The sequence below is a fragment of the Leopardus geoffroyi genome, chromosome D4 (assembly GCF_018350155.1).
Source record: "Leopardus geoffroyi isolate Oge1 chromosome D4, O.geoffroyi_Oge1_pat1.0, whole genome shotgun sequence".
NCBI classification, from domain to species: domain Eukaryota; kingdom Metazoa; phylum Chordata; class Mammalia; order Carnivora; family Felidae; genus Leopardus; species Leopardus geoffroyi.
Window position 1 is genome coordinate 87,904,444 of NC_059342.1, and position 70,314 is coordinate 87,974,757.

General features: G+C 55.2%; 2 long non-coding RNA genes across 2 annotated transcripts; one reads left to right on the plus strand and one right to left on the minus strand.

Moving 5' to 3' along the window:
* Positions 1 to 4,322: 4,322 nt before the first annotated feature.
* LOC123592895 lies at positions 4,323 to 23,834 on the plus strand. Its single transcript, XR_006709997.1, has 4 exons — positions 4,323 to 4,432; positions 7,579 to 7,824; positions 8,617 to 8,705; positions 23,792 to 23,834. It is a non-coding gene; the product is annotated as an uncharacterized LOC123592895 (long non-coding RNA).
* On the minus strand, positions 19,047 to 20,941 carry LOC123592896. Its single transcript, XR_006709998.1, has 3 exons — positions 20,820 to 20,941; positions 19,675 to 19,726; positions 19,047 to 19,302 (listed from the first exon to the last, which is right to left on the minus strand). It is a non-coding gene; the product is annotated as an uncharacterized LOC123592896 (long non-coding RNA).
* Positions 23,835 to 70,314: the final 46,480 nt, after the last annotated feature.

The window sequence follows — 70,314 nt, forward strand, 5'->3', positions numbered from 1 at the left end:
TCCCTTATGTTCATCTGTTTTGTCTCTTAAAGTCCTCATATGAGTAAAGTCATATGACTTTTGTCTTTCTCGGACTCATTTCTCTTCGCACAATACCCTCCAGTTCCAGCCACGTAGTTGCAAATGGCAAGATTTCATTCTTTTTCTTGGCCGAGTAATACTCCATTGTATATATAGACCACCTCTTCTTTATCCATTCATCCATCAATGGACATTCGGGCTCTTTCCATACTTTGGCTATTGTCGAGAGTGCTGCTATAAACATGGGGGTGCATGTGTCCCTTCGAAACAGCACACCTGTCTCCCTTGGATAAATGCCTAGTAGTGCCATTGCTGGGTCGTAGGGTAGTTCTCTTTTTAGTGTTTTGAGGAACCTCCATACTGTTTTCCAGAGTGGCTGCACCAGTTTGCATTCCCACCAGCAGTGCAGAAGAGATCCTCTTTCTCTGCGTCCTCGCCAACATCTGTTGTTGCCTGAGTTGTTAATGTTTGCCATTCTGACAGGGGTCGGGTGGCATCTCATTGTGGTTTTGAGTTGCATTTCCCTGAGGATGAGTGATGTGGAGCATGTTTTCATGTGTCGGTTGGCCACCTGGATGTCTTCTTCGGAGAAGTGTCTGTTCATGTCTTTTGCCCATTTCTTCACTGGGGTATTTGTTTCATTTTATTCCTTTTTAAATCACTATTCTTAATAACGGCATTTTCAAAAATCTAAGGTCGTTAAAGACCTTCTCCAAGCTGGGTCTCAAAACCAGGGAAAAGCCCATGGTGTGTGTGGCCGTGTGGGGTGTGTGTGTGGGTTATGTGTGTGAATGCAGTATGTGGCGTGTGTTGTATTTATGTGTGTGATGGGCACGGAACGTGTGAATGTGCTGTGTGGTGTGTGTGTGTCCTGTGTATGTTGGGGGTGCCCTTGTCACACTATCCTCTGTGCCCCCCGCCCCTGCGAGGTGCTCTCTCCCACTATCTCGGCCCCTGGCCCATGTCCTTGCCCCCAAGAATCGCTGTGACACCTCTGTCTTCCCCGTCCCGGAAGGACAGGCCTGTCAATCTGGGTGACCTGGGAAAGCCCAAGGACAGCCCAAGGACAGCCCCAGAAGAGACTCCGTTCTCTAAGCAGCTCCCCAGGCGACCCCACCCGACAGCCCCCTTGAACGCAGGGCCCCTGTGGGCCTCGCGTTCGGGCCTCATCTACTTCCTCCAGCGGGGTTTGGGTCCTGGGTCCCTCACCACTGGCTGTGGGAAGTTGCTGTAACCACTCTGGGCCCCCGTCCCCCCGTCTGCAAAACAAGGACAATAATTATAAGGTCATAAGATCGTTTTAGCTCCTCCTTCCCTCCCCTATACAAGCAAAGGAACAAGCAAGCAGACCAGAAAATTCTCAAGCCGCCGGGCACCCGGAGCGGGAAGGAACTTCTGCCAGAGGGTGATCCGCAGAGGACACAGCACACGGGCTTCCAGAATGGAGCTTGTCCAGCTCTCCTTCCTTCCCAGAGGAGCAGTTCATTCGTGGCGACCCCCTCCCTGCCTCAGCCCTCTGGGGCTCTGGCAGGATTCCTAGATGTGCAGGGTAGGGTGGGAGGGGCAGAGTAGGACGGGAAGGGAGGGTGGGGGCTCCCCAGGGAACAGGCTCTCCCAACACCTTGGCAGGGGCTAAGACCTCATAGGTGTGTCGACCCTCAGGGTTTTGCAAAGTATGTCCACGGATTGTTTATGTAGTGAGAAAATGAGAAAGTCTCTTCCCGCTCGAGTTTTCTTATCTGGAAAATGGGGCTATGATAATGCACCCATGAGCTAAGGATGTGAAGCCGTTGGCACAAAGCCCCACACGTAGTCAATCTTTTTTATATTTTTTTTTTTTTTTGAGAGGGGGGTGGAGAGAACGCAAGCAGGGGAGGCACCGAGGGACAGGGAGAGAGAGAATCTCAAGCGGGCTCAGCGCAGAGCCCGACGCAGAGCCGGGTGCGGGGCTCGATCCCGTGACCCTGGGATCCTGACATGAGCTGAAATCAAGAGTCGGACCCTCAACCGACTGAGCACCCCAGGCGCCCACCACACACGGGTCAATCTTAACCAGGGTTAACTATGGTGCCGTTGTTCCCAGTAAGTCCCTGCCCTAAGAATGCTGTAGCTCCCCACCGCATGGTCAGCGACCCACAGTGCCCCCCACTTTGGGCAGAGCATACCTCCATGCCCATCCACATCAGGCTCGGCCATGGGACTTGCTCTGATCAATAAAACGTGAGCAGAAGCAACCACGTGCCAGTGCCCCACAGAAGCTTGACCGGCTCGCCTGGGGTTCCGCCAGCTCTCTGGCTCTTTTCTCTCCGGTAGACGTATTCCATAGAAGGGCCGCGCCTTCCGCCTGGATCCCGGGATGGCGACGACGTGTGGACAACATGAAACCTGAATGAAAATAAACCTTGGCTATGGAGATCGACTGATATTTCAGGGATGGTTGTTACACAGCATAACCTAGCAATATCTGACCGATACAGAAACTGGCACCTAGAAAAAAGGGCCCCAACAAACGCGTAGCCCTGACTCTAGGAGCAGGGAACACGTGACAAGAAGACAGTTATTGAAGGTATTGATGGTGGGGCAGGGGAAGGGGGGAGAAAGGTTACAGAGAGGGAGGGAGGCAAACCACAAGAGACTCTTGGATACTGAGAATGGATGGAGGGTTGATGGGGGGGGGGAGAGGGGAAAGCGGGTGATGGGCATCGAGGAGGGCACTTGTTGGGACGAGCACTGGGTGTTGTATGGAAACCTATCTGACAATAAATTATATTTAAAAAAAAAAAAGAAGAAGAAGGTACCGATGGTGACCGCGTCGTACAGCAGGAAACATTTGGGAAGATTCTCGCCTATAACTCACAAAGCTGATACTCAACTGTACCTACAGCTTTAGCTGAAGAGCTTGGGAGACAGCAACGCCCGGCATGCCTTGGTTGCTCCTCGTGGCATATCACAGACTGACTCACGTCCCCTCAATTCCTGTGTTAAAGCCCTAACCGCAGTGTGACCGTCAGAAGGTGACGGTATTTGGAGAGAGGCTCTTAAAATTTTTCTTTAAATTTATCTATTTTGAAAGAGAGAGAGAGAGCCCAAGCGGGGAAGGGGCAGACAGAGAGGGAGAGAGAGAGAATCCCAAGCAGCCTCTGCACTGTCAGCGCGGAGCCCGATGCGGGGCTCGAACCCACAAACCACGAGGTCGTGACCTGAGCCAAGATGGAGAGTCAGGTGCTCAACCGACGGAGCCACCCAGGGGCCCCAGGAGGGAGGGTCTTTCAAGAGGCAATAAGGGAGAATGGAGTCATCAGGATGAGCCCTGCTCCAACATGACCGGTGTCCTCACAAGAAGGGGGAGTTGGCATCCGAACGCGTACAGACGAAAGTCGGTGTGAGGACACGGGGAGCATGTGGCCGTCTAGCAGCCGGAGAGAGGCCTGGAACAGACCCTTCCTTCGCGGCCTTCAGAGGGAGCCAAGCTGCTGCCGCCTTCAGCTCAGACTCCTGGCCCACAGGACTGTGAACGACACGTTTCTGTCGGACTTTGTTTGTTGTGGCCGTCCCCACCAAACTCGTGCCCTGCCGGTTTCCAAGACGCGGCGGCGAAGAGCCGCGCTCCGAAGGGAATTCGCCTGTTTGCAAAGCAGTGAAGCGACCGACTTCGGCTCAGGTCGTGATCTCTTGGTCCGTGAGTTCGAGCCCCGCGCCGGGCTCTGTGCTGACGGCTCGGAGCCTGGAACCTGCTTCAGAGTCTGTGCCTCCCTCTCTCTCTCTGCCCCTCCCCGACTCACACCCTGTGTATCTTTCTCTCTCCCTAAAAAATAAGTAAGCGTTAAAAAAATGATGAAAATAAAATAAAATAAAATAAGGAACCGAGTGGAAAAAAAGCGAGCCAAGTTCCAAGGAGGGGGGCATCGTCAGAAGCGCTACCAGCCTGGACGAAAAGAGGCCGTGAGCTTTCACGACTTAAAACCAGATCCGGGCCCCAGCGGGAAAGAAAGCAGGTGGAGAAGTCGGCTTAGCCCCCAGTGAGGGCCCTTGGGTCTGCATTCAACGTGGCCAAGGACGTGATGGAAGTCTACCCAGAGGGCCACCCGAGGGCCACCGAGAACAGGGGACAGACGGAGGGCCCAGGGAGCGCAGTGGGGCCCACGAGAAAGCATTTCCTTCACCCGGGGGAGGTGGCCCTCGCAGCGTCCACCCTGCAGGCCCCAGGATTGCTGTGCGTGGTGCCTCCCATTCCTAGCCCTTCCAGAAGGGAGTGTCCGTGGGTGTGCCGTTCCTGTCCCCCCACTGAGTGTCGGGCGTGTGGGTGCGTGTGCGAGGGCCGCCGTAACAAAATACCAGACTGAGTGGCTCATCAGAAATTCACTTTCTCGCAGTCCTGGAGTCTGCAAGTCCAAGATCAAGGCGTCGGCAGGTTGGTGTCTTCTCAGACCTCTCTCTCTCTCTCTCTCTCTGTCTCTCTCTCTCTCTCCTTGGGGGGTAGGCAGCTACCTTCTTGCTGTGTCTTCACATGGTCTCTTCCCCGTGTGCACACACGGGCGTCTAGTGTCTTTCCGTGTACTTTCCTTCTCACAAGGACGCCGGTCCTCTTGGATCGGGACTCACCGCCATGGCCTCGTTTTAAGTTCATTACCTCACGTACGATCTTAGCCCCGGTTACATCCTAGCTGGGGGCTAGGACTTCCGTGCGAATTTCGGGGAGACACGATTCGGTTGATAACTGCGTGTGAGACCAGCAAGCTTTCCCCCAACTTACAGATCTCTTGGTCGAGAGAGGCATGGGCCCGGCTCACTCACTAGGGTTGCGTTCAGCTCTGGGCAAGAGGGAGGAGTATTTGCGGCCAAGACGGTGGATGGGTCAAGGCTGTCTTCCCCAGGAGAGGGTCACCCACCCCTGCCCCGTTGCCATGCGCCGTGCAGACCTCACGAGGGGTGCACTCCCCCCCCCCCCCACCCCCACGCCGGGCTCAGCCCCACGACTTGCTTCCGCTCCTGAATCCGGAGGAGTGACACCGGGCTGTTTCGAGAAGCTTTCCAGAGGCGTCACGTGACTTAGCCTGGCCTAGGCCCCCCTCCGCAGAGAGCAGCATGCTCTGGAGAGGGCGTGAGGGGAGCTTCCCTGCTGCAGACAACACAGGTCTAACTGGCAACGCTTCTACTCATCCTGAGACCTTTTGTATTTCCACATCCCTCCATGTTCAAATGTTCCCCGTCCTCAAATGCATCCATTTTCTAGAAGAGATACCGGGCAAGTTTGGCATCTCAACACATCAACGATTCTTTCAGTCTGCAAAGACTCGCGGAGGGCAAGGCGCCCAGGAGGTCACCACAACGGTCACATTTTGAGCACAGACATGGGGAGCAGCCTTCGTCCCCATGCTGTCTACAGGCGTGTGGGGATCGTCTGCCCGGGCCCAGCCTGGGCTGACCCCTCCGGGCCCTCACACTGGAACGCTGTGGCTCAGAGTGGTTAAGTGACTTGCCCGAGGCCGCTCGGCTAGTAAGGAGCAGAGCAGGGGTTGGAACCCAGCGCCGTCTCGCCAGGGTGCTGTGTGCGTACTGGGCTCTCCCGTGTCACCCTGTAAGTGGTCTCTAGATATTTGGGAAATAGATGAATACAGTGCCCAGTGGTTCCTTCGGGAAATTAGGGGATAGGGTAGGATGCATTAATCGAGGTCCACTCCTCTTTCCAAGCCTCCTTCCGCCGCCCTCAGAAACTTGGATGTTTTTAAGGCAGAATACCGAAAATATACAAAAATACTAGTGACGTTGACATTAAGGAGAGGCGCCAGTGCCCAGCTACGGTCCTGAGAGCCTTCCATCAGTGGCTCGCTTACCCTTCCCAGGGACTGGCTGAGGTCACGGGCCACCATCGTTCCCATCCTACTGCTGAGGAAACTGAGGCACAGAGTGGGTTACCTCTGTGCTTCTCAAACTCTCTGTGGTGGAGGAAGGTTTAGAGAAAATTTTCCAATCTGCCGGGAACAGTACTATTGTAACGTATCCAATCACAACGGGATGCGCACGTCGACAGCAGCCAAAGTGGACCCGGCCAAGTGTGGACCACACTTTGGGTAGCACGGGGTCGGTGGCTTGCCAAAGGCCACACAGCTGGTGAGGGACCCGGCCAGGAGCTGGGTTCGAGTCCTTGACCGCTTACCGGGAGAAGGGGCTGAGGAAGGTTTGGCCACTGAGTACAATTCATGGTCAGTACCTGAGTATCTTAGGTTTTTGTACCTCTCCTTCCGCCTTCTAAGAATGTAAAACACCACGAAATTGACAACCACTGAGAGTTGGATGGATACTTTTGGAATTAATGAAGAGTGAATAAACAGGTAAGTGATCGGACACAAATGTTCTTACATGTCAATTGCATGTGAGAGTCTAAGCAAATACCTTGGGTGTGGAGACCCAGGAGGGGATCCGACTCCTCCAAATGTCAAAGGTGGTCGTCTTCAGGGGTGGCTGGCCGGCTCAGGTGGAAGAGCTTGCAACTCTTGACCTTGGGGTCATGAGTTCAAGCCCCATGTTGGGTGTAGAGATGACTTAAAAAAGTAAAATCCTTAGGGGCGCCTGGGTGGCTCAGTGGGTTGGGCATCTGACTTCGGCTCAGGCCATGATCTCATGGTTCGTGAGTTCGAGCCCCGCATCGGGCTCTGTGCTGATGGCTCACAGCCTGGAGCCAGCTTTGGGTTCTGTGTCTCCCTCTTCCCCGTTCGCACTCTTATCCCTCTCTCTCTCTCTCTCACAAAAATAAATGTTTGAAAAAAAATTTTTTAATAAAAAAATAAATAAAAAATAAAATCTTAAAAAAAAGTTTTTTTAAGTGGTCATCTTCAGGTGATGGGACTAAAAGCGGTTTTATTTTCTTCACTGAGCCCATCTGCATTTTCTCTAATGTCTGTAATAAGCGTGTCTTACTTTTGTAGCAAGAGGAAGGGTATTTGGGAGGAAATAGACAGTCCTGGCTCGAAGTTTGCTTCCAGTTCAGTTGGAGAAAAAATGGTCGACTCGCGGAGAGTAAGGATCCTGGCAAACAGAAGGAGCTTAATACATGTTTGAGCTCAATCTCAGTCACGGACTAGGAGAAAGACCCTTTCTAGGAAGGGCTCTTTTCTTTGCCTATTTCTTCACCTCTTGCCTCTGCAGGTGCCTCGCCGTGGCCCGGGCCAGGCCGCCTTGACCGAATCCCTCCATCCGGTGTTGGGTCCATAGCGGCCACAGTTGGCCCTCACGTGGGTGGCAAAGTCGGTCACTACCTGAGTGGGTTATGTCTCTCTGCAGCAGTCTGAATACCTAGTCTGTTCAGTTCCCAGGGGGCGGGGGGCAGAGAAGAGGCCAAGCAGTTGGCTTTGGTTTCAGGCACGAAGTGCAAATGGAAATGGTCAGATCTGGGGAGAAAGAATCTGGAGGTAAACTCTAATACTCTTGGAGATTTAGCAATATTTTCTTGTGCCCGAGGGCCAACCAGGTATTGGATGTGGTGGGGAGAATACAGAATTGTGGGGCACCTGGGCGGCTCAGTCGGTTAAGCGTCTGACTCTTTATTTTTTTGCTCAGGTCAAGGTCTCACGGTGCGTGGGTTCGAGCCCCGAAACGGGCTCTGTGCTGATACCGAGGATCCTGCAGGAATTTAGGGACTTTTATCCCGAAGGCAATGGGAAACCATGAAAGGTTTAAGTAGGAGACTAGAGAGGTCAAGTTGAAATTTTAGAGTAGCTCTCTGATTGCCCCATGTACATGTCCTGGATGGAGAGAAAGCCTGGAGGCCGTCAGGACAGCAAGGAGGCTGCTACTCTAACCCAGGTTGGTGGGCTAGCAGGTGGAGAGAAGTGACAGATGCAAGGTTGTCGGATGGAATGGACAGATCTGGGCGACCGACTGGACGCGGCGGGGGCACCTGGGAAAGGGGGAGGGGATGGGGATGATACCGAGGCTTCAGGACAGGGTCTCTGGGTATGGAGAAGGGGTCTCCGGGTATAGGGAAGGGGTCTCCGGGTATATAGAGAAGGGGTCTCCAGGTATAGGGAAGGGGTCTCTGGGTATGGGGAAGGGGTCTCTGGGTATGGAGAAGGGGTCTCCGGGTATAGGGAAGGGGTCTCCGGGTATATAGAGAAGGGGTCTCCGGGTATATAGGGAAGGGGTCTCCGGGTATATAGGGAAGGGGTCTCCAGGTATAGGGAAGGGGTCTCCGGGTATGGGGAAGGGGTCTCTGGGTATGGAGAAGGGGTTTCCAGGTATATAGGGAAGGGGTCTCCAGGTATGGGGAAGGGGTCTCTGGGTATGGGGAAGGGGTCTCCGGGTATAGGGAAGGGGTCTCCGGGTATAGGGAAGGGGTCTCCGGGTATATAGAGAAGGGGTCTCCGGGTATATAGGGAAGGGGTCTCTGGGTATAGGGAAGGGGTCTCCGGGTATATAGGGAAGGGGTCTCCAGGTATGGGGAAGGGGTCTCCGGGTATGGGGAAGGGGTCTCCGGGTATGGGGAAGGGGTCTCCGGGTATATAGGGAAGGGGTCTCCAAGAGCAAGACGGGGAGAATCTGGGAAGAACAGTCATAGTTTTCATCTCTTGAATTTTGTTTTGTTTGTTTGAACTTTAGCTCGGTGCCATGGAACAGGACCACAAGAAAGATAGGACCCTGACCCGGAGAAGCTGGAATTCCCACATATGGAGGAAGAGCCTGTGAGGGTAGGTCTGTAGGGGTCTCCCTGGGAGCACACTGGGAATGGGGAGGACGGCCAGGTGGGTGGGAGGGCTGCACGACCTGGAGGGGGCCCCTGTGGACGGGTCAGTGCTAAACGGCCATAGGACCAAGGCTTGGCCTTCTGTACCTTTCACCTCTCTTCCCACAATCCTGTGTGGCAAGTCGTCCGGGCTTCACGCCCTGCTGGCCCTCGGCCTCTCCTGGCTCTCTGATCAGCTGCTCCCTCTTAAGCTACAACCAGAATACGACCTGATGCTCCCATAAGAACACCTCTCGGCGGGGGGGGGGGAAGAAGACTCTCCCTTTCACATTTTACCTGGATTCCTCCTGCCCTGAGATATGTCTCAGCTTAGAAGGTCTCCCTCCTGGAAGCCTTTCCTGACCCCCTAACACCGGGCTGGATATGTCTCTCCTGTGCTGAAGAGACGGTCTGGATGGCCGCGTGGGGAGGGGATGGACGTTTGGACGGTGGTCAGCTGGGGACATGGATGAACGGACGGGGATGGATGGCTGAGTAGATGAGTCCGTGGATGGATGGATGAAAAGGGTAATTGGTTAATTAGACAGCAGAAGAGCAGCGGGCGAATCGGTTGGGTGGAAAGCAGGTAGATTGGGTCGATGAGTGGGTGCGTAGGGGTGGATGGAGGGCGGTAGGTGGGTGGGCAGAAGGCGCCTGAATATAAAGGACGAGCAAAGAGACGAGGTTGGCTCAGGCTTGTCGAAGTTTGTGGAGGGTCAGTGGTGTCCAGGGAGGAGGTGGCGTGGGGATCTTTCTCCCCTAACTCCTCCCTCGGACCCCTCACGCTCCTCCCTGCACCGAGGCGAGGGGTGGGGACTCAGTTCTGGGCGCTTCAGCCAGAAAAGTAATCGGCACCTGCTTCCTTCCAGCTTCTCTCTTTCCCATAACTCACCACCCTATGAATGTTTTGGGTCGATGGTCCTGATCATTGACAGTGACTTGAAATTTGGGGCTGAGCTAAGAGACTCGGGTCTCTCTTTATGCATTGTCCCGCCACATCCTTGCCTTCTGCGTCCCCGAGTCCTTCTGGCAGAGAGACAGGCGGATGCCCAGCCTGGCCGCACAGGGCTGGACGGAACGCACAGTCTTGGGCCCAAGCCCTGTGGCCCTGGGCCCCCAACCAGCCCGGGTCCCTGCTGCCTGGTGACCACCCCCCCCCCCCCCCCACCACCACCACCAACGCCCGCCCGGCAGCTCGGGTTGGGTTTGATCTGGGTTTGATCGCCTGCCAGGATCTCCCAAATGTCAGCTGCAGTGTTAGCATCTTTAAGAGAGCGCTCGAGGCGATCTTTAAGCAGGGAGGCTGGGGCCCCATGCTGATGAGAGGAGCCCCGTTCCAAGCTGATAGTTCTGCCTGCTGCCTCCCCAGCCTCTGCTTTGGGAGCCTGTGGTCGCTTGCTCTTTGGGCCTGGACAGCACCTAGGTTTATTTTTAAGCCCGGGTGAATCAGGGCTTTGCCAGGAGTTGAGGTCAGTCGTCTGAGCTAAGGGGTCAGCTGGGAGCCCGCAGAGGGCAGGGAGGGGCCCGTCCTGTCACTGCTCAACCCCCCAGCACAGCATGGCCTGACCCCGAGGCGTGGATAAATATTTGCTGGTCCAATGCATGCCTGAGCCGCCAAAGCTCTCTGAAAAGATGCGGATGATAACAGGGTGCTTTCTCCCCTCCCCTCCCCTTGAGGGGGAGATGTTCGAGGTGACGGAAGATGAGAAAAGTCAGACCAACAGGTCTAGGCTGGTGTATCACATCTAGCATGTGGGTGCTGGGTGTTTTGGGGAAAGTTGCGGGTCCTCTCTGAGCCTCAGCTCTCTCATTAGTGAAATGTGCCAAAGGATAGAATGCCAGCCTCGTAGAGTTGTTGGAAGGATCCACTGAGATAATGAGGGAGGAACACGGGATACAGTCCCTGAAACTTGGTAGGTTCTCAAGGAAGTCCCTCCCCACCCCGCGGTCTTTGGCACGCGCCCTCCTTTCTGCCCCCGATGTCCTTCCCTACACCCTCCGCCCTGTCCTTCAAGATCCCGAGTATCTTCCCCCTCTGGGGCCCCCTCCTCACCTGTCCAGCCCAGGCAGGGGCTTAATCCCCCCCACCCCTGGACTAAGTTCAAGCCTCAACCAGAACCCATGCGAAGTGACTGATTTCTGTTCCAAGCCAAGTGTCGGCCAATTTCTTGAGGGCAGAAACTATTTGTATTGATTTCTAGATCCCTGGAGTCTTACACAGGGCCTAGGACACAGTACAGAATGAATGAATGAATGAATGAATGAATGAATGAATGACTAGCTAGCTGATCTGAGCAGAATCAAGACACCTTTCTGGCTGGTTTCACTAATAAGAGAGTGGATGCCCCCAAAGGCTGAGCCCTGCTAACCCCTTCAAAAGAACTGTCCCTCGGGTTGGTAAAGGGCTGTTGCCTTCCTAAGGTTTCCATGGGTTTCCTCCAATCCTCAGAGGACAGGGACAATTATTCTCAGTTCTCAATTGCTCAACGGTCACACAGCATGTTATGTGGGAGGCAGGAGCAGTCCCTGGTCCCCACAGTCCTTTCGGTCCTCGATCCCTGGACTGGTGGGGCGTGGCCCATATCATGGGAACCTCTGGAATCCATGGGCTGAACTGGGGCGGGGGTGGGGGGGGTGGGGAGCTGGTGCACCTCCACAGAGAGGAAGGATCAGCACCCAATGCACACGGACATACGTGTTTCCTAACTAAAGAGTGTAGATACGGGGCGCCTGGGTGGCTCAGTCGGTTGAGCGTCCGACTTCGGCTCAGGTCACGATCTCACGGTCCGTGAGTTCGAGCCCCGCGTCGGGCTCTGGGCTGATGGCCCAGAGCCTGGAGCCTGCTTCCGATTCTGTGTCTCCCTCTCTCTCTGCCCCTCCCCCGTTCATGCTCTGTCTCTCTCTGTCTCAAAAATGAATAAACGTTAAAAAGAAAAAATTTAAAAAAAAAGAGTGTAGATAACAAGACTCAGAATGGTTATAGACCACAAATAAAATGAATAGGTGATTGGATGGTGGATGGATGGATGCATACCTTGGGTGAGTGAATGGTGGTTGGATGGGTGATGGCTAAATAACTGAATGAGTGGATGGATGGATGGACGGACGGATGGACGGATGAATAAGTGGCTGGCTGGCTGGTAGATGAATTAAGATGGGAAGATGAATAGGTGAATGGGTTCATGAATGGATGGGTGGGTAAGTGGACAGTGGGTGGATGGATGGATGGATGGGTGGATGGGCAGGGATATGGATGAGAGGGTAGATGATGGGTGATTGGGTGGGCAGCAATGCCATTCAACAAAAAGCACCCCAGTTGGGGGTCAGAGAATCTTGCCATTGCCCTGATCCCACCCCTAATGCCCAGTGGGACTTGTAGTAAGTCTTCTGGCCTTTCTTGACGGTCAACTTCCTCATCTGTCTGAAAGGGAAATGGTCTCTGCCCCCCCCCTCCCCCCACCATACGCAAAGATCAGAAAGGATTCCTGGGCTGTGAGTACTCCTGGCACCTTGGCCTCCCCAACCCTACCGCCCAATCTCACCCTGCCCACGTCCTATCCTGTCATGAGTTTCCTCCTTCCTGTGCCCACGGGGACCTCCCGTGCAGCCTCTAGCAACCTTTTCTAATAGGGGCTCAGGGGATTCTGTTCACAGCGAAGTCCAACACTGCAAACATCCTCAGTCCCCTGAGTCTGGTCAAGCCTGACTGATATGGGCTGGAAGTTAAGAGGCCATTTCTGAGGTCAAGACGTCGATTCTGATCCCAGCTCTGGCACTCAGTGCTGTGGGGCCCGAGGCAAGTCACTGCACGCCCCCGAGCCTCACTTTTCCCATCTGAAAACAAGGCTGATAGGAGCACCCATCTCCTGGGGCACCTAGGAGAATCCGTGGCAAGATACACGTGGGTGCTCAGCCCAGCGCGGGGGGGGGGGGGGGGCAGGCTGTGATCAGGGAGACCTAGCCACTCTTGTTATTATCTCTACCCTGGAGCCAAAAGACCAACCACAGGGCTCGTAGAATGAGTGTCCTTTATTCAACAAAGGTCTGCGTGCGTGGAGGTTTCTGGAACAGGGAAGTTCGAGGGACCCAAGAGTCCTAGGGGAGCGGCAGGCCCCCAGCCAGAGCAGCAGGCTGTGACCCACCTCTGTTTCACATGTACCTCGTCCTGGACAACCCAGGGCACAGGGCTTCCCGTCAGCAGCTCGGTGACCCCGGGCAAGCACCCTGGCCTCTCTGGGCCTTGCTGTCCTCACCTGTAGAAGACAGGCTTCCCGGTTACCGGTAGGCGTTGCCATTGCTTCCCTGTCACCAGCGCTTTGCCTGCTAGCCAGGTGGGTGAGGCCAGCACCCCTCACTGCTGGAGATGCAAATGCTGAGGTCCAGAGAGGGTCTGAGTGCTGGGCTGGGATAAAAACACAGACCCCTCCCACGCTTCGCTCCCGATCCGCCCTGAGTGCTCCAGCCGAAGCCTGGAGCTAAAGGTTGGCCTCTGGGGCCTTCAGTCGGCCCCAGATCCCTCCTGCCCCCTACCCCTTGCCAGCCCCTGGTGTTTCCTGGTCTGCGGTCCTGTCCTTGTTACGTGCTGGGGGGTCACAGGGCTCTCCTCATGAGCGGCCGAGCCTTAAGAGATTATCACTGTCGCCCCGACCTCCCAGGGGATCCCCCCAACACCTCGCAGACCCAAGGGGCACCCATAGAGTCCATGGGAGTTTGGGCGGCCCACGTGACCGGGCTGTTGGGTCAGGTGGCCTCTCAGACCTGAGCTTGGGGGAGGTGCCCAGGTGGAGAGGAGAAGCAGAGGGGCCCTGAGGGAGCAACAATGCAGGGTCCCAGCCTCCCCCAACCCCGGGTTCCCCCCTCCCCTTCCCCAACTGCTGCAGACTCTGGTTAAAATGGCACCTCCACCATCTGTCACCCCTCCCCCATTCCATGGGCGCGGCTGTGACTCCAGGACTGGCTTGCTTCATAAACAGGCGGCTGGCGGGTCCCCAGGGCCAGGCGGGTGATGGACCCGGTGCTGGCCCAGGGCTGCCGATCTGGGGAGGATCCCGCGAGGCGGGCAGGAGAGCAGGTACCAGGAGGGTTCCACGCCCTCCCACGGTGGCGTCCCGACCCCTGGGGGCTCCCGCCTGCACCCACTCCTTCCCTGGCTCCTTCCGCTCACACCCTCCCTGGATCTCACATCTTCCCTGCCTTGCTTCTGCTGGGTTGAGAGAATTTCAAATCAATAGGCTCCAGAGACCCTCCTCAGCAAGTGCGGTCTCCCTGGGCAGTAAGCACCAACCCTCTCGGGGCCCCTGCCTTACAACCGGGGAAACTGAGGCCAGAGAGCTGGGCAGTGGGGGCCCTGGGAGTGGTGGAGGACTCCCCCTCTCCCACCCACCCCCACCCCGGCTGCAGTTTGCCCCCTGGTCGGAAGCACTTAGGGGGAAAGGGGTGTCACAGGGGTCAAGTGCCCAGTCCTGAAACTGTAAACCAGCTTGCTGCCCTCAGTTTTCCCATCTGGGGAATGGGGGAGTCCAGACTGCTGAGAGAGGGTATCTTTTGCACCAGAGAACAAGCAGGGACTCACCATTCTCTCACAATCCCCCCAGACTTGGGAGAGACCACACCGCGGCTGGAAGGCCAGTGGGGGGGCAGGTGGGGGGGCATCCAGGTCAGCACCCTCCACGTCCCCCCCCCCAGTCCCCGGGCTTCCCCCTCCCCCATCACCCCGGCCCGGCTGCCCCTCCTCTCTCCCGCTCCTGCCTGCCAGCTCCATCCCGAAAGCCCCCAGACCCCAGCTGGAGTGTTTTTACTGCTTTGACCGCCGCTCAGCCTCCCTCCTCCCCCTCCTTCCCCTCCTCCCCCTCCTCCCTCCTCCTCCACCTTTCCCCCTCTCTCTCTCTCTCCTCTCTCTCCTCCATCCTCTCCCCCTCCTCCTCTTCATCTTTCTCCCTCTGTTCTCCTCTCTCCCTCCCCTCCCTCCTCCTCTCCCTCGTCCCTCCCTCCTCCCTCCGCCCTCCCTCCCGAGCGCTCCCTCCCTCCCTCCCTCTCTCCGGGGGAAGAAAGGTCACCGTGCAGCTGATTACTCAGAGCTCAGTTGCTGTAGCAACCGGCGGGGGAAGTGGGACAGGCTGGCTTTGAGGACGCGTGAGGTCGGCCGCGGGCGGCTGGAGCCGGCGCGGGCCTCTGTGCTCCTGCGAGAGGGAGGCTGCCGGCAGCCCGGCTCCTCGGCCGCTGCGGGCCGGGCTCGGGGGTTTCATTTTTAACGAAGGGTTCGCGCGTGCTCCCCTCGCGCACCCCTCCCCGCCTTCTTCCCACCTCCACGGGGTCTGGAGGGGGAGTGCGCCCCTCTTGGGTTTGGCTGCCTCTCTCTCTCTCTCTCTCTCTCTCTCTCTGGTCTGGGGCTCCGTCCCTCTGTGTCTCCCCCTCTGCCAAGGTTCTGATGGCTTCTTTCTTTCTCCTCTCTCAGAGCTCAAAGGGACAGCCCTTTACCAACACACACACACACACACACACACACACACCTCTCACCCACAGGCTGGGTAAGGAGCCCAATAAAATCCTCAGCACCCCCCAACACCCCCCCCCCTCCAGAAGCCTTTGTCACTGGCTTGGGAGACCCGGGCTTCCTCAACAAGCCAGAGACAGGGTCCACAGAGGGTCCAGCCCTGCTCCCCCAGACACACTGGCATTCCCCTGGCACCCACTGGGGGGGTCTGCCCTGCCCTCCAGGAGCTTCTGGGCCCCTCCAGAAGGCATCCGCTCTGCTCAGAGAGGAAGCCAGACCTACAGGGGAGGGGGTGGCTGATGCCAGTGGGCAGGGCAGGGAAGGCGCCTGTGGGTGGAGAGCATCTCAGCCCCTGCTGTCTGTTGGCTCCTTCTCCAGCCAGGCAGCCCAGGGAACAAGGCCAGCTCCGAGCGAGGGCCAGCTCAGCAGTGACGGGACAGGGGCTCTGGAGCTGGGCAGGCCTCTGTTCCAGTCCCCATCCCGCTATGGGACCGGTTCTCGGGAATGTAAAGTGGCTCAACCACTTTGGAGAACATTTGGCGGCTTTTTAGAGATTGAAACGTACACTTACCTTGGGACCTGGCCGCTCCCTCTAGGCATTTATCCCAGCGCAGTGGAAACTTGGGTTCATGCAAAGATTTATGCATGAGTCTTCAGAGGAGCTTTATTTGTGACAGGCAAAATTGGAAACAACCCATCAACAGGCACCCGGCTCGAAAGTTTGTGGTACATCCACACATAGAACACCTCTGAGCAGTAAGAAGAAATGAACTCTCGATACACCCAACAACGTGGAGGAATCTCAAGGTCACGACGCCGGGGGAGAGCAGCCAGGCAACAAAGAATGCATACTGGATGGTTCCATTTATAGAACAGTCTAGAAAACGCAAACTAACCTGTCGACGGAAAGCAGCTCGGTGGTGGCCTTGGGACATCGGGGGCCAGGAGGTCCCACGAAGGGACGCAAGAAAACTTTTGGAGGATGGTGGCTATGCTCACCGTCTTGTGGGTGCGTACAGATGCCAACACCCGTCACATTCTGCGATGCACATGCGTGCACCAACTGTATGTCCGTAAATTGAAAAACCAGATTCCTGCCCTGCCACTCCCCAGCTGAGTGACCTTGGGTGGGTCACCTCACGTCTCCCGGCCTCGTGGAGAACAGTGAAATAATAAGACAGGCAGCCTCGTGGGATGGTTATGGGGATTCAGTAATATCACGTTGATTGCCTCCATCCCAAGCAAACCATGGGTGGCCCATCCAGGGCAGAGAGGGGCACGATGGGCCAGGGGCACAGAGAGGCCATGCCAGAGCCTGACTTGGACTCCCTGCCCAGTGCTCTTCCCACGGGGCCAGGCCAGGCTGCAGACCAGTGCCTGGTGCCCTTGCTGCCACCAAGGCTCACAGCCGAGCTTAATGGAGAAAATCTCACCGGATGCCACTTGCCTTGGGTTCAAAGGCTGATACGAATCCCCACCCCCACCCCCTCGCCATGCTCTGTGACCACGGCCACATCACTGCCCCTCTTTGACCCTCCTCTTCTGGAACCCGCACCTGTCCCTGCCCTAACCTGCAGCATGCTGGTTTCACAACCCCCCTGAGAAGGAGTCCGGGCTCTCGGGAGGTCCATTGCACGGACGAAGAACCCAGGCCTGCTGAGTCTGGGAGAAGCGCCCGCCACCGGCCCGGTGGTAATCGGTGACATGTGCAGCCGCAATCCCGGGTTCCCGTCCCAGCTCTGGCATGGCCGAAGGACCTTGGGCAAGTCACTGTGCCCTGCAGAGTATCAGTTTCCTCATCTGTCAACTGGGGACGATAAAGGTACAGGAGGTCAAGCAGGTGTGGCCCTGAGCCAGGGCACGGATCATCACCAGTGTTCTTATTCTGTGGGCAGAGCCCTCTCGGTGACCTCCAGCTGCCTCTTCTGCGGCAGTGGGGCAGAATCTTCCATGGGACTATGCTGGAGCCCAGCAAGCAGCGGATGACATTTGCCGTGATAATTGCCCCCCCCTCCCCCGCCCTACATAGCCAGGAGGCCTGAGCAGGGCCCGTTTCAGCCCTGCAACCCGGTAGTCCTCCCTCCCCGACCTTGAACCTTCTCCCGGACACCTACTGTATGCTGGGCATGGACAGGCACTGAAGGAGACGCCCTGTCCAGGGTGGTCAGGGCTGTGATCGGGGAAGTCCGAGGTCCGTGGGAGCCTGGAGGAGGCCCCTGACCCAGTCTGCTGTTAGGGGGAGAGGGCAGAAAAGGAAAAGAGGTCCCACCTGAGACCCAACACTTGAATCCGAGTCAGCCAGGCAGAGGCTGTGGCGTTGCTCCCGGCGAAGGGCACGGTGGCAGGGGCAAAGGTCCAGGGGGTGAGAGTAAAACAGGACTAATTAGAACAACTGAAAAATCCTCAGTTTCACAAGCAGAGATCTACAGGAAGTAGCACGGAGGGAGGGAGGGACAGAGGTCGCCGCGGGTCGTGCCATCCCTGGTTTGTGTTAGTTGCAAGGTCGTAGCGAGGGTAATGGGAAGCCACAGCCGGTTTTAGGCCAAGGGGGGACACATTCAGAAGCACTTCCAGAAAGATCATTCTGGCTGCCCTGAGCAGAAGGGACCACAGGGGCAAGGGTAAGAGCAGGGAGGCAGGTGCTGGAGACGTGCAGGCAAGAGATGATGGGGGGCTGGTCTGGGGAGGCAGACAGAAGGGCTGAGTGGACTGACGGAAAAGACTTAAAGGGAGGGCTTGTTGGACAAAAAGGGGTGAGGGAGGAGAGCAAAGTAGGGGTGGTCGGTGGGTGGTGGGGCCATCTCTGAGTCAGGCCATGGAGGAGAAGGGGGCAGGGTGCTGTTTTCCCAGTCCTGGGTCCCCACAGCTCAGCCGGTGGCTCACGGTCAGCCCTGACCCCCAAAACTGCCCTCCTTGGGCCCCAAGGGGAGCTGTCCTGGATGAACACCACGGTCTGGGGGCTACGCCGCCTGTAGCCAGCAGAGGATCAAAGCCTTGGTCTGGACTGTCCACTTCCCGGGATGAGTCATCCCCGGCAAAGCAGAGCGAGGAGGGCGCGGCTCCAAACCCCGGTGGGTTTCCACTCTGCCTCGGGGCCCCCACTCTTGCTCCTTAGGTTTCGTCCTCTCTGAGATGGACAGATGCACAGGGACAGACGCGCAGCCAGCCCCGGGGTGGGGGTGGGGGGGGGTCCGGACAGCTGAACAAACACCGTATGGGGGCCTTCATCAATCACAAGACAATGAGGATGCGGGGGCGGGGGGGGGGGGCGGGGTGCGGGCAGCGGTGAGAGACTGCGGGTCGCTGGGCGGCTTGCGGGGAGCGGAGGGGGGGGTTCTGAGTAGGGCGGTGGCCCCGAGGTTGCGCCACTCACCCCAACCTCAGGCTGTCCCTCTGTCCCGGGGCTCCCCGCGCTGGAAAGTAAAGGTCCCCAAACTCAGGTTCCTCTTTGACCTCCCCACCCCCATGCCCGCACCCAATCCTAAGCAAGTCTACCCCTCTCTCTCCCCACAGCCACCCCCAAGTCCAGCCTCACCACCTCTCCCCACACATCAGCCTCTTCAGGGCCTCCCTGTCTCCCCTCATCCCTGCCCCGCCCCACCGCCCCCTGTACTCAGTGCAGCCGCAGGGAAGCCCACAGACTTTAAAGGATGTGACTGGGCCGGGACTGGCCCCCAACGGCTCCACACTGCACCCACAAGGGCATGGGACCCTGGGCTCCCAGCACCAGCCCACACGTGACTCCTCTGCCACATCTGGTCGCTCTGACCCCCCCCTCCCCCGCTTTCTACCCCTAGCACTGGTTTGCCTACCGCCCTCCAGACCTTTGCATTTGCTGTTCCTGACGCTCGGAAGCCCTTGTCCTCTGGCCTTCCAGGCTTCTGACTGATCCTTCAGGTCTCAACTCAGATGTCACCTCCTCCAGAGCCCCCCCCCGCCGCTGCCAACCCAGGCCATGTTCACCCCTCTGCCTTCGTCCCCTGGACTCCTTCGTGTCACCTCAACTCTTCGGAAAGTTCCCTAAGGACACACGCCGGGCCTCTCTCGTTGTACCTGTGTGTTCTGACGCCTGAGTGAATGAATGAATGAATGAACGAATGAATGAATGCGGGAATAAGCGAAAAGTGGCCGGGGGCCCCTGGTGGGTGGGGACTACAGACAGGAGGCTACATTCAGTCCACACCCGCTGCCCTCTGAAGGACTCCCCAGGAAGGTGGGCCTCTACTCTCCCGAAGGTGAGAACTTTCCGGCCACCCAGCTGAAACTACTGAGGCAGGACATGGAAAGGGCCAGTCCCCCTCCTGACCCAGCAGAGGTGAGCCCAGGATCCTGATGCCTGAAGCCCCGCCCCCTAGTCATCCACCAAAGGACGGAACAGCATGGGGCGGGGGGTTGCTGAAGTCAAGTAAAACCCAGTTCAAAACCCAGCCCTGCCACTTACCAACCGCAGGGCCCTGGGTAGCTTTCAGCTCTCTGTGCCTCAATTTGCTCATCTGTAAAATGGGAGAATAATGTGCACCTGCCTCATAGGACCAGAGCGGGGAGTCCACAGATTTGCGCCTGCTGTCAGTAGCTCAGCCCAGCGTGCCTAGCAGATGGTATGTGCTCAATAAATGGCAGCCCCGCCCCCACGAGCATCAGGGCAGCTCCCGCCCTGAGCCAGGGGAAGGGCAGAGGCCAAGGCCCTGTCCCCTCTCTGACCAAAGATGCACCTCCATCTGTCTTCGTACCTGGGCTCCCTCCACCTCCGGCCTCCACCCTGCCTCCCTGCTGGGGCCAGGGACCCCTTCCTGTGCCCAGGAAGTCCATTCTGGCGAGGCCGGGCACTCCATGACCTCTCGTGGCCTTCGAGCTTGGACAGCGCGCCGTCCTGTGTCTCCAGCCGAGCCACGGCCCGCATGCGGAACCGAGGCTCAGAAGCAAAGATGCTCCCCAGAGCCCCCGACTCCCAGCTCGGTGTTCCTTGCTTGGGTCCTTGGACCACTCCTGCTGTGGGAGCTCTGGGGGGGATTCCCTTGGTGTGGGAAGGGCTGCTGCCCCTTTGGGCTGCGAGCTCCCCGAGGACAGGGACCACGACTGTCTCGTTCACTCTGTGGGCCCCCGCACGGGCCTGGAGCCTGCGAGTGAACGGGTAACACCATGACCCATCTGTCTCCCAGGGCAGCCTCCCATGAGGAGCCCGCTTTGGCCCAGCCCCGGTGGGGGTCAGCAGGCCAGGCCCCGCCCGGGGAAGGAGGTTGCCAAGGGTCCAGAAGCTTCCAGAAGTGTCTCCACAAAAAGGATCGAAGGAAGGAGATGACAGGAGGGCAGGAAATGGCTTGCAGGTGGGCTGGGGGCACAGAGCCCCCTGCCCAGACTGGGACGAAAAAGCCACAGGAAAAGGACACAGATGGATGGGCCATGGGAGCTGGGGGAGGACAGGATTCAGGCAGGGAGCCTCAGCCACTTCCTTTGTGCAGAGGACTGACCTGCTGGTCCCTCCCTACCCACCCCCTCCGGTGCAGGGCCCTCCTTTCTGTCCCGGGCCTCCAGCATCCAGCCCTGAGCCCAGCACCCAGGGGACACTCAGAAAACTTATTGATTCACCATGTTCATGAATGAATGGAAGCTTTTATCAGCCAGTCCTGACTTCTCCAGCGGTCAAGGAGAGGGGGTCAGTCCAGGGGGTCTGGAGATAAAGTGCAGAGAAAACTCCCTGGTGTTTCACGAAGAACATCAACAATAACGACGGCTATTATTATTACAGGCAGCGCTTCTGAGCAATCACTATGTGTCAGGTGCACCATATCTGAGTTATTTTCCCTCCGCTGTCTTCCTCGCCACTCTCTCTGAAGGCGTGTTAGCCTCGTTTTACAGATGAGGAAACTGGGGCTCAAGAAGAAGCAAGGTCTTGCTCCTGGTCACCTGGCAAGTCAAGGACAGAGCTGACGTTCAGATCAGAGGCTTCCCAAGTCTATGAACTCTGCTCTTAAAGATACATTCTCAGGCTGACGGCAAAAGCACCTTCTCGCTCATCCATCCATTCATTCAACTACCCATTCATTCAAGTACCCATTCATTCATTCAATTACCCATTCATCCATTCAAGTACCCATTCATTCATTCCACAAGCCTTTCCTAGAATCTTCGTCATGCCAAGCCCTGTGCCAGGCACTAGGGCTATCGCGGCGAATGAAATAGCCACAGTCCCCAAGGGCTCAAGACTCTGCGTCTGGAGGGCAGCGCTCCACCCACATAATTAATTCACCATGAGTGTGCAAAGTGCTGGGAAGGCCAACGCTGGGGTGCAAAGCTGGCATACGCAGGGGACCTGCCCAGTCGGGGTGGGGGTGGGGGCTCGGAAAAGCCCCCCTGCTTAGCGTGCGGACGACAGGAGGCATGGACAGGTGATAGACAGTCAAGGATAACAGGCACAATTCTGATCTGAGCAGGCAACGTCCCGTGAGCCCCTTCCCTCCACAAGCACCTTGGATGGATTATTCTAGAAGTCTTGACCATAAGATGGAGCTATAGAGGCCGTGATGATCCTCATTAGACTCGGAGAGGTCAGCTACCATAGCTGCTAAGGGGCAGAGTCAGGGTCGTCTAATCTGGGGGTCTCAGCTCCTGACCCTGAACCCAGACCCTCCTGTTCAGTGGCTGGGGGTGAGCGGGAGTCGAGGGGACACAGTGCACACTTTCCTGGGTCACCTGCCAGTCTCCTTGGGCTGGAGAGGGCTCTGGGTTCAGAGGAGAATATTCAGGGAACATTCCTGAGCTCAAATCAGCTGGTGCTGCCAGGATGTCTATCTGGTCTCCTGACCAGCGTTTGAGAGCCTGCAGAGTGAACGTGGCCTTGAGCCGCGGGGCGGCAGAGGCTGCCATGCTCCGCGGAGGTGGCTGTGAGGCAGGGCTGCAAGGGGCCCGATGTTGGTCGCTTCTCCTTGTCTCCAAGCCCTAGAGAAAAGCCTGCTTTCCTGTTTTTCCCTGGAATGGAGAGAAGAGGGCTGAGATCCTCCCCAACCTGGGCTGTGGGGCCCTGAGGGGGTGGGCTGGGGCTTGCTGTCTCTCGGTGCTTCTCCTCATCACCTAGAGGGTGGACAGCATGGGTCGGAGGCCCCCACAAAGCGGCCAGAGCAGTCCCAGGGCCCCTGAATCCCTTGGGAAAGGGAAAAGGACGCACCTATAATACCAGTGATAATGGCACATTTTACCTGAGCACGAGCCGTATATCTGGCCCCGTGCTGAGTGTCCCCAAAGTATCTCCTTGAATCCTACCTGGCAGAGACTTCTGGCTGTTGCCCAGTGTCCATTCTGCCATCTCCCCTTTATTTCTTTTTATTTTTAATATTTCTTTCTTTTTGAGACAGAGAGAGACAGAGAGAGTCAGAGAGAGTCAGAGAACGAGCAGGGGAGGAGCAGAGAAAGAGAGGAAGACACAGAATCCGAACCAGGCTCCGGGCTCTGAGTTGTCAGCCCAGAGCCCGACGCGGGGCTCGAACCCACGAGCAACGAGACCGTGACCTGAGCTGAAGTCGGACGCTTAACCTACTGAGCCACCCAGGCGCCCCCTGCCACCTCCTCTTTAGTTCACAGAGCATCCCCTCCCAGGGTTTTAATGAGGCCCATGGCCGCCAGGCTAAATACTACATTTCCCAGTCTCCCTTGCAACTAGGTGTGGCCATGTGATCGGTTCTGGCCAATGGGACACAAGAGAGGTGTCTAAGTCCCTTCCAGATTGCCCTTAAAAGGAAGGAGTGGCCTCCACTCTTTAGGGTGCCCCCCACACTCACAGGAAGGAATGGGGGCGGGGAAGGGGGGGAAGACTCCTCCACAGGATGGGAAAGACAGAAGGAGCGTGGGCCCTGGACCAGCTTCTAGAGCGGAACCCCCTCGACTGCCACGTAAAGGAAATCGGCCTCTCTCCTCTAGCTTGGGTTCCCTGGGTTTTCGTAGACTAGCTGGGCTGCATCCTAACAGAGACCCTGAAGGTCCGAGAGGGAAATCCACATCAGCGGGGAAGGGGTGAGGCCAACACTTGAAGAACTCAGGCCAAGGAAGACTGACCCAGAGCCTGTGCCCAAAGCCACCGGGTTGAACACGTTCCTGTGCCCACGGGATACTCAATCGACGACATTCAGGGGGATGGATGAGTAAACGAACAGCGGCCGGGGGTGCTTTCTAGCAAGGAGCTAACCCTGGAACCACTGACTATTTCCGAGCCCTAAACGTGATCCCATTTCCCCGGTAGGAGCTGCAGCATTTAACTTCTAATTCCTACGCCCCACATTCAAAGATGAGCGCATGGACAATGTCTTCCAGTTTACAAGTGGCTTCATGTCCACGGTCACCTTTAACCTTGATCCCTTCCTACGAGGTCAGCAGGGGAGCACTGTGCTTATTCCCATTTTGCAGGTGAGGGACCAGTATCAGCACACATTACCTGGCCCATGATAACTGCTCGACACACGGCAGGTCTCCGGGTTCCTTTAATAATGTTTTCTTAGTAAGATGCTACCAGTGATGATTTTTTCTTTTTTTTTTTTTTTCCAACGTTTTTTTATTTATTTTTGGGACAGAGAGAGAGACAGAGCATGAACGGGGGAGGGGCAGAGAGAGAGGGAGACACAGAATCGGAAACAGGCTCCAGGCTCTGAGCGTCAGCCCAGAGCCCGACGCGGGGCTCGAACTCACGGACCGCGAGATCGTGACCTGGCTGAAGTCGGACGCTTAACCGACTGCGCCACCCAGGCGCCCCAGTGATGATTTTTTAAAGCATCTTCAGGGGCGCCTGGGTGGCTCAGTCGGTTAAGCGTCCAGCTTCGGCTCAGGGCACGATCTCACGGTCCGTGGGTTCGAGCCCCGTGTCGGGCTCTGGGCTGACAGCTCGGAGCCTGGAGCCTGCTCCGGATTCTGTGTCTCTCTCTCTCTCTCTCTCAAAAATAAATAAACATTGGGGCGCCTGGGTGGCGCAGTCGGTTAAGCGTCCGACTTCAGCCAGGTCACGATCTCGCGGTCCGGGAGTTCGAGCCCCGTGTCGGGCTCTGGGCTGATGGCTCAGAGCCTGGAGCCTGTTTCCGATTCTGTGTCTCCGTCTCTCTCTGCCCCTCCCCCGTTCATGCTCTGTCTCTCTCTGTCTCAAAAATAAATAAACGTTAAAAAAAAAAAATTAAAATAAATAAATAAATAAATAAATAAATAAACATTAAATAAATATCATTTTTAAAGAACAGAGGGATGTGGGAATGTAGTAGGAAGGGCCCACGTGCAGGACTCAGGAGACCCAGTGCCCACTGGACTGGTTGATGACCTTGAGATAACTCTTGCCCTCTCTGATACTTATTTCCCTGGGGTAATCAGGAAGGAAGTCGGAGGAGATGGCCCCTTCCTCTATTCTCATTCTGGGTTCTGCTCCTCTGAACCGCTACAGTTGGCAGTGGCCAGGGTCCCCGCCCACCGAGGGCAGAAGCAGCCCCCTAGGTGGGGGGCAGCTATCCCGCAGCCCTCTGCCAGCATTTCCCAGCTCCCCTCCCGAGCCTGGCTCTGAGTCCTGGGACTTCGCTTGGCGCTCTCTGGGCCTCAGTTTCCTCATCTGTAAAATGGGAATGATAGTAAAAGTAAGGACATTGCTCACAGAACTATCCTATCCGTGACATGCATTTATACGTGTCGAGTACTTAGGACAGAGCCCGTCTCAGTAGCTGCCCATCTGTGCTAGGCGTATTGTGGTTAGTGATCAGCGATTATCAGTAACACATTATTGGTCATTATGATGAACGGTTAATGGAGGTTTACAGATGATTGCAAGAGAAAAGAGGCCATTTGAGTGTCCAGAATGGCAGTTCTGTTGGAAAACCAAGGGCGGGGTCTTCATTGGGTGCCCCTCGGTGCCTCCCCAGGGTCTGTGGGTTCCCTAGTCTGAGCACCTTACCCTGCCACTTTCTTTCTTTGCTAATTTTTCCCATCAGCCCCACTTGGGTTGGTCAGTTACGTTAGGAATGGAAATTCCCAGTCTCAGCATCAAGAAAGATCTCCAAGTTGCCTCGGCCAATCCTCTCCCTGAGTCATGGCTCTGTACACACACCCACCTATCCTTGGATACCTCCCCAGCTGGGTCACTCACTACCGACAAGGCTGCCCTATCTTGTGAGGCAAAACCGGCCTCCCAGGGCGGCCTCTGCTGGTTCTGCCTTCAGGGTCCTCCCAGAACAAGTCCACACCCTCCGCTCTAGCAACGGGAGCTGAGGCCCGCTAAATTAGCTCCTCCCCATCTGAAACCTCCCTGGTGCCTCGACTCCCCTTGTAGAGCAGGCGTGAGCACAGAGCACTGGCTCAGGGCGAGCCAAGTGACACGGCCCTGCAGACAAAGCCCAGGGAGCCCACCACCAGCCTGGGTCTCTCCTCTTGCTGTCCCTGGACCCTTCCCTTTTGTACCAAAACTGCAGGCAGAGGAAAGGCAAAGATTTGCCTGAAGCAAATACAGCAAATCCTTTCACAAACACACACTCCCCAGAAAGCTGGCTCCAAAGATAACCGGGGAGAGGAGGCCGACTTGATTAGATTTCTTTGGGGTCTGCGGCCTAATTTTGTTACATATCTTAGCTTAAGGTTCCTGTAGTGACTGTAGCTGGCTTGATTCTCCAAGCCGTTCACGGGCTGGTGTATAAACTCTCATCTATGGGGGCGCCTGGGTGGCTCAGTCGGTGAAGCGCCTGACTTTGGCTCAGGTCATGATCTCGCGGTTCGTGGGTTTAAGCCGCCCGTCAGGCTCTGTGCTGACAGCTCGGAGCCCAGAGCCTGCCTCGGATTCTGTTTCTCCCCCTCTCTCTCCCTGCCCCTCCCCCACTCGCGCTGTCTCTCCCTCTCTCTCAAAAATAAATAAACATTGGGGCGCCTGGGTGGCGCAGTCGGTTAAGCGTCCGACTTCAGCCAGGTCACGATCTCGCGGTCCGTGAGTTCGAGCCCCGCGTCAGGCTCTGGGCTGATGGCTCAGAGCCTGGAGCCTGTTTCCAATTCTGTGTCTCCCTCTCTCTCTGCCCCTCCCCCCCGTTCATGCTCTGTCTCTCTCTCTCCCAAAAATAAATAAACGTTGAAAAAAAAAATTAAAATAAATAAATAAATAAATAAACATTAAAAAAGAATTTTTTTTTAAAAACCTCTCATCTCTGGATGTTCTCACAAGCCCCTTGCGAGCTCTACGCCTGAGGTCACTGGTCCTGCGGACTACATTCCTATTCTATTTCCATCGTTCCTATTTCCCTCTGCAAATCACTTGGTCTCCCTAGGCCTCAGTTTCTCCACCTGTAAAATGGGGGATAATAATTGTCGCGAACTCTTAGGGCTTTTTTTTTTTTTTCTTTTTTTGAGTGTCCAATGAGGTCAACTATCTGGAGCCTCGGAGCCAGCCCCAGGCATACAGTGGGTCTTTAATAAGTGTTCGAAACAATTGGTTCTCAGCTGGAAGATGAGCTTGATACGCTGGTAAAAGCTAGAATTAGGGAGGGATGAATCTCTTTCGTGAGAGGGGCTTGGTCCCGATGCAACATTTTGCCCTTTCTGGTCCCTGAGTCAGTGAGTGTCAAACTTGACTCAGCTTTACTTTACCCGAGGGAGCTGTAAAATGCAGAGCCCCAGGCCGTGTGCTCAGAGAGCCTGATTTAGGAGGTCTGGAGAAGCCCAGGAACGTGCAGTTGAACATCCTCTCTCCACTGCCCCTGCTGCCCCTCTTCCCAAGCTGGGAACAGACAGTCCAGCATACGTGCCCGTTGTCTATCCTGTGCGGGTACCAGGAGCCGAGACCCGGAAATGAGAAGCCAAACCAGACAGAACCGGCCCCTGCCCCCCAGGGAGCTCAAGGGGGTCAGCTGGGGAGCCTTAGTTCTGGAATGAGTAGGGACAGCTGTGGGAATTTAAAAGGTCAGATGAGACCTACCTCCTGGCACTGTGTGGTCGTTATCACGAGACAGAAAGTCTCCCAGGCTGGAGCCTTGGGGCATGAAGGTCTTGGGAGGGAGGGGCACAGGCTGGTCTGGAAGCAAAGGCTGCTCTGCCTGATCCTGCCTATGTCGGGGGGGGGGGGGGGGGGGGGGGGGGGGGGGGCGGGGTGCAGGGGGAGGGTTGGGGGGAGCACGGAGATATGTTGTCCAGGAGGCAGTAACATCGATGTGCACTGAGGCAGGTGCCTGTGGGCTGGAAGTTCAGGTTTATCCTTTCAAGCCGCGTTGACCTTGGGCCAGCAACTTTCGGTTCCTAAGCTTTATTTCCACCTCTGCAAAGGGATAACAATGGTGCCAGCCACCTGCAGAGATGATTTATCAAGAAGGGCAGGACCCTTTAGCGCCCGGGACTCTCTCTGCTAAGGACCCCCCCCCACCCCCCCGCTTAAATGTGTATTCGTAACTTCACATTACTTTTCTCAAAGAGGGTCCCCAAGATTGTAAAAGCTTGAGGCCCCACAAACCGGGACCCGCTGAGGCCCACCTAATACAGTTGTTTGGCAGATCTGGTGACCAACGGTGAACCCCTCGGCAAGCCTGTGTCTGGAAACGGAAGCTCTTTAGCTTTCCCAGCCTTGGAAAGACAACATACAGCGCCCTGGACAGGAACGAAGTTTGCGTCTGGAGGGCCAGGACTTTTGTGAGAGCTGAGTTCCGCTTCTATTCTGCCAGCCCCTTGCCCCTTGCCCCCATGGCCTCAGGACTGCAAACCTCTCCCGCCCAGACTGGAGGCAGAGAATAGGCTGGAAGCAGAATGGAGGACAGGGAGGAGGGAGAGAGCTGCAGAAGAGGGAAGGGAAGGGTAGGGAAGGGCAAGGCCATTAGACTGAGCCTCTGGCCCACCCCTCTGGCTGCCATATGCACCAGCCTTTGAAGGGCCAGGCTGGTGAGAAGCCAGCCAGAGGTGAGGGCCCTGGGCAGAGGCCTTGGGGTTGGCATGGTTTTGATAATGACCTTCAAATGTCCTAAACCAGGAGAGGATACAGGTCATCCAGAACCCACAGTTGGGGTAGGATACCGGGGCCTGAGCATGTTGAGGACAGGAGCCACCTCCCACCACCCCCCCACCACCCCCCAGCTCTGTGCCAGGCCCTGCCCAGGTGCCCATCTCCCCGAATCCTCGAATCCTCCCATCACCTCCTTCCAGCCCTCCTTTCCATCCCGCCCAAGAGGAAGTGGAGGTTCAGAGAGGGCACGTCTCTTGCTTGAGAGGACACAGCAGGGGCGAATACAATACACAGAAGGATCTGGACCCAGCTCGAACTCCAAATTCCAGTTGTTAACCCTCTCCTACCATGGCTCTCTCTGTGGGCTCGGTGGCAGCAGAGGGCTCGCAATAAAGATGGGAAGGAAGGAAGGAAGGAAGGAAAGAATTCGCAGGCCAGGCTATTCCCACGCCACCCCCTGCCCCAGCCAGCTCTTTCCCGCCACCCCCCCCCCCACACACACCCCTCCCCGGCCTAACTAGGTTTCTGAGCCCTCTGTCCCGCTTCTGCAGGTTCCCCCGCGCTCCTCCCGGAGCCCACTCCGAGGCAGCCTTCTCGAACAGGACCCCCGGCGTGGGGACGCCTCCTGACCCCCGAGGCCCAGCGGGAGGGCCGCGACCTCCGGCGGGGTGGTCTCGGCAGCCGCCTCCTCCCCCGCCACCCTCCCCTTCCCGGGGCAGCTAAATAATTGATTCGCCCATAAATAATTGATCTGCGCCGCGCGCGCGCGCGCCCTTGGCCCCGGGGTGCGGGGTTCCCCGTTAGGGTTAGGGGAGGGGGAGGGAGCGGGGGAGGGGACGGGGACCGCGGTGCTGTGCGCGCAAGCGGCGCACAGCTCCGCGGGCCTTTCTCTCTCCCTCTCGCTCCCTCGCGCCGGCTTTTTCCCTTTTTCTTTTTCCTTTTTTTCTTTCCTGGAGCGGAGCCCGGCGCCAGGAGTCTGGAACCAGCTTGACAAGCTTTTGAGTTATGGAGGGGGGGAGGGGAGGGAGCGGGCGGGCGGGCGGCGCGGGGAGGGGAGGGGAGGGGGCGGGGAGGGAGGAGCGGGAGCGGGGAGGGCGCGCCGCGGCGGCGTGGGGGCGGGGCGCGCGCCCCCCCGACGCGGGGACCCCGCCGGGCTCGGGGCGAGCGCGGGGTGAGGGTCTGGGGGTGGCGGCCGGGCGGGGCGCGGGAGTCGGCGGCGAGGGGGCGGGGGTGAGTCATCCGTGGACCCGGCGAGCGGCCCGGCTGGCGGAACGAGCCGGGCTTTAGGGCCGCAATAAATGAGGCCCGGGGAGGGCGGCGGGGTTTACACGGCCTCGGGGGCCGCGGCCTCCCCCGCCGAGCAAGACATTCCTTTCCGCTGAACTGGGCGCCTGGGCCCGCGCCGCCGCCGCGCCCAGCACGCGTGGCCCTAGGCGGCCGGGCCCAGGGCGGGGAACCAGCGCCGGCCCGGGGTGGCTGGGGGGGACACGCGGCAACCGGGAGCCAGGCCCGGGGTGGCCGCCTCTGGCCCCCAGCGTTGTTCCCCAGGAGCTCATTGAGCCCTCGGCTGACCCGGAGGAAAGGGATCGAGGGATCGGTGTGTTCGTTTAACGGCAGGGGGGGGGGGAGGACCTGAGCCCAGGGAGGGTCATCACTGCCGCGGGGCGCTCAGCTGCCCCCCTAGAGTATCTGATTCAGTCCTCCACTCTATTGCCTGAGAGCTGAGATTCTCCATTCACCGTCCCCCCCCCCCCCGCCATTTCCCCAGGTTTGACATTGGGCCTGGGGGCTCAGGGCCAGGCACACAGTAGAGGCACCCTAGCCATTGGGCTGAATTTGACCAGGGCGCTTTGCCAGGGGCCCCGCCAGGGCGCTAAACATGCCTGTCCATCTGACCGCTCAGAGCCAGACGGGCGCAGGGGGGGCGGGGAGGGGGGAAAAGAGGAAGAGTGGGGGGGGGGGCGGTGAGAGGTGTCTGGAGTTACTAGCTTACCAGGACCAGGAATAGAGAAACGTTTCGGACCCCTTGAGATCTCCAGGGGGACCCGGTGTATACCTCCAGGAAGACACTCCTACATGCTAACAGAGACCCCAGTTCGAAGCATGCCTTCCCCTAGACCATTTACCCTCTGTGTACTGCAGTTTCCTTTAGGGACCCCCAACATTCCCCCCCCCCCCACCAGCCACCACCTGGCCCCTTCCAGCTTTTCCAGCCCCCAGCCCCCAGCCAGTTAGTGACCTAGATCTCTCTGCTCCTGGGCTCTGGAATGTCACCCGCCTGGCTGCAGCTCCGGGCTCTGTGGCCTGGGGCTGCGCCTCCACCACTCTGAGCCCTTCTTGCTCATCTGTGAGATGGGGTAGTAATTGTGCCAGCCTGGCCAGGGTTCTGGAAGGTTCCATGAGGCCATGAGAGTCTTAACACAGGGCCTGGCACACAGCAAGCGCTCGATACGTGGTCACTGTTGCTGGAGCTGGTTGTTTGTTATGATTCCGGAGGGCCAAGGCCTAGCTAGGCGCCCCCCCCCCGCCCCCCACCCCAGCAGAGCTTGAGAAAACTGAGCCTGTGGAGCGGCCTGGCTCCTCCTCCCCGCCCCCCACAGAGCCAGTGTCGAAATCATCCCAGAGACGCTGTGGAGCAGAAATTTCCAGTCTCCCTGGCAGAGCCTGGAAGAGTTTGGGTGCGGCTCAGAGAAGCAGCTGGGCAGGCACTGCAGGGCCAGGGCTAGGGAGGGACCCCGAGATGTTCTACGAGACCCTGGAAGCACCCCAGCCCTGGGCAGGGGGCGGGGGTGGTGGTGCCTGGCCTCCAGCTCTAGCCCTGCAGAGCCTGCTCTGGCACAGGCAAAATCCCATGGTCCCCTGGGGTCAGTGGGGACTGTTTGCTCTAGCGATCGTCCCAATGGTGGGGGCCACCAGGCCTCCGAAGGGCCCACTCTTGGCCACCAGGAGGAGCAGAGGCCCCCAGCCAGGATCGTGGGTCTCAACGGGGTTGTGGGGGCTGGGGGATCCCTGTCCCGAGTGGCCTGGAGAACCCACGAGAGACCTGGCAGACAGCCGGACCCCTGCTTTGATCACAGGGTTGTGTAAACCCCATTGGAGGGGGGAGGAAATGGGGGTCAAGTGCCCGCACTGCCCCAATCCAGATAGGTGACCTTGGACAAGTCTGATGAGACTAAGACAAGACTGAGTAACGCTCATGAGTACGAATGAGTAGACCCAAGTGCTACTAACGAGTAGAACATGTCAACTGCTCTGTTATTTCACAGTGACTCTTGGAGGGAGCTTGTATTTTTAACCAACATTGTTTTCCAGATGAAATAACTGAGGCTCGGAGAGGTCGGTTCACTTTCTCAAGGACACACAGCTAGGAAATGATTCAAATCCTGATCTGCTGGCTGCGTCCCTAAGGAAAAGCAAGTTAAATGTTTTTTAAAAATAAAACATTTCAATCACCTACTATGTGGAAAACCATTGAGGTGGGTGGTGATAAGAATCAAGGATGCCTGGTCTGGCCTCCCAGAAGCTCATAATTGAGTGTAGACACAAGACTCCAGCAAGACCCTCCTGAAAGTTAAATGTGAAAAACACCAGCGTAGGGGCACCTGGACCGCTCAGTGGGTTCCGTGGTTAAGCGTCTGACTCTTGGTTTCAGCTCAGGTCACGATCTTGCAGTTTGTGAGTTCGAGTCCCATGTCAGGCTCTGCACTGGCAGTTTGGAGTCTGCTTGGTATTCTCTCTCCCCCCTCTCTCTCTGCCCCTCCCCTGCTCTCTCTCTCTCTCAAAAATAAATAAGCATTAAAAAAAAAAAAAGTAAAGTAAAGCACCAGCATATAAACGCCTCCAGTGCTGTGGGGGCACCAGGAGAGTCATGGGGGTTGGCATGGGGGCTGGTGAGGGAGGGAGCTGAGGGAGGAGCCACAGAGGGCAGGGAACAGGGAAAGCTGGTCTTGAGCAACACAGAGAGATTTTCGTGGAGGGCACAGAGCTGGCACAGCGAGGGCAAAGTCACGGCTGTCTGAGAAGATGTAACCCACTCAGGGGCACGGAGGGCAACGGGGAGAGAAGCAGGAGGGGCATTGCTGAGGCTGGGGCTGGGCTGCAAAGGCCTTAGACCTTTGCTCGGGGTGGGGGGGAAGTGGGGAGCCCTCAAAGGTCTTGAGCAGGGGTGGACGTCATTCTCTGGGGGTTTTCGAAAGATAATTCTGTAGGCAGTGAAATGTCCTGGAAACATACACAAAAAAACTGGATGTGCTGGGTCAGGCTGCATTGCACAAACTTTTCCGGTGCTTCCTTTAAAAACATTTTTTTTTTTTTTTGCCTCGTACAGGTATAACTATTCCTCCCCAAAAGGACACTTTCAAAAGGAAGAAGGGGGCTGGGAGGCAGAGAGATGTGGGAAGCTGCAGCAGGAGTGAGCCAGGATTGGGGGGCAGCCGCCTCTCTGCTGGCTCTCCGGCTGTTTGAGTGATGGGCGGTCTGGTAGGTGGGGCCGCGGAGGGGAGGGGTTGGGACCCTCCTCTTACCTAGAGCCTTCTCCTGGCCTGACTGATGGTGGCTTCAGCCTGTCCCTACCCCTCCCGGAAATCTGTCCTTACCCTCCTCCCCACTGGCTGGGCTGTGGGGCACAGGCTGATATTTTCAGTCTTTCTCTGTACTAAATGGGACAGTTATCCCAGGGGCCTCCCTGTGCCCTTGAGGACAGACTTTCTGTCCCCTGTAGCAGCATCAGGCACTGTGCTAGTTGCTTTACAGACAGTGTCTCTTCATCTGAATATACTCCAGCAGAAAAAAAAAAAAAAAAGGGGGCGCCTGGTGACTCAGTCGGTGAAGCGTCCGACTTCGGCTCAGGTCATGATCTCATGGTTTGTAGGTTCGAGCCCTGCTTCGGCTTCTGTGCTGACAGCTCAGAACCTGCTTCGGATTCTGTGTCTCCCTCTCTGTCTGCCCCTCCCCTGCTCGTGCTCTGTCTCTCTCAGTCTCTCAAAAGTAAATAAACGTTAAAAAAATTTTTTTTAATGTGTTGCTCTCTCCATTTAACAGAGGGGGAAAATGGGGGCTCAGTGGCTGACCCCCCTCCCCAGCTCTCACAGTGGGGGGGGAGTGGGATTTTTATGGGGTGGGGTCACCTGAGAGTCCCTACCACGAGGCTGTACTGCCACAGGCTCTTCGGGAGAAAATCCATCTCTCGGGTATCCCTAGATTTTGTGCCTCGGGCCTGCTCTGATTCCTGGACTAGGGGCTCCAGTCACCCCTCTGAGCCATTCCCTCTGCCTGGGATTCCTGCCTCCCCCTCTCAGAACAATCTCCTACTCCACCTGCAAAACCCCACCCGCGAAACCCAGTGAAACCATTCCTTCCTCCCTAGAGAACCCCAGACTCCCCTACCGTCCCCCCACCTGCGTTCTGTTCCTGTAGAGCCCCCCCCCCCCCCGGGAGAAGAGAAAGGGCTCAGGAGACATGGTTGGGAGGAAAGTTCCAGCCCAGCCCCCAGTGACAGAGAGGAGGGAGCAATCAGCTTGTTCTGGGTGTTTAGAAGGGCAGGACTGGGGCAGGGTGGACGTGAGAGGCAGCACGGCCTGGGCTCCGTCCAGGGGAAGGCAGATCGAGCAGCCCCTGAGACTATTTGGCTTACAGGCTGGAGAAGGACAAGTTCAGATGGAGAGAGAGGCTGCCTAGCGTGGCCTCGCCGGCTCCACCGGCCCGAAGAAGACACAACCCTTGCCTGCCCGGCCCTCCTGGCATCTCTGTGGCAAGGCTGGGGGTGGGGAGCTGTCTTTTGTGCACAGGTGTCCCTAGACCCCCACCCCACATGAGCATGCGCACACAGATGAAAAACCCCCTCTTAGAGCCCAGAGACCCCCCCACCCCAGGAAGAGTTGACTAGAATTGGGAACAGAGTGGTGCGGGCCCCTCGTAAACTCTGAGAATCCCCAGTGCCGGGAACAGTGCAGACACACAGTAGGCACGTAAGACTACATAGTAGGCACGGAAGCATATGTCGAGGAACAAATGAAAGCATGAATGAATGCCTGACTCCAGCCCAGGGAAGAGGGGCCAAGAGCCTTAAGTCTGTCCGTCTGTCTGTCTGTCCCCTTATAAAGCAAGACCTCATGCGTCCAGGGAGCGTGTACAAGATGGCTGGGACAGGCTTTGGGGGTGGGAGAGGCCGGGGCCGGGGGGCGGAATGGGAGAGCCATAGAAAAGCGGCCCCCCTTGGGAGGGATGCAGACAGTGAGCCATGCTCCTGATGAAACACCCCTTCTGCTCCCTGGGTCTGGGCAGTGCCTGGGGCCCTGAGGAGCTCTCAGGTACCCCCACATCACCCCACGGGGGACCTCCCCACACAGCTCCCCAGGAGGCAGCCTGCTGAGGTCATGAAAGAAAGAAAGGGGCTCTGGACTCAGACATTTCTGAGCTCCACCTCCACGAGCATTTGCCTCAGTGGCCCCATCTGCAAAGGGGGCTGCTGCACGTGTTTGCTGGGAAGGTCACATGACCCCTCCCCAAGCCCAGGCCGGACCTACACAAGCCGCTGTCTCCCCCAGCGCCCGGCCCCTGGGTTTGCCCGCACAGGAGCGAGTATGCAGCGCGTATCTACACGCGCACGCACTCACGTGCAGAGCGCACACAGGCCCACATTTGCAGGCACGTAAGTGTGCACCCAGACGCACCCACACACAGGCACATGCTCATGCCAGGCACGACCGCGTTCACACAAGCAGACACACACACAGGCAGACGCACACACACATGCACACACGGGCCTCGCAGGCACATCCCACACTCACTCAGCCCCCCACCCTGCACCCTGGCGCTTGCCCAGGCACGCACACCTGCTCACACTCATGCTCACACTCACACTCACTCCCCCCCCCCCCTCCAAATCTGCTGTGCACCAACTGTTGGTGCGGGAGGGGCTGCGAAAGGGAAGGAACAAAACCCACGACTCAGCCGGGGAAAGAGGGGTGCGGGCTGGGAGGGGGGGGGTGCGCGGGCGAGGGAAATGACAGCCCGCGGTCCCCCTCGAGTCCCGGCTCATGAATATTAATGCGGCGGTAATTAAAATGCAGGGACGCAGCAGGACGGATGCGGCTGCCTCCGGAGCGCTGGGGAGCGCGGCGCCCTCGCAGGCGGGTGGAGCCGGTTTCTCGCTGGCGAACGCGGGATCCGGCTGCGGGGCCGGGGTTCGGGGTTCGGGGCTGGGGGCCCGTGGTTCCCGGCGCCCCTTCCCCCCCCCCCTCCCGCCCCCGCCCGCGGCGCCCCTCCGCGCTCTGCCCGAGCCCGGGCTGCCCGCCAGGCCGCCTTTTCCCGGAGCCGGCCCCCTCCCGCCCTCGCGGCCCGGTGATGTCATCTGCACAAAACTTTCCGCTTCCCGGCCGGTCTCGGGGCCCTGAGTCATAGCCGCCCCCGGCCCCGGGCCGCGCCGTCTGTTTGTGCAGAGCTAGGCCCCGCTGGCCCCGGCCTGACGTCAGGCTGGCGGGGCCTGGAACCGCGTGGGCCCCCCTCCTCCACCCCGTCAGCCGGGTGCTGCGGGCCGCTGGGGGCTGGACGTCAGTCCCGGGGCCGCGATGAAGGGCACAGCCTGGGGTGACGGTGTAAACCCCGGTGTCACCTTACGCGGATCCCCGGATCCCGGGCAGGTCCTTTGAGCTCTCCGAAGCTCAGTTTCCTCATCTGCCAATGAGCAGATAGATCTTCTTAGACTTCAAGAGGGACTTGTGCAGCTGGATGAACCCAGGCCCAGAGAGGGAAAGGGACTCTGCCAAGGTCACGCAGCAGGTGGGCAGCGAAGCTGGCTTCCTGGGCCCCTGCTTCCCAGTTCTTGCTGCTTGGCGTCCTGGCTGAGCAAGCCCGGCCTCATCCTATGAGGGCAGTTCCCCTGGCAGGACTTGGAGGGGCTTGAGTCCCAGCCAGGCCAGTGGGACTCTGGCTAGCTTTCTCACGCCCAAGGCAGGCGGCGTGATAATCTAGAATACTAACCCTGTGGAAGCCATAAACGGGAGATGAAATGAGGAAAGCCACGTTGCAGTACGAAGACCATGGGACGGCTGTTCCGGAACGATTAAGATTCTGATTCACCCTCGAAGGCAGGTGTGAGAAGTCATTTTGGAGTCAGGTCACCTAGGTTCAAATCCCCGCTCTCGGTGCCCCCCTTCTGTGTTCCCTCTTCTGTGGTCTCAGGCCGGTGGTGCCCCAAACATTGGCAATTCTTTTGGTTTTAATGTTTATTTATTTATTTGGAGACAGAAGAAAGAGAGTGCGTGCGTGCACGAGTCGGGGAGGGGCAGAGAGAGGGAGAGAGAGAGAATCTCAAGCAGGGTCCGCGATGTCAGCACGGAGCCTGACGCCGGGCTTGAACCCACGAACTGTGAGCTCATGACCTGAGCTGAAATCAAGAGGCAGATGCTTCCCTGACTGAGCCACCCGGGCGCCTTGAAAACATCGGCCATTCTTAGGCTCGCTCTGGGGCCTTTGGCGCGTGAGCTTGGGACCCAATTCATGGATGGGAACTAAAGAACCTTTTGGCTACTGCTCCCAGGGGCTGAGCGGGGCTGAGGCTCAGGTCTGTAACCTCAGGTGCATGACTGTGGGCCGCGTGCTCTCCCCCAAATGCAACTCCCACCTGCACTCCGCGTCTGGCTTGGTGAAACTCCCGTGATGCTCCGGGCTGCTTCTTCCTGCCCGAGGCCTTTGCACCTGCTGTCCCCTCCCCTCTGCCCCGAACCCTCACCCTTCTCCCATCTTCCTGGCGAACGTCTCCTCCAGCCCTCCTTAGCCCACCTCCCAGGGAGTGTCCCAGTTACCACCGACCCACAACATACACACACACCAGCACGCACCCCTCCCCCGCCCACAGACCACACCACACAGCAGCACGCACACACACGCACACACACACGCACACATTCACATAGAGACCATACAACATGCATCAAGGCTGCATCGATGCCCCTCGTCTGGGATCCTACAGCCTCTAATTTTGACCCCCCCACACCCCCTCCCATGGTCACATTGGTGGCTCACAGTCCCACCCCCATCGAGGCCCTCGCAAATGAGCCCACACGCCGTTTCCGCAGGGGGTGCTGTCCTCACCCCTTATAGAGCTGCTCCTGGCCCTGCCCCCTTACCCACAGGTCATACTTCTCTGGGCTCTGGTCAGCTCCCCTCCCACCCAGGCGACAGCTACTGGAGAGGAAGGCCTGTGGCCTTAAGGTGGCTGCTGTCTCGGGCCTCAACGTTCCCATTTGTAAAATGGGGTGACACAGAAAGCACCTTGCAGAAACTCAGAAACTGTCATTCGCACCGCCATCGGGGTCCTGCTGGGCCGAATTTGTGGGTGAACTGAGCTTTGGTGGGTGCAGTTCAACCCCTAGGCGAGCCCCTTCCTCGGGTGAGTGTCCTGTTAACGCCCCTCCCGCAGACCGGGTCCCGGAGGCACCCTGTGCCGAGCCCCGGAAGTGGGGTGTCTGTTTACACATAGCAGGTGTTTTCTGTTCCAAGTGCTGCCCACCCCCCCCCCCCCCCCGCCAAGGTCAGCAATCCCTCTCCAGGCTGAGCCTTTCTGGAGGACAGTTGGGCTCCCCCAGGGGAGCGGGGCTGGAGCCTCAAATCTCCTCCTCCATCCGGCAGAGAACCACCCTGACTGTCTGATCCTGTTGGGTTGGGAGCAACTTGTAGGGAAGGAGGGCGAGCCTCTCCCAGTGGGTGACTGGGTGACGGGAACCAGGAGAATAAGGCAGGTGCGTGAGCGGCAGGGGGGAGGGGCGGATTTGCCTGCTTCCATCAAGGCGGACCTATTCGTGGGAGGGGGCCCGAGATGAGTTGTCCTACCCCCCACACATGCCCACCTCGCCCTCACTGCCCCTTGGGGGGAGGTGTTGGGGGCCCTCCCTCGGAGCCCAGCAGCTCACCTGAGCTCAGACCCGGACCCGGGATGGCACACGCCGTCCCATATGCAGAGATGGAGGAACCGAGGCCAGGGCGGGGAGGGGGCACAGAAGGCCTGCGTGGAACAGCCATCTGCCGCTGGAGTGCTTTCATTCACGGGAACCTTCCCTGTGCCGGCCCGGAATCGCGTGCGGGCTACAAGGTGAGGAGCGAAACAGGGGCTTAGAGTCTAGCAGAGTCAACAGGCGACGAGAAGCCCGTGAATAAAGGCCCCACAGCGACAGCAGCGGGGAGGGGCGTGCTGGGCTGGGAAAGAAGGGGGCACCCATGCTCACTGACAAACATTTCTGTACATGGGCCCACGTGGGTGTCCCAGGGTTTCTTCCGGAACGTTGCTTGCTTGCTTTCTTTCTTTCTTTCTTTCTTTCTGTTTAATGTCTTGTTTATTTATTCTGAGCAGGGGGGAGGAGGAGGGGCAGCGGGAGAGAGGGAGAGACAGAATCCCAAGCAGTCTCCACCCTTGTCAGGGCAGAGCCGGATGCGAAGCAGGGCTTGATCCCACGAACTTGTGAGATCAGGATCCCAGCCGACGTCAGGTCAGACGCCCAATGACCGAGCCACCCAGGCGCCCCTTCCAGAACGCTCCTTAGTTTACTTATCCTTTCTACGAATGTGGGTGGAACACCTTTGTCGGAAGCAGGGGGCAGAGTAATCATGAGCAAGGTCCAGACTCCTCCTTCTGGCTGTGTGATTTGGGGCAAGTCACTGTCCCTCTCTGAGCCTCCACGGCGTGGCCTCCCTTGTATAAAGGGTGCACACCCCACAAGCCTGTTGGGAAGGGTCCTCGAGATGATGTGTGTAAAGTTCTTGATGTGGGGACCCAGGCCTGACTCTGCTCCAAGCGCCCTTGGCCCCTGACTGCCCTGCTCAGGCCCCCTACCCCTCAAGTCTCTGCGTGAGCCCCAGTGCCCGGCAGCCCAGCCTTGGGGGGGGTATGAGCAGTCCCCGTGAGGTGGAGGCCCAGGGCCAGCTGACTGTGATGACAATGCCACCAGGGGACAGTCTGGTCACCCAGCTGGGTACTCAAGGCTCCCGCCTCTCTGGGGTGGAATGTTTCCAGTGGAGATGGTTCTAGAACCACAAGGTCAGTTTGCTTGGGGGAGCCATGGGCCCTGACTCTTGCCTGCTGGGACCCCCTGATCAAAAAAGGAAAATTGACAGGGAGCCTGGGTGGCCCAGTCGGTTAAGCATCCAACTCTTGGTTTCGGCTCAGGTCGCGATGCCCAGTTCGTGAGTTCCAGCCCTGCCCCGGGCTCTGCGCTGTCAGAGCAGAGGCTGCTCAGGATCCTCTCTCTCCCTTCCTCTCTCTCCTCCGCTTGCACGCGCGCGCTCTCTCTCAAAATAAATAAACTCAAGAAAAACAAAAAAAGGAAAGTGGAGCACAGCTTCTAAGTACTGACCACCCTCACTGATGTGGGCCAGGCGCTGTGAGATATTCCAACCGCCCCACGAGGCTTCCACAACTCAGGTGACGCACGAAAGAAAAAGACACTGAGGCCGGGAGGGGGACGCCCCATGCAGCTCCTCTGCGGAAGAGCCGGAATTTACACTCCTCTGAGCCCAAAGCCCGACCTCTTACCCACCAGCTTGCCCCCTGCTTTTGTGTTGTCAGCAGAGAAACAAGTTTGTCCGGCACCCACCTTGCCTAACTCACACCCAACTCCTGTGCGTTACCCACAGGACCTCTGCAGGGAGCCTTGATGTGAGCCCTGGGGCGGGCTGCTGAGAGCAGGTGCTCAGCCGAGGGCAGATCATCAGGGGAACTTCCCAGGAAGGGTCCAGAGACCCCCAAGATGTCACAACGGGAAGGGACCCCAGGGATCACCACTTTGGCAACCCTGTGTTGCACAGACAGAAAAGCTTCAGCTCGGCGAGGTGGAGACACTGACCCAGGGACGCACAGCAAGGTATTAACTCAGCTGGGGCTTGATGAGAATTGGATTTGGGAACTGGCTGGGGGCTAGATTTGGAACTCAACTTCCTGGGTTCTTGCCAGCTGTAAGCCTAAGTCTCTGGACCCCACCTGCCTCGGCGTCCTCCCTCTGTAGAATGGAGAGAATCCTAGTTCTTATTTCACAGGCCGTCGTCACGAGAAATAAGTGAACGAACACACCTACTATGCTTAAAAACGGGGGTTGGTGGGGCGCCTGGGCGGCTCAAGGCGGTTAAGCGTCCGCCTCTTGGTTTCAGCTCCGGTCGTGATCTCGTGGTTCATGGGATCAAGCCCCATGTTGGGCTCTGCACGGACAGCACAGAGCCCGCTTGAGATTCTCTCTCTCTTCTCTCTCTCTCTCTGCCCCTCCTCTGCTCGCTCTCTCTCTCTCTCTCTCTCTCCTTCAAAATAGATCAATAAACATTTAAGAAAAAAGCAGGCCGGTGTACAGAAAGCATGCAATAGATGTGAACTGCCATCTGTCGTTCTCAGTCTCCTGGTTTCTAGAGCGGGCGGTACAGACCCATCGGCCCAATGAGCCTTCAGTGTCACCTGCTCCGGACGAGGCGCTCTGCCAACACTGAGGACCGAGCCTGTCCCTGCTAATGCTGCCAGTCTAGCCAGGAAACACACCTGAAACCCGAGGTTGGCCAGATGAGGGGCAGAAGGCACCGTCCCGGGCAGAGGGAGGAACATGCCTGAAGACCGGGGGCAGGAAGGACAGAAAGCTGTCCCGCCTGGAGAGAGGGTCCACATGGCTGGAGCTCAGGATCAAAGGTGAAGAGAAGGGACAGGCAGAGCGGGCCAGTCATCCCATTGGCTTGACCTAGAGGGCCCGCGGGATGCGGAGGGGGGCAGAGAGAGACTGGGAGCCCCACCCGGACAGGGGCAGGGGCTGTGGGTGCAGGATGAAGGGAGCGGACGCCTGGGTAAGTATTGAGCTAGTGGTTGGGGAGGAGGGATCCAGGATGGACTTGGGGTCCGGCCGGGGTCCTGGCGCATGGGCTGGAAGTGACGGTCAGGAGTTTAAGTTCAAGGGGTGGGAAAGACCTTGCATCCAGCTTGGGCCACTCCAGCTACAGCAGCACCCAGGGACCTTGACAGCCCCCTCAGACTTCAGCTCCAGGCTTTAGGGAACGGCGCCTCTGGCCCTTCTCTCAATAAGCCCTTCCTCGTGGGGCAAGGAATCCTTGTGATCGAGGAGACATGCCCACGTGGATCCATCATCTGGGCACCTGGGATCCTGGAATTTCCTGCTCAGCGGCCCCCAGCCTACTTCCTGGGTCCACCCTCCCGAGGATGGTCTGAGCTGGCCATTTGGACATTCCTGGGCTCTAGAGGTGGCCAAGAGGCGGCTGTTTGCCAGGGGTGTGGACGGAATTGACGCACGCGGGCTGGAACGGCCATGCCTGAGCACACAAAGCCCCCCGCAGGAAAAGACAAAACGTGGGGCTGAACGAAAAGGCGGGCCGGGCGAGCAGCTGTTGGCCAGGGCTGACTCTCCCGACTCTGCTTCTTCTAGCATGGACCCCAGGAGTCTGAGACTTCTAAACACAAACCCACCCTCCCAGGTGTATTTGTCCTCAGGAAGGTGTATTTGTCAAGGAAGGAGGATGGAACATATTTTATTTAGCAGTTTCTTAGCCTGATTTATAACTTGTAAATACTTAGACCTGAGGTATGTGGGCCTCTGTTTGTACTCCTGCCCCCCCCCCCTCTCCCAGGTACTGCCCAGAGAGGACCGGCCTCCCTGGGCCCCGTCTAGGCATCCAGTGGCTGACCTTGACCAGGAGGCTGACTCCTGGGGAACTCCCAGGCTTCCCTCCCAGCATCCTGACCCCACGGTGCTTCCTCCAGTCCTACTGCCTTTGTTCACCTCCAGCCCCTCCTCCTCCAGGAAGCCTTCCCTCCCTGGAGGCCCTGGCGGTCTAGCTTGTGGCTGATGTTTTTGGCCACAGGGGCTGCGGTGGTCTAACTGGCTAGGATGTGAGTCTCCTAGAAGCAGCACCTCCCAGGCGAAGCAGTATCTTGCATTGGGTAGGAGGCTGGCTCAGAACGCACACAGACTTGAGGTCAAATCCCAGCCCTGTGACTTTCTTGCTGTGTGACCTTGGGAGGCGTCTTCGCTGCTCTGAGTTGGTTTTCCACTTCTGAAAACCCGTAATCGTAACTGTACCCCTTGCGGCGAGGAGGCAATGTGGAACGCGGAGCCCACGTGTGCCCAGCACTTGGCAAGTACTGGGAAAGGAATTAGGAAGGGCAGGAGTTACATCACTCGCTTCTTTTCACAGCTGAGAAAACAAGCAGAGGAGGTTCAGCGAGGTGAGGCCGGTTGCCCAAGGTCACACAGCCTGTAGCGGGGCAGGGGCCCAAGCCATGCTGTGCGCCCTGCGCTCTGATCACTGAGCCCTAGGGCCCGGGCCTGCCCCCACGTTACCCTTCCTGAGCTCCGTGGCCCTTGGGCGCCTGAAGGCCGCGTGGGGCCGCGGGGACAGGTGGCAGGGCCAGGGCCCAGCCCGCGGGGCGGGAGGGGTTAACCGGCTCCGCCGCATTGGGCCGGCCTCCGGGGGAACCAGCCAATGGGCGCGCGCCGCGATGAGGTAATGCCGGGCCCGCGAGGAGTGGGCGGGGCTGGCGGGGACCTCGCCTAGCTCGCGTTCCTTCTCTCCCCACAACCCCCTCACCTTTGACCCTGATGTCCCCTCCCCGGCCTTACGCCAGCAGAAATCCCCGTGCTGGAGCTGAGGGTCTCGGGCGGGGGTGGGGGTGGGGGTGGGGGTGGGGGGCTGGGTCCCTAAGGTCTTCGGCAGGAACCCGGAGACGGCTAGCCTCCTCCGGGCCTCAGTTTCCCATTTTGCAAGACGGGAGCCCTCGATCGCTGAAGGCTCCGCCGGAAGTGGACGTCCTTGGATCTCAGGACAGTTTTCAGCCCCTCCGTGACCTTGGCCCAGGCTTTAGCGGGTGCAGCAAGGAGCCTCGCCGGCCCAGTCACACCCTCCACGTGGCCCCGACCCGTCATCCCCTCCCTCTCCCTTAGGTATCCGCGCCTGACACACCCCTCCCTGCCCCCCCCCCCCCATGTCCCTTCGCTGTCGCCAAGCCCCCGATTTAGCTGCAGAAGCAGCCGGACTTGGCGGTTTAGCAGTCGGAGGTCAAAGTTCAAGGTTAATTGGGCGCCTGCTGCGTGCTGCTCAGAGCCTGGGGCCTGGACGCCGCCGGCAGGCCTCCAGGGCTGCCCTCGCTCCGGGGGGCGCGCGCTGTCCGCCTTTGGCCGTCCGCCTCCCGGGCACGAAGCGGTTAAAGCTTTTCCAGCCGAGCTGGCACTGCCGCCGCCGCGGCCGGGCTTATTAGCTCGCGGGGAGGGGGCGGTGGGGGAGAGGAGGGGCTGGAGTTGAGAACCGCAGAAAGCTATTCTCAGGGGCTCCCAAGTGTGGGGAGGGCGGCTCAGCAGGAGCTGCGGCTTCCCAGAAAGTTGATTATTTTTAACCCAGGAAGAAGAAAGGAAGGAGGCGAGGGAGAAGGACTCAGAAAAAAGAGAGGATTGCAGAGGAGAGGAGAGGAGAGGAGAGGAGAGGATGGGGAAGGGGCAAGGAGAGAGGGGAGAGGAGAGAGGAGAGGAGGAGAGCAGAAGAGAGGGCAGTGGAAGGGAGGGGCCGGGATGGGTTGGCAGGGGGTAATGGAGGGGAGTGGAAGCAGAGGCCAGACCGGTGGAGTGGGGGGAAGCCAGCTGGCAGGGGTCTCTGGGAGGGGCATGGATGTGGAGGGGACACTGCCACCCTCCTCAGTCTCTCCCTGCACCCCTCTGGCTGTTTTGCCAGGCTCCCGGGCTCCGTGGGGCTCTCCTGGCACGCCCACCCGAGGCTGCCCATCCTGGCCTTGCCACCCCGAGCTAGAGCCGTGCCCTTCGGGGTATCACCAACCCAGGGCTGTGCAGGGCACCAGGCTCGGAGAGTGGGGCGCCCCGAGGCAGCCGCAGCCCTGCCTTGGGGTGACAAGTCCTTGCCCGCGTGGTGACCTCTGGGGGATGGGGCAGGAGCGCTGCCCTGAAAACCTCATGGTCCCCAAAGGGCAAGGTTTCTGGAGGAGAGGGCGGAAGGCACCCAAGGTTCCCTTTCTCCAGCCTTGGGGTAGAGCCAGGCTGAAAACCAAGCCCAGCGAGGGGCCTTAAGGGAGGGTGCTGGGACAATGACAAACAAGACAGATACAGCCGGGCCCACAAGGCTCACAAGTCCTGCAGGGCAAGCAGAAGCTACACAAACCATTATGAATAATGCATTAAATAACAAGAGGGCACGGGGCTGGGAGGGCTGGTCCCAGGGGCCTGATCTCTGCGGGGGTCATAGGAGGGCTCCCTGAGGGCCCGGAGTGGCTAACTAGGTGAAGAGTGACCAGCTGAGGGGGCAGGGGCAGCGTGGATGGGGTCCCAGGGCAGAGACTCGAGAGGCTAAGAGAGATGGGATCAGTGTGGCCCAAGACTGTGGCCTCTGTCCTGGAGGTGGCTGGATGTTTTGGGGAGAGTTCCAGGGAGCGGAGGGAGGAGTCCTGATGCGCAGGATGGAGGGGGGCGTCTGTATGACTGAAGCTGGCGACGGGTCCAGCTCTGGGGCCGCCTGCGGACGCGAGTGTGTGCGTGTGTCCCTTGCACTGAGCGTCCTGCCCTCCACTTGAGGCAAGACCCAGGGGGACACATTCAAGCCCTCCAGGACCAGGAATGGCCTGGCCAGGCCAGGAGAGGATGGATGGAGGAGGACCCTGCCCCCCCCCCACCCCCCCGCCGGCTAGAAGGCCATAACCGCCTCCTCTACCCCTTGTGACTCTAGAACCCAGGACCAGCAAGGAGCAGGAGTGGGAGAGGGGCGGTGTCCTGGGCTAGTGGCTGGAGGACAACGTCTGGACCCTCATGACTGCAGAGTGCCGAGGAGGCCTCCTTGTGCCATCAGAGTTACCTACGCACTTCCCGCTCAGGTCCCAGGGTCTCTGCTCCCAGGATGGGAAGGGCAAGAATGATGACAGCCACGGAGAAACGATGGGGGGGGGCCAGGCTCTTAGTAAAGATGGGGTCTGTCCCGGGTCACGTTCGGCCCTGAAGTTTCCGCATCAGTAAAATGAGGGGCGTGGGCTGCAGACTTCCGAGGTGCAAGAGTTAGACTTGACCCCATCTGCCCCGGGTGGGGGGGCAGGGGCAGGCAGCAGTATGGCTCCTATGCTGCAGATGAGAAAACCAAGGCTCAGAGGAAAGTGGGGGGCGGAGGGACACAGCGGGGGGGGGTCGCCTTCTCAGGCCTGCTTCTCTCCTCGGGGGATTCGGTTCCCACAGCCACTGCCCTCCAAATAAAGAAGCGAGTTGCAGAAGGCGTTCCCCCTCCGGGATACCGTTCTCTCCCTCCCCCAAACCCACTCGGTGACCCCGGGCTGGCCCTCTGGGCCCAGGAGGCATCTGGTCCCCATCGGGCATCTCTGAGCTGTGCTTTCTTGCTGGAGGAGCACAAAGGCGGGTAGCCGGGCAGAGAAAGAGCCCGACAGGCGAGGAGCCGGCTCCACGGGCGCTTTTCTCCCCGCTTTCTTCCTCTCTCGGCTCTTTGTTAAGCTCCCTTTCAGCTGAGCCGGCAGAGCCTGGGTGTTCCGAGCTGACAATAATTGCTGCGTCTAGACAGTGTCTGGTTAGGAGTCCTCCCTCTCCCGCGCCTCCCCGGCCTCCCCGAGGCTCCCTTTCCCAGCCCTGCGGCCCTGCTCCACGCCCCCCTCCCCCGTTTCCCACACCCCTCCCCGGCCGGCCCCCCCCCCCGACCCCCACCCTTGTCCCGCCTCCCCGCCTCCCCCCTGCTCACACTTTCTTGTCTCTCTCTCCCTCTCCCCACACCACCCTTGGGCGGGCACACACTCCCTTCCTTCCTCAAGGCCTGAGATCCGGGGACGGGGGGACAAAGATGGTTTTGCGTCCAATTTCACGAGTTCTAAGGTCTGTTCCTGCCCCAGCTCAGATTGGCAACTCTGGAAGATTCCCCAGGAGCTAGAGTTTCCTCACTGGTGTCGGCATCGAGGCCCTCGGGGTGTGCAGACAGTAAGAATAACACACGGCGTTTGCTCAGCCCTCTCTCCGCTCTGGCCACCGTGCTAACTCTGTACAAACATTCATTTATGTAATCCGCCCAACATTTTTTTAATCTCGCTAGGAGAGAGAGAGAGAGGGAGAGAGGGAGAGAGAGAAAGGGACTGAGTCTGTGATTTGTCCCACTTTGCAGATGAGGACACTGAGACCCAGAGAGGCTAAGTAACTTACCCAAAGTCACAGAGCCAGCAAGTAGAGGAACCCAGACGTGAGGCCACGGAGGCTGGGTCCAGCCGCAGGAATTACCAACACTGGGAACGTTAAATGCTTACGGAATACCTGGGGCTGAGATCTGCACTTTCCAGGTATTATTTCCTTTAGCCTCACAACACCGTTCGATAGGAGCCAAGATTATGTCCATTATACAGACCGAAAGGGGATGGCCGAGGGCTGCTGGGTGTGGCCAGATGGTGACCTAACTGGGTGTTAGAGAGGCTGAGTAATCCAGGACCTTGCTGTGGCTGCATGGAAAAGGCTTCATGTGAAGTAGGAGACCAATAAATGCTTTATACCGTTTCCCACGTCTCCCCTCTGGGCTTTCTCGAGCACCTCCTGGGCACGCAGCCCTCGCCAAGCTGGGGGAGACAGGGGCCAAGGTGGGGCTCTGGCATCACGAGATCTCGGCCTAGAGGAGGCTGGCGAGTCAGCCAGCATGAGGGGCACAGGGCCTCTGGGAGCCACGGGGAGGGGCCCTACATCCAAGAAGGCTTCCTGGAGGAGGTGGAATCAAGACCAGTTAGAGAGGATGGGGGGGGGAGAGGTGTCACACATACGAAGGCCCCTAAGAGAGAGAGGAATAGGGTAATCTCAGAGGACAGGGGAACCCTTGTCAGGCTGACCGGGAGTGGGGGGACCAGGGAGGGAGGTGGGGGGAGCCGCAAGGCTGGAACCCAGACGACAGGAGGGGCGCCGATGGCCAGGCCGCCTGAGAGCTGGCGTTCATCCCCAGGCGGGCAGGCAGGACCGTGGCGGGGGCGGGCTGGCTGGATTGGAGAGACCCGACAAGTCACACAGAGATGGCCTCCTCCGATGTCGGGAGGGGCCTCGGAGAAGTGTCTTCAATGCCATTCCAGACACGGGAATCGGCGTGGGCCAGGGCCCCCGGCGTGTTTCCAGTCGGAGGAAGACAGTATGACCCATATAAGCACGTATTTCCCGACACCCCCGATAGGTGTGGGGCAAGCCCCGTAATCAGACACCCTCCATGTGTGTGGCTGAGCGTGTCAGCGAAGATCGTAGCTACTCCCCGAATCTCCGTCTCGCGCGATGGGACCGCAGCTCCCCCGGGGCCGCCCTGAGGGTCCCACGCCCCCCCCCCCCCCCCCCCCCCCCCCCGTGACACCATCCTGCCAGCCGCTCGCCTCAGACGCAGGTTCCCGCGCCGCCTCCCCGCCCTCTGCACCCAGCCGGCCGCTCTTTTCTGGAATGTTCCTCTCCAGACATCTCCCAAGATGGCTTTGTCACTTCCTTCCGGGCTCTGCTCAATCGCCACCTCCCCAGCGAGGCTCACCCTGGCCGTGCCTGTCTCCTCCCACCCCCCTTGGTCTCCTTTCCTTCTCAGCACCTACCACCTGACATTTTCACGGACTCAGTGACTCGTTTGTTAATTGTCTGCTCTTGGCTGTCACCGGCTATGCCCCCAGCATCTAGGGCAGTACCTGAACAGCAGCAGTCTGTCCAAGTGTCCAGCATATCCTCGAGGCTCAAGAAAGCCCAGCTGGTGGCATCGCCATCTCTGGGGTCATTGATGCCGCTGCTATTTTTATTATTATTATTATCATTATTATGTTGCTGAGCTGATCCCAGACCTTGGTCCTCCGGCCTGTGAAATGGGCGTCTTGGGGACCGGGACATCAGCCACCGGAAGCCCCCCCACCTCGATCAGGTGGCCGCGGGAGAGACAAAGAACACTCCCCACCCACCTGGGGGAGCCTGCGCCCCTCACTGGAGAGACAGAGAGGCCCAGGAGAAGCTTGGAGAACGCCAGCCCCAACCCCCCCCCCCCAAGAGCTGGGCTGCCAGAAGGCCATACATAATTCATTGCCAAATGGGGCCGCGGGCGGCTCTCCGCACGGCGCGCCGGGGGCTCACTCTGCGCCTGGCACTTTGCTGACTGCTCCTCACACGTGGGTTCATTGCATTTTCTCGGATTCGCAGGGTGCGATCCTGCCCCCCACAACCCGTCTCACCAAGGGGGAGCCTGGGGTTCAGAGGATGGGGTGACCGCTGGAGTCACGCAACGTCTCAGGGGCCAAGCTGGGCCTCAGGTCAACAGACTGGAATCGGATCCCCACTCACCCACCGCCTGTCTGTGGAGGGAAGAGACAGCCCTGGGGAGGGCCTGGAGGGGGGGCCAGAGAAGGACCCTCGCACACAGGGCAGGCGGAGGAGCGGCCGGATGACAGCGGGGCCGAGGAAGGCTGGGGGCAGGCATTGGGCCCCCAGCCCCCAGCGCCCGCCTCCCCACGCCTTCCTCCCCTTCTACGGCCACCAAGAGCACTGGCTGTGGAGTTTCAGGGGCTCGGTTTGCTCAGCTGTACAATGGGGATAAGAAGACCTCGGCCCCGGGGCCGGAAGACGATGCAGACGCGAGTTGGCCCCCAAAGCGGCACCTGCCGAGGGGCAAAGCCGATCCCCACAGGCTCCGTACTCTGCGGCTGTGTTTCGAGCCGTGCCCCAGCTGTGACACTGTCCTGTGGTTTAGCTAGAACGTTCTGTCCGGAGCAAGGGCTGGCGGGGGGGGGGGGGGGGGGGGGGGAGGCAGGGTACCTGGGATCTCTCGGTATCCGTTCTTACAACTGCAGGCCGACCTACAGTTCACGCAATAAAAATTTCGAGTAGAAAATGTCATCTGGGGCGCCTGGGTGGCTCAGTCAGTTAAGCGCCCGACTTCGGCTAGGGTCACGATCTCCCGGTTCGTGGGTTCGAGCCCCGCGTCGGGCTCTGTGCTGACGGCTGGGAGCCTGGAGCCCGCTTCGGATTCTGTGTCTCCGTCTCTCTCTGCCCCTCCCCCGCGCCCGCTCTGTCTTTCAAAAACGGATAAACGTTAAAAAACATTAAAAAAAAAAAAAAAAAAGAAAGAAAGAAAGAAAGAAAATGTCATCTGCGTCTGCCCTCGAAAGGGTTAAGGGGGTTGCTGTGTGCCGTTTTCCCCCATCACAGTGTCCAGGCCAGGGACCAGGGACCAGAGGGCATTAGCCTGACAGCTGGAGTCTTCCCCCACTGAACTGGCCTTTCTGCCTCAAGGTGAGCATCCCCGGTCTTTGTTCCAGAATGTTCCTGTCCTCTTCCGCCTTCCCATAGACAGGAATTCAATAGTGCCCCATAAGACTCTAGAAAAGACTCTGGAAAACACAAGGAAAGCCTTTGTCATTAATCTCCTGTCTGCATCGGGTGGGGAAACCCAGCCATTCGCGGAGGCTCTCGGTCCGGATGGTGGGAACAGTGACCCCCACCCCGCGGTCTCCCGCCTCCGGGAGAGTTCGGGGCAAGGCTGAGGGGCAGGTAAGTGGGTCCCAGACCTACCACACTCTGCCTCCCGTGTGACTCTAGACGATCCCTATCCTCTCTTTCATTCTTAAATTCCTCACTTGAAGCACAAAGGAATTGGACAAGATGGTCCTTTTTTTTTTTTTTAAGTTGATTTATTTATTTTGAGAGAGAGAGAGCACAAGTGGGGAGGGGAGGGCAGAGAGAGTATGGATCCCAAGCAGGCTCCGTGCCATCAGCTTGACGTGGGGCTTGAACCCACAAACCGTGAGATCATGATCTGAGCCGAAATCAAGAGTTGGATGCTCAACCGACTGAGCCCCTCAGGCGCCCCTGGACTAGATTATCCTCGAGGATGGGGATGGCCCCTATGTCGCTGGCCAAAGAGGACTTTCTTTCACATCCCATGTGACCGGACAGGAAGGCCCCGGGCCTTCCCTGCGCGTGACCTTGGGCCCTCCCCGCCTTGCAGCATCAATATAGTGAGAGGGTTACACAGCTCAGGTCATTAAGTCATTTGACAAACATCCATTGTCTTCTCCGGCACAGACACTAGAGAAAAAGATAGCATCCTTGCCTTCGTGGAACTTGCGAGCCGAGGGGGAAAGAATGCCACAAATACATCGAAAATTGCGGATTGTGACATTAGGCAGATTATGGATAGATTGTGAGATGATGCAGATTTTAAGATTATGCCACGAAGGACAAGGCTCAGCTGGGCCGGTGTGCTTCAGGGCCATAGTGAGGGACTCCCTGAGGAGTGATAATTAGGCGGAGGGTCGGAGCGGAGCGGGGAATTCACTCTAAGCCAAGGGGGGGGGGGGCCCGGGTAGTCACTGCTCCAAAACAGGGGGCGCAAGAACTGGGGGCCTGTGTAGACAGACCCTGGGCTGTGAGAGATCAGAGTCCAGAAAGAGGCATGCTTCACCACGGGGGCAGGTGCACATGGGAGGCGAGCCTGGGGGGCCAGAGCTCCAGGCTGAGGAGGCTCACCTCCACCTTCCGACAGAAGGGGTCCTCAGAGATGCATTAAGCAGGGGCGGGGGGCGGGGGGGGGTGGTTACCAGATGGGAGGTGTGTTTACCAAGAGGAGAAGGGGATCTCATGGGCCCTCGTTGCTGCCCTGAATCATTTTCACTGTGGTGTTCCTTAAACCAGTACGAACATAACACGAGGCACAAATTCCCTGTAGCTCTTAGCCAGCCATAACACCAAGACGAATTGGTCAATCGAATACAGAATCAATTCAAATCGGATTAATTTTATGTGACGCGTTCCGTCTTTGGTTTGAAGCCCTGTCACCAGCTGACAGTACAAACGTGGCCCGACCACTGTGGCTTTGAGTTTGCGGGGCCGGGCGGATTGGCCTTTGAGATCGATAATCGGCGGGCAACTCCAGAAAAAATTGGAGGTGGGAGGAGTAGTTCAATTAAAGCACTTCCCGAGGGAATATCCGAAGGACCCGCAGATGCGTGAAGAGATGCTCAGCGTCCTGACTCATCAGGGGAAACACAAATTAGGACCATCAGCACGGCTCAAGTGAAGGAGGCTGATAGAATCGAGTGCTGGCGGACATGGGGAGCAACCGGAACCCCTTACAGCCAGAGGAAATGTGAATTGGCAAAACCATCTTGGGAAGAGTGTGCTGGGTCTACTCAACCTACACGTGCCCTGTTCTCTGAGCCAGCACCCCTGCCCCGGGGCAGAGACCCGACAGAACTGCCTCCGTGCGTCCACCAAAGGACGTGACCTGGAATATTCTCAGTGGCACCATTGGTCGTGACCTGGAATATTCCCAGTGGCACCGTTGGTCGTGACCTGGAACATTCCCAGTGGCACCGTTGGTCACGGCCGTAAATGGAATGAATCCAACCATCCTGCAGCTGTAGACGAGGTAGGATAAATGAATTGTAGACTATCCGGGTGATGGATGATGGGCCCGCCTTCAAGATGGACGATCTACAACCATACATAGCCACGTAAGTGAGGCTCACAGACATCATGCGCAAAGGATGTCTTTTATACAAACCACGGAAACAGGCACAACTGGTCCGTGGTGTTAGACATCAGGGTAGATGGAGATTGCCCTCGTGGGAAGGAGGGGTGGCGACCGGGGATTTGGAGAAGGAGGAGACCAATGGACCAGACAACGGGGAAGTGGCCAGAAACAGCACTTTGGTTCTCAAGGCTCTGAATTCAGCCGAAAGGCCAGACGTGGGGCAGGGAGAAGGGCCCAAGAAGTGCGGCTTCGGGTCCCCCGGGCCCCCTTTCCTTGCCCACACGGACTACCAACTAGCAAGCGGTAACCTAGGCCACAACCCACATTGGCTGACAAAGCCCAAGGCACCTCGTCCTCCTCCAGCCCCATGACCCTGCCTTGCTCTTATCACCACAACCTGTTGACCCAAGGGTGCCTTGGCTTGACTGGCGGGAGCTAGGGGGAAGAAAGGGGTTGGGCTGACGGGCCAAAGAGTGGGAGCTCCTCTGGGGGAGAGGCCTCGCCGACAGTGCTGGGGCACCGGACGTTGGTGGGCAGACCCCTGGCCCCAGCGTCCGGGGAAGGAGTGGGCACTGGGCAGCATGAGGCAGACACACTGGCACAAGCCGTCAACCCCAGCCGGCCTCAGGCGAGCTCAGGCTCAGCCCTGGCTCTGGTGTCTCACTTGTGCCTTCACCTCCCCTCCCCGGCTGCTTTAGAGTGGGTCAAGGAGGAAGGCCATTCTCTGCTCCGGAACAGGGGACAAATGACCCATGTGCTGCTGCCAGTGAGAAGGGCCTCGTCTGTCTGCGTGAACCTGGTGCTCCACAGAGGCCAGGTGGATGAATACTCTACAGGCAGGATGCTGTGTGGACGGCCGACGGGGCCCTCCCCACCGGAAGCTCGCGGACAGGCTTCCAGAAGAATGGGATTGTAAACCATGGGTTCCGAGTTTAGAGGGAGAGACACAGAATCCGAAGCAGGCTCCAGGCTCTGAGCTGTCAGCACAGAGCCCCACGCGGGGCTCGAACCCACAAACGGTGAGATCATGACCTGAGCCGAAGTCAGTCGCCCAACCAACTGAGCCACCCAGGCGCCCCTTCTTTGTGCCTCCTTTACTGTCTTCTGTTGGACCAATCACGTATTTATAAATGTTCCATTCTGTCCCATCTGTTGACTTTTTAGCTATACCTGTTTATATCTTTGGTTGCTCTAGGAGGGGTTATGCTATGTACTCACATTATCAGTTTCCCTTTCAGAAATAAAATACCACTTCATGTATTCTGTAAGAACTTCACCAAAGTGGAATTTTATTTTTTTCCCTCTCCTGTCTTTTGTATTATTGTGGCCATCGATTTCACGTTTCTGTATGGTAAATCCCAGAATGCACTGATATTTTTGCTGTAAGGAGTCCGTCATTTTGAAGGAAGTTCCGAAAAGAAAAATTTGTCTTCCGTATCCACTCACATCTTGGTCATCATCAGTGCTATTGTTCCTCCTGCAAGCCTGAAATTCTATCTGGTGAATAATTTCCCTTAGACCTAAAGACTTTTCTTTGGCATTTCTGATCATACGGGTCTCCTGGCAACATTTTCTGTCTTTTTTTTTTTTTTTTTTTTTTTTGAGAGAGAGAGGATGGGGGGCTGGCGGGCAGAGGAAGAGACTGAGAATCTTAAGGAGGCTTTTCACCCAATGCAGAGCTGATCCCACAACCGTGAGATCACGAACTGAGCTGAAATCAAGAGTTAGACACACAAGCAATGGATCCACCCAGGCACCTCATCTGCTTTCATTTATTCAAAAATTAATTTTTTTTCCATTTGCAAAGACATCTCACTGATAACATTCTAAATTAACAGAAGTTTTCCTTTCATCATTTTTAAGGTATTGCTCCATTGTCTACTGACTTGCATTGTTTTAATGAGAAGTCTGTTGTCTTTCGCATCATTGATCTTCTGTGCATAATTGTCTTGTTTTTTTGTGTTGTTTTTTTTTTTTTTTAGTTTTTTTTTGTTTGTTTTGTTTTCTTCAGCTGCCTCCCAGATTCTCTCTTGATTGTTGGTTTTCAGCAGTCTGACCATGATATGCCTAAGTATGGTCTTCTTTGTTATTTATCACGATTGGGGCTTACGGAACTTCCTTGATTGTTTTTTCAAGATTAGAAGATCAGCAGCTAATATTTCCTCACATGCTTTTTTTCTGGCCTATTATCTCTCTTTCCTCCTCTGGGACTCCAATTCAATGTGTGTTAAGCCTGCTTGATCCTAGGGTACCAGCGTGGCTCAGTCGGTTAAGTGTCTGACTCTTGATTTCAGCTCAGGTCATGATCTCACAGTTGTTGGGTTTGAACCCTGCGTCGGACTCTGTGCGGACAGTGCAGGGCCTGTTTGGGATTCTCTCTCTCTCTCCCTCTCTCTATGCCCCTCCCCAGTTCACACACCCTCTCTCTCTCTAAATAAATATTGACTTGTCTTTACATTTACTGGTCCTATTTTATTGGGTCTAATCCTATCCAGTGGATGTTTACGTGGCTTTTAATCCCATCCAATGGATGTTTGACTTTTGAGATATCAATTTTAAGTTAGAATTTGATCTGATTCTTTTTTATTATTTTTATTTTATTTATTTTGAGAGAGAGAGAGAGAGAGAGTGAGAGAGAGAGAGCAAGTGGGGGAGGGGCAGAGGGAGAGGCAGAGAGAGAATCCCAAGCAGGCTCTGCACTGTCAGCACAGAGCCTGACACAGGGTTCAATCTCATGAACCATGAGATTATGACCTGAGCCCAAACCAAGAGTCAGATGCTTAACCGACTGAGCCACCCAGGTGCCCCAGATCTGATTCTTTAAACAAACAACAAAACAAAACAAAACAACCACAACAAAACTTCCTTATCTCCTGGGTTATGGGTTGATATATGCCCTCTCCCCAAATGATATGCTGAAGTCCTAACCCCTAAACCCCTAGTACCTCATAATATGACCTTATTTGGAAATAGGGTCATACAGGTGTAATTAGTTAAAATGAGGTCATACTGGAGTAAGGGGGGTCCTCCACCCAATATGATTGGTTTCCTTATAAGAAAAGGAGAGAGACACAGAGAAAATACCACAGGAAGAGGGAGGCAGAGATTGGAGTGATGCATATACAAGCCAAGGAACATCAAGAATTGCCAGCCATCTGGGGCGCCTGGGTGTCTCAGTCAGTTAAGCATCCGACTTTGGCTCAGGTCACGATCTCGCGGTTTGTGGGTTCCAGCCCCGCCTCAGGCTCTGTGCTGACAGCTCAGAGTCTGGAGCCTGCTTGGGATTCTGTGTCTCCCTCTCTCTCTGCCCCTCCCCCATTTGTGCTCTCTCTCTCTCTCTCTCTCTCTCTCTCTCAAAAAATAAACATTAAAAAAAAAAAAAAAAAGAATTGCCAGCCATCACCAGAAACTAGGAGACAAGCATGGGACAGATTGTCCCTCAGAAATCTCAGAAGGAAGTAATGCTGTCAACTCGTAGATTTCAGACTTGTAGCCTCCAGAAGTGTGAGGGAATAAATTTCTGTTGTTGTGAGCCCCCCAGTTTGCAGCACTTTGTTCCAGCAGCCCTAGGAAACTAATGCACTCCTAAAATTTCTCATGTTTTCATCCGTTATAATTGCCTTTCCCCGTACATTCTTTAACAAATGTATCATAATGATTTAAAAGTGTGCTTACTAATTCCAACATCTGGGTTGTCTTTGATCTGTTTCTACTGAACTAAAAAATATATCTTGTCAGGGCGCCCAGATGGCTCAGTCAGAGGAGCATGTGACTCTTGATCTCGGGTTTGTGAATTCAAGCCCCATGTTGGGTGTAGAGGTTATTTAAGAATAAAATATTTTAGGGTCACCTGGGTGGCTCAGTTGGTTACGTGGCCGACATCAGCGCAGGTCACGATCTCACAGCTCGTGAGTTTGAGCCCCTCATCAGGCTCTGTGCTGACAGCTTGGAGCCTGGAGCCTGCTTCAGGTTCTCTGCCTCCCTCTCTCTCTCTGCCCCTCCCCCCTTGCACTTTGTCTCTCTCTCTCTCTCTCAAAAATAAAGAAACATTACGGGGCGCCTGGGTGGCGCAGTCGGTTAAGCGTCCGACTTCAGCCAGGTCATGATCTCACGGTCCGTGAGTTCGAGCCCCGCGTCAGGCTCTGGGCTGATGGCTTATGATGGCTCAGAGCCTGGAGCCTGTTTCCGATTCTGTGTCTCCCTCTCTCTCTCTCTGACCCTCCCCCGTTCATGCTCTGTCTCTCTCTGTCCCAAAAATAAATAAACGTTGAAAAAAAAAATTAAAAAAAAAAAATAAAGAAACATTTAATAATAAATAAATAAAATATTTTAGGGGCACCTGGGTGGCTCAGTAGGTGGAGTGTCTGATTTCAGCTCAGGTCATGATCTCACAGTTTGTGAGTTCGAGCCCCACGTCGGGCTCTGTGCTGACAGCTCTGAGCCTGAAGCCTGCTTTAGATTCTGCGTCTCCCTCTCTCTCTGTCCTTCCCTCGCTCGCACTCTGTCTCTCTTTCTCAAAAATAAACATTTAAAAAAATTTTTAATAAAATAAAAAATAAAATCTTTCAATGGGGCACCTAAGTGGCTCAGTCAGTTGAGTGTCTGACTTCGGATAAGGTCATGATTTCACAGTTCATGGGTTCAACCCCCACCTCAGGCTTTGTGCTGACAGTACGGAGCCTGTTTCAGATTCTCTGTCTCCCTCTCTCTCCTCTCTCTGCCCCTCCCCCACTCATGCTGTCTCAAAAATAAACAATAAAAAAAATTTTTTAATAAAAAATAAAGGGGCACCTGGGCGGCTCAGTCGGTTGAGTGTCTGGCTTCAGCTCAGGTCATGATGTCGCGTTTGGGGGTTTGAGCCCCGCACTGGGCTCTGTGCTGACAGCTCAGAGGCTGGAGCCTGCTTCCGATTCTGTGTCTCCCTCTCTCTCTGCCCCTCCCCTGCTCGTGCTCTGTCTCTCAAAAAATAAAATTAAAGAACATAATAAAAAATAAAATCTTTAAAAGTCTTGTCTATGTGTCACATTTTCTTGCGTCATCCCATATCTAGTAATTTTTACTTTTATGCTGGACATTGTGTGATACAATGTAGAAATTCTGGATTATGTTATCTTCCTCTGAAGAATTTTGCACATCGTTCTATTAAATTGTGGGCCCTTCACCTTGACCTCGTGGATGCTTGGTGTTAGACTTTGGTAAGACAGGTTTGCTTCTAAGTAATGGTCTCCCAGGATCTCACTGAAAATCCTGGTGTGTTTAACAAACCACTCCAACTTGGTGAAATTTGAACTAGAAAATCTGTTTCCCCAGTGCCAAGCAGCTGCAGAAATCTCCACTCAGCATTTTTAGTCTTCCATTTGTGTTTTCCCCTTGGAGTCAGGACCCATGCCAGAGTCAGCCAAGGATTAGAGGGGAGTTTTCTCCCTCTGTAGTCCTCTTTTCTGGGATTTCTCTCTCTCAATTTCCAGTTTCTCTAGAGGCTCTAAACTCCAATTTCCTACTCTTCAGCTAATAAGGTTTCTGATTTCTGCTTGTGTTCTATTCCCCTCAGCATAAACTAGAGAATGACCTCAGGTCAAAAGCCTGCTAAATGTGTCTCGCATCAGTATGGTTTCCTTATTTCAAGAGGCATAGGTCCCTCCAATTTCTGCCTGATTTTGGTTACTTCTTGTGGTGCCAGACAAATCTGTTTTATATCTTTGTCCAGATTTTGTAACTGTTACCAGCGGAAGGTTAATCGGATAAAAACTACCCTTCCACTATCAGAAAGTCTGTGCTTCGTAAATCACGACTTATGCTGCCTAAGACTTAGAAGTTCATGCTCATGTTGGGTCTAGTTTTAGACTTGACATTGGAAGTGATATGGTTTAGTGGACAGTTCGGACCCCTTTACTGTGGTTCTGGAGCCAGCTACCCCTGATGTTGAGCCTTGAGCCTGATACTTTGTGGAACAAAGGCCTTTATCTCATTGAACGTCAGTGGCCTCGCTTGTATCACAAGAATAACACTCTCTGTCTTGAAGGACGAGGCATGGAAATAAGGGGAGTGAAAGCCCGGCACCATGCCTGTACATAATACTCAATAAATGGGAGCTGTTATTAGCAGTGAATTACACGATTCTCTTCTTAAAAGTCAAGATCCCCCAATGACGTAACAGTCAGCCAGATCCAATATTGGCCTTGAGTAAGCTCCCCCCGCCCCCATTCCATTGATACATTTTAAAACACAAGCTGATGTCCCCAGGTTTGGTCTTCACAGTCGGGTGCACCTGCTGAGTGTAGGGAGGGCCCTGCACCCTCTGGGATGGCCTGACCCACGCCTTCTGCACCTAGAAGGTTCCCGGTTAGGGCACCAGTGAGGATTCCTGCTAGCTCATATCTGGGCTCAGTCCGGTCCCGATTAAATGGGATGTGCTGGGCTGGATGACATTCACTCACCAGGCTTACACAGCAACCCAAATAGGTAGAAATCGATATACTTGGTATTTAAGGGGAAGAGGCCCTCTGAAACAGCAGAGGCCACTGAACACAGAAGCCCAAACAAACGCCTTGGCAGAGGGGCCCATGGTTTATCAGGCAGAGCCGTGGGACCCAAGGCTGCATTTGGGATCAGCTGTGCGGCTTGGGCAAGTCCCTGCCCCTCTCTGAAGCTCCTTCCACGAAGAGCTGACCTCTAAAGTCCCCTCTCAATGTGGGATCTGACCCCTGATCACGGACTTCCTTCCAGCATGTCAAGTGACGTTGGGCACCTCCCTTTGAAAAAACAAAACACGGGGCGCCGGGGTGACCGGCTTCACTCAGGTCATGATCTCACAGATAGTGGGTTCGAGCCCCGCGTCGAGCCCTGTGCTGACAGCTCAGAGCCTGGAGCCTGCTTCGGATTCTGTCTCCCTCTCTCTCTCTGCCCCTCCCCTGCTCACCTTCTGTCTCTCTCTCTCTCTCAAAAATAAATAAACATTAAAAAATAAAATAAATTGAAAAAAAAAAGACAAAACTCTCCTTGCCTCAGTTTCCCCGTATGGAACACAGGGTGCACATGCCCGACACTCTTTTCCGCACCAGGCTGTTACGGGGCCCTTCAAAATAAAGTACTCTGAAGACCAGGATAAAAAGCATCTACCCCCATCCCAAATCTCCAGCTTTGCATCGTGCTGGGCAAACTCACCAGTCTTTATAAGGGCAAGTCGGAGCAATGGAACCCGCGTCCCTTGGGGGGAAAAAATGAGAGCTTTCAGAGAGAGACAAATAACTTGCGATTTAAATGCAGAAGAGACCAGGCTGTGCCACCTCATATGCAGATCGATGCAAATGGTATGCAAATAGCCCAGCATCAGCCTGGGTTTGCCAACGTCCTCCGCCAAGCAGCCGGTTACGGGGTCTGGTCTGTGCCAGAAGCTCACATCTGGGGCCCAGAGGCCTTGGGGTGAATGTTTGGTTGCACTTCCTCCAGAAAGCTCTCCAAGACCTAGCAGGAGGCAGCCCCCTCCCTCCGCTCCTCAGGGCTGGGCGCCTACCTCCAGATTCTCGACAAGGGTGGTACCCTCCTCTCTCCCTTCGGACTGTGAGTTCTTTTTTTTTTTTATATAATTTTTTTTTAATGTTTTTTTTTTTGTTTTTTTTTTTTTGTTTTTTTTTTTGAGACAGAGAGAGACAGAGCATGAACGGGGGAGGGTCAGAGAGAGAGGGAGACACAGAATCGGAAGCAGTCTCCAGGCTCTGAGCCATCAGCCCAGAGCCCGACGCGGGGCTCGAACTCACGGACCGCGAGATCGTGACCTGGTTGAAGTCGGACGCTTAACCGACTGCGCCACCCAGGCGCCCCCGGACTGTGAGTTCTTGAGCGCAGGGGCTCCCTCTCGCTCACCACCACACCCCCAGACTCGCGCAGAGCCTGGGACCCAGCAGGCCCTCAGGGGTTGCAGGCTCGGGGCATGCAGGAAGGCAGGATGGGACGGGGGAGTTCGTTTCTAAGTCTTCCGTGACCCAAGAAGAGGCCGAGCCCTCTTCAGAGGCTCCGGGCGCTGGTCCCCCAACGATTCAGCACCAGTACCTTGCTACCGAGGAAGACGAAAGGGTCGAAGCTTGTAAGCGATTTACCTAATTGGTGAATTGGCAAAGGTTCCACTTGGTTGATAGAACGACATCCTTCCCCCTCTCTTTCAATCTGTCATCCTTCCTAGGGTGGGCCGGGACCTTACCTAGAGACGCCGGACAATAAATACTGGCTGACAAGTTATTGAATGAATGAGTGCGTGACGAACAAACGAACAAGGTTTCAGCTAGCGCTCCAGAAACTGCCCATTCGCCGTAGCCCTTTCTGTCTACGCACAGCCCTTCCACTCAGCTGCTAATCTTTATCTATTGCTGTAACAATTATGAATTCTCTTTGGTGCAGTGAGGTGGACAGTCCCGACTCATGCTAATGAGTGTGCCACCTCAAGCGGATGCTTTTCTGCGTAGGGTCGTTTCCCCGAGGCCTCCTGAAGCCATTAGCACAGCTCGGAAGTGTAGGAGAGTAAAGGTCCCCCCACCCCCACCCCCGGCCACCTTCTGCAATGGAGGACAGGAACCGGCGGACAGACGCTCCCACCTCCCGTCTTCTGGGTGACAATTCTGGGAGGCATTCCGTTGGCTTCCAGAGTTCCTGGTTGAATAAGTCCCTCCTTTGCCTACGGCAGGACCGGAGAGCCACATGGTTCCTCCTCCGACCCCTGCTTTCCCGCCTCCTGGGGTCACTCAACTCAAGCTCTGCTTTCAAGGGACCCCAAATTAGGGCAGGGTCGGTTCTCAGTATCTGGTTGTACCCATGAACGTGCATCTCACGAAGACCATAGACATCCGAAGGTGGAAAAGAGATGGAGAATAGATGGAGAAAACAGTTCACGGCCCAGGTGAACTATTTCATTCATAAGCCAGTGCCAAGTGGTGTCGAACGAGCACTCATTCATTCACTCACTCAGCGCCGAATTCTTGGCCTCCTGCTCCGCGCTGGATACAACAGACGAGGCCCCGCCCCCGCGCTGCTAACAGCCCATAGAAATAGGAGTTGAAGTCACAAGTGCAAACCCCAAAGGTAATTTACATTTTTCTAGCAGCTTCATTAAAGCAAAGTGAAAAGAAACTGGTGGAATTCATCCGAATACTATTTGTATTTAACCTAGCATACCCAAAATATTATGATTTTGACATGTCACAAGCATTACAATTATTAGTGGGATTTTTGTTTTCGTACTTCTAAGTCCTTGAAATCCGGCTCGTGTTTTACGCTTCCGGCACATCTGAACTCAGACTAGCCACACTTCAAGTACTCGCTCCGCGGATGGTACGGCCTGAGCCCCCCCCCCCCCCCCGTGTGACTTTGGGCAAGTCCCTGCAGAGTGTGTCTTCATCAGAGAGAGATCTCAGAGGGACAGGGCTTTGTAAACGTTTGCAACCATTTCAAGCACCTACCCTGGCAGCCAAGGGACTCACAGGTTTGGGGAAACACGCACCTAGTTTTCCTTGGGGGAAGAGAGAGATCTCTCCTCCCAAACTTGGGGCACTGGAACCCCAGCCACCCAGGAGAGGGGGAGGGGAGGGCTGGAGGAGGAGTCAGTGACCAAGTCCCTCTCCCCTCTCCCCTTCAGGCGGAGCAGTACTGTTCTAAGGTGTGCAAATGAGAGTCCGTTTTCTCCCAAATGACCTGCCACCTGCCTATTAAAGCGCCAGACGGATAGTTCTGCCATCTCAGGGCTGGTGGCCATCAGGCAGGAGGAAGGCTAAGGTTGGGCTTCGCAAGGGGGCTGTAAGAGCTGCTTTAATTTTGTAAAAGCCGAAGTCAGAGTTTGGAGCTGGTTGTGTGGCAACGCTAGCTGGCTCATTCACACATTAGACGCACACTTACCAAACGCCTCGCGTGTTTGCGCTGTTACCGTGAGGATGCTGGAGACAGAGAGAGAAAACAAACGGGCCTGGCCCAGGGAGTGCAAGTCTGATGGGGGAGGCCAGACAGCAAGCAGGCGGCCACGGCGCAGCCGGTGAGGGGTGGAAACAACAAGGTCAAAGGAAGGGCCAGAGGGAGCTCGTGAAGACGTGCGTGGCTGGGGGGCAAGATGCCGAGGCGGCCTGGCTGGACCTCAGACGGTACCCACAGTAGGTTGAGTCCAGCCCAGGATGGGTCTCGAATGTTCTCCGAGGCTCTCCTGCTCCAAACAGCAGGACTACCGCAGGAACCCTGACTCAGCTTTTCCGTGGCCTTTGGCAACATCACCAATCAGGTGAAACGCGTGGCAACTCCGTCTCGTTGCCTGGACACATTCACAGGCCTCTATCGCTGCGCTGCGGTGGGGTGTTCGGAGCTGCAAAAGAGGTTGGAAACAAACAAAACACACAGGACTCCACTCCTAGGAGAACTGTGAGTTACACGGCAGAAAACCCTCCGGCTACGAAATACTATTTGGCCCTGGTGGTTAAAAGATAACAAACATCCTTCAAAATGCATGGTTGTGCTTGCAGGAAAGGAAGGGAACTCCCCAGGGATAAAAACAAAGAAGTAGCTGAAAACCAGAGCAGGAATCGGGAGGGCCAGTGCTGGCGGCCGTGTCCCACCAGGTGGGCCGGGCTGTGGGTCTCAGCAGCCTGGAGATTGGATTTTACAGCCCCCGTGGGGACAAGAAATAAGGCTTTGGGCTGCACAAAGCAAGGAGTTGTAAAGGAGACCCACCTCCAAGCCAGATTCGTCAGGGTTATAGTCTCAGTGAAAAGATGGACGAGGATTAAAAACAAACAAACAGCAAAACCACTCTCTGCTCACGCAGATCACACGAAAAGCTCATCTGGGCTTACAGTGGGTCACAGGCTGCTCTGGGAATTTGTAACCACGGACTTAGCGTCAAGGGGTTTGGGATCTAAATTGACACTACCCTGCTTCCCAGGGTGTTCTGGAGACTCAGAAAGCAAGAATTAACACCAACGGGGTGGGGGTGGGGGGTCCCTGGCTGGAGATGCCGTGGGCCGGGGCAGAAACAGATGTGAACACTCACCAGAGGGCCTTGACCTCAACCCAGGCTGCCAGGGTCCACACTGACAAAGGTCCCTGCAGATGAGCTCACAAAGAAAAAGAGAATAAGTAAGAGAATAAGTGGGAGAGAATAAGTGATAAAACCAACAGTGGGTTTGGACCACCCCTTTCCCCCACCCAGCCACAACCTCGTAGGACAGATCCAGGAGACAGGGACGACAAAACAGCTGTGATTAAAATGACCACAAAGTCCTGGGAAATATCAAAAAGAATGAAATATAATGAAAAAAGAAGAGCCGGGGTTTCTGATTAGAGATGGCAGATCAAACAGAGGCATTTGTCTCTGCTGTCTCCTGAAACTCCTTTAAAATGGCAGAAAAGGAATTCTTACTCCAGTGGCGAAGAAAATGGGATAATTTTGAAACTGGAAAGCAGACCGGTCGATGAGTGGGAACCAACTTAATGGGTACAAAAAATTGAGTCTTAAGCCAGCAGTGAGGAAAGTCTAGAGCCGCCCCCCCCCCCACACACAAGGTTTCAGGAATTAAGACAGTTTGTAGAGCAGTTAGTAACCAAGACCCCATCCCCCAAGCTGATGGCCTCCACCATGTCCCAACAGAAGAGAGACGGTTTATTCCCCGGAGAGCATAAAACCAAGGGACTCTCTACTGGAGAAGAGTGGACCCAGCTGGGGCCGGGGGTATGTCACTGGAAATGGGGAAATGAAGTGAAGATCTTCACATTGAATATCGATACTCCCAAATGGCAACCAAGCTTAGTATCAACCTCCAGGCAGGAGATCGAAAGATAACTCTAGGGGTGGCTGGGTGGCTCAGTCAGTTAAGCATCTGACTCTTGATTTCAACTCAAGTCGCGATCTCACAGTTCGTGGGTTTGAGCCCCACATCAGGCTCTGCACTGACAGTGCTGAGCCAGCTTGGGATTCTTTCTCTCTCCTTCTCTGTGTCCCTCTCCTGCTCATTCTCTCTCTCTCTCTCAAAAATAAATAGATAAAATCTGAGAAGCCCAGGAGGAAAGACCTAAGGACAATGACATCAGAAATTTCCCAATGAAAGAGCCTAGCCAGATCACTTTTCAGTGGAGTTTTTGGTGGGCGGCCAAATCTGAGCTCTGAGTTTCCAAGCAGCCTCCATGTTCAGGAGCCAAGGATCACCAGGCAAATGAGGGAAGCTCCTAACTCAGAGCCAAATGATAACCAAAAGACAAAAAGCAACTTTGGGGGAACATAGATGATGATGATAAGGAGAAGAAAAATGTGAAAAAAATTATCATTAGTATCATCAAAGACATAAGAGATATAGCACACATTAAACAAGTACGAGATGTTATTAAAAAGGAATGTTCTGAGAACAGCAACTACAACAAAAATATCTCTTGGGTAGAACAAATGAAAAGCTCAGCAAAAGGATGGGAAGATAAGTCTGCAGATGAGGCAGCAGCCCAGAAAGCAGAGAAAAAGCACAAAGCATAGGAGAGAAAAGACATGAAAATTAGAGAAGCAGCCTGGGAGAGCTAACATCCAAATAAGAGGAGTTCCAGAAAGAGTAGAGGAAATAGAAGGGAATGATAATCATCAAATAAGTTATTAAGGTAAATTTCTCTGAATTAAATGGCATGTTTCCAGATTGAAAATGCCCACTAAGTATCCAACAAAATGGATGAAAATATTTGCACACTAAGACACATCATTGTGAAATTTCACATCACTAAGAACAAATGAAAAATCATGCAAACTCCCAGAGAGGGAAAATATAGGTTTTATACAAAGCACCAAGAATCAGAATGGCATCAGACTTCTTATGGCACCACCGAAATTCGATGAAAAGGGAGCTAATGCCTTTAAAATCTCGAGAAAAATATATTTCAAACTTTGAATTCTATACCCAGATAAACTGTCAATCAGTACTGAGAGTGGAATAAAAATATTTTCAAAAATGAACAATCTCAAAAAGTCTAACTCCCATACACCCTTTCTCAGGAATTTACTAGAAGACATGCCCTATCAAAACAAGGTTGGGGGGTGGGGGACAAAAAAAAAGTTAAGGCAGGAAATCAACACATTAGAGAAACAATGGGAATTCTCAAGCTGTTGATGAAGGGAGATCCCGACAGGCCTGGAGAGCAGCCAGAAGAAATTGGAATAGACCAGAAGGACCTATGAAAAATGTTTCCAGGAGGATGAAGTTGGAAGGATAACTGATATGCTTGGGTGTATCAAGAGGCTGAGAAAGGATTAAGGATAAATTCAAGATAATTATACAGAAAACTAAGCAAACGAATAAATAAATAAAAACCCAGACAATATCGACTACAGGAAAACAAAAGGTTTTGGAAGAAAAGAAAAATAACTGTAGTGTCCCACATGGTACTGGGTAAATAGGATTATGTAATCATAATAATGTGAACTTTAAATCATGATTTCACGTCACTATATTACAGGAATGGCGGGACAGGAAGTCTGTGTGTGGAAGGTAGAGGGAAGGGTGATGCTGGTGAAAGTTAGATAGCTCCTCCTCTTTTATTGTAGAAAGTTGACAGATAACCCCTAAAACTGAAGAAAAAAAAAACCGTGTTATTTAGTGATATGAAGGTAAATTCCAAAAGCAACAGTTAAAAGAGTTAAAGTTGCTTGCCCCTGGGGAGCAGAAAATGGAGGAATTGGGGGAAGGGGGACAGGAAGCTTCAGTTTTCATAATAAGCCTGTGGACCAACATGGTTTAAACTATACGCATGTGCACAATGAAAATTTTTAAAAAGGACAAGTGAAATAGATTTGAACAATAAATTTTGCCTACACTCTTATGTGTCCTCTTGAATCCTCTCAGCTCTACAGTCTATGAGAATCGTGGCCAGGTGTTCTTTCCCAACTGAGTCTGCATGGTCTCTGATCAGCTCCACACAGGCACAACCTGATAGCATTTCTGCCTCTTGCTCCCATCGGCTTCCCTGTTGTTGTTGGTGCTTGAAACGCCATGGGATCCGCTCAATGCCCAGGCATATACAAGATGGTTCCACAAGATCAAACAATTAGTTGTGACTGACATCAAGAAGTGACCAGCTCGGGGCGCCTGGGTGGCGCAGTCGGTTAAGCGTCCGACTTCAGCCAGGTCACGATCTCGCGGTCCGTGAGTTCGAGCCCCGCGTCGGGCTCTGGGCTGATGGCTCAGAGCCTGGAGCCTGTTTCCGATTCTGTGTCTCCCTCTCTCTCTGCCCCTCCCCCGTTCATGCTCTGTCTCTCTCTGTCCCAAAAATAAATAAACGTTGAAAAAAAAATTAAAAAAAAAAAAAGAAGTGACCAGCTCAGTGATGTATCTTCATATCGGGTCTCTCTTCTTTCCTTTTCTCTCACTCCAGCTTTCCTGGGATTGCATTCCCTGGAAAATTAGTGGCACTTCACTTGCACCTCAGTTGTGCTTATGGAGGCCCTAGAAAACAGACCCTTGGATTGGGATTTGGTGTTGGATTATTCACACATCATACTTAACTATGAAAGACTGAATGTTTTTCTCTTAAGGTCAGGAACAAGGATGTCTCCTCCTCTAACTACTCCTATTCAACAGGCAGTGCAATAAGACAAGAAAATGAAACATACACCTTGGAAAGAAAGAAAGAAAGAGAAAGAAAGAAGGAAAGAAAGAAAGAAAGGTGCTTCTATTCACACGTGACATAATTGTCTACGTAAAAAGCCCCATAGAGCTAATAAGTTCAGTAACATCACATAAGTCAGCATACAAAAAAAAGTGTATCTCTAGATATTCATAATAAATAATTGGAAATTGGATTTCCAATTTGAGGGGTGCCTGGGTGTCTTAGTCAGTTAAGTGTCCAATTCCTGATTTGGGCTCAGGTCATGATCTCGCAGTCAGGAGATCAAGCCCCATGTTGGGCTCTGCATTGACAGTGTGGAGCCTGCTTGGGATTCTCTCTCTCTGCCCCTCCCCACTCTCACACACATTCTCTCTCTCTCAAAATGAACAAACAAACATGTTTTTTATTTTTATTTTTTTTTATTTTTTTTTTCAACGTTTATTTATTTTTGGGACAGAGAGAGACAGAGCATGAACGGGGGAGGGGCAGAGAGAGAGGGAGACACAGAATCGGAAACAGGCTCCAGGCTCCGAGCCATCAGCCCAGAGCCTGACGCGGGGCTCGAACTCACGGAACGCGAGATCGTGACCTGGCTGAAGTCGGACGCTTAACCGACTGCGCCACCCAGGCGCCCCTCAAACATGTTTTTTAAAAGAAAAAGAAATATCACTGAAAAAAACATATGGCTATATCTGAATGCTTAATACTAGAAAATACTAATGAAAGAAACTTTAAAACACCTAAATAAATGGAAAAATATACCATGCTCATGGATTGGAGGACTCAATTTTGTTAAGCTGTCCATTATCACCAAATTGATCTACAGAGTCAATCTAATTCCAAACAAAATCCTTATGAGCTTTTTGGGAAAAATCTACAAGATCATTTTTGAATTTACATGGAAAGGCAAAGAAACTAGTACAACAAAAACAATTTTGAAAAAGAACAAAGCTTCAGAACTCACACTAGACTTCAAGACTTTGAATAAGGTTACAGTAATTAGTGTGGACATTTTAGCCAGGGACTTTGCTAAATTCTTATTAATTTACTTATTAATTAACTTATTAATTCTAATCATTTATTTGTTAATTTTTTGTGGATACAATCACGTGGTCTGTGAATAGTGACTGTTTATTTCCAATTGTTATACTTTTAATTGAATTTATTATTATTATTATTATTATTATTATTATATTATTATTTTTGCTTTATTGCAAGTCCCAAACTGGAAACATCCCCAAAATATCCATCAACAGTAGAATGTATCGCTAAATTGTGGTAAATTCACACAATGGAATACTAAACAATGTTAAGAATTATTAAACTATTGTTACACAAGACTACATTATAAACTTCACAAACATAGTGTTAAATAAGAGAAGTCAGACACATGGGGTGCTTGGCTGGCTCAGTAAGCAGAGCATACAACTCTTAAAAAGAACCTATATTCTCTGGCCCATGTGTAGGTACTGTTCACATTTTTGGTGGACTATCCCATTCAGTGTACATAAGTTCCAAGAGCCTCACTCACACTGAAGACGGAACTTCATAAGCTATAGATCAAATATAGGGACAGTATAATCGATCCTCTGGTCTTCAAATGGTTACAAATCTAATGGGTTAAAACAGCATGCATTTATTATTATGGACCAGAAGTCTGGGCAGTGTTTGAGTATTTTCCCTGTTTAGGGTCTCACGTGGCTGCAAAGTGTCAACTGGGCTGTGTTCTCATCTGGGGGCTTGACTGGGGAAGAGTCCACTTCCGAATTCACTCAGGTCATTGGAAGTATTCATTTCTTGGCAGTTGTAGGACTAAGGGCCCTGGCTTCTTGCTGGCTGTTGTCTGGAGGCTCAGTTTCTAGAGGCCATCCACATTTCCTACAGGCTTCCTATAATTCCCTGCCACATCCTTGCCTATAGTTCCTTTCCCAACACAACCGCCTATTTCGCCAGTCCAGCAGGGAGACTCTCTAGAGCAAGGCTGCTGGCAAGAGTCTTATATAATGAAACATAATCACAGAGGCAACATCCCATCACTTTGCCCATATTCCATGGACCGGAAGCAAGCCACAGGTGTTGGCCACACTCAAAGAGAGGGGGTTATATAAAAGCATGAATGCCAGAAGGCATCATGGGGGTGGGCGGTGGACATTAGCATCCGTTCAGCACAACAGGCAACAAACTCAACATTCAGGAGATAATTCACTACTGTCAAAATTCAAATGGTGGAACCCTGAAAGAATTGCTTTTGTAAATTTTTTTCCTTGACGTTTATTCATTTTTGAGAGACAGAGAGAGACAGAGCATGAGCGGGGAAGGGGCAGAGAGAGGGAGACACAGAATCTGAAACAGGCTCCAGGCTCTGAGCTGTCAGCACAGAGGCCGAGCGGGGCTCGAACACATGAACTGTGAGATCATGACCTGAGCCGGAGTCGGACGCTCAACCGACCGAGCCACCCAGGCACCCCTTAAGAATTGCTTTTAAATAAACATGCTTACGTTCCTCAGAGACATAAGGAAAGGAATAACAAATATATATAATATATATATATAATTATATATATGTTTGATATTATATATTATATAATACATATATTCAGATGTGAATCAAGAACAAATGGGTATAAAATGATAATCGTTGACATAACAGCTCAAGATACAGGGAAAATTCTTGACTAGACACAAAGAGTTTTCCTCATCTCAAAATAAAGCCCAACAGGGGTGCCTGGGTGGCTCAGTCAGTTAAGTGTCTGACTTCGGCTCAGGTCATGATCTCACAGTTTGTGAGTTCGAGCCCCACATCAGGCTCTGCGTTGAGAGCTCAGAACCTGGAGCCTGCTTCGGATTCCGTGTCTCCCTCTCTCTCTGCCTCTCCCCTGCTCATGCTCTGTCTCTCTCTCTCTCAAAAATAAATAAACATTAAAAAAAAAAAAAAGAGTGAAAGTGAAACGAAAACTTCTCCGACTTCTAAAATCCCCCAATGTTTCATCCTCCAAACTCTCGGCCAAAAAACTCCTAAGAGATGTTCTCTGTGAGAAGAAATAGAAATCAAAAAGGGAAAAGTACCAAAAAGCAAGAGTGAACAAGTAAGTTAGTAAATTATATTAATAAATCTAATTAGTATATTAGGATAGAGGTTTGGCTGATCTGCCAGAGATCCCAAAGAGGGAAAGGGCAAGGCATACTGGTTCCCTTTAAAGAGAATGATGCCTAAACTGCACATAAGCCCCTCCTCCTGGCATCCCATTGGTCATTGAAACTCAAGAGGCTCCACCTGGGACATCACAAGTATGGACTAACTCTTCCACAGGGGTGCCTGGGTGGCTCAGTTGGTTAAGTGCCCCGCTCCTGATTTCGGCTCAGGTCACGATCTCACAGTCGTGAGATCGAGCCCCGCATCGGGCTCCGCTCGGCGCATGGAGCCTGCTTGGGATTCTCTCTCTCTCTCTCTCTCTCTCTCTCTCTCTCTCTCTCTCTCCCTCTGCCCTTCTCTCCTGCTCATGCTCTCTAAATAAATAAGCTGAACGCAGAAACAAACCGTGGAACGTCCACACAACGAACGCCATTCCGCAACACAAGGAACGAGTCTCGAAACCACCACCGCCGAATCTCAAAGACGTTATGGGGAGTGACAGGTGCCAGGTTCGAAACAACGCATACCGCGGAAGTCCGTTCGTGTGACATCTGGGGGAAGGCAACGCTAATCTAGATCAGTTCTTTTCGATATGCACTCCTGCGGTGCTCACGCGGGGACATCCATTTTTCAACACTCATCAAAATTGCACGAATATTGTATGTAAATTATATATCAATAAAAATGATATTTAAAAAGAACCCCAGGGGCGCCTGGGTGGCGCAGTCGGTTAAGCGTCGACTTCAGCTCAGGTCACGATCTTGCGGTCCGTGAGTTCGAGCCCCGCGTCAGGCTCTGGGCTGACGACTCAGAGCCTGGAGCCTGCTTCCGATTCTGTGTCTCCTTCTCTCTCTGCCCCTTCCCCCTTCATGCTTTGTGTCTCTCTGTCTCAAAAATAAATAAACGTTAAAAAAAATGAAAAATAAAATAAAATAAAATAA